The 72,089-nt window shown below is 39.0% G+C and overlaps 1 protein-coding gene across 2 annotated transcripts; it reads right to left on the reverse strand.

Moving 5' to 3' along the window:
• Nucleotides 1–28,732: 28,732 nt before the first annotated feature.
• Nucleotides 28,733–56,096, reverse strand: Bpnt2 (3'(2'), 5'-bisphosphate nucleotidase 2). 2 transcript variants are annotated; one of them, XM_004653342.2, is made up of 5 exons: nt 55,708–56,096; nt 45,187–45,349; nt 43,463–43,558; nt 36,157–36,318; nt 28,733–34,376 (listed from the first exon to the last, which is right to left on the reverse strand). In XM_004653342.2, the coding sequence occupies exons 1-5, from the start codon at nt 56,092–56,094 to the stop codon at nt 34,105–34,107; spliced, it is 1,080 nt and encodes a 359-aa protein (XP_004653399.1). In that variant the 5' UTR covers nt 56,095–56,096; the 3' UTR covers nt 28,733–34,104. The 2 variants fall into 2 exon arrangements, with proteins under 2 accessions (XP_004653399.1, XP_044998763.1); XM_045142828.1 differs by having other exon boundaries at nt 34,298–34,376; nt 36,065–36,318.
• Between the last annotated feature and the right edge of the window lie 15,993 nt (nt 56,097–72,089).

Genomic DNA, 72,089 nt, shown 5'->3' on the forward strand with positions numbered 1-72,089 from the left:
TTCTGCATGAGTGGGGTTAAAACAAACAGGTAACTAAGAAGACCAAAGGCCCTAAACTGACCAGGCAGGGTGGTTCACACCCTTTATCCTGTCAATTGTTTGGCTGAGATTCCTGGGCTATAGTGGGTTACATTTCAGCTGGGAGTAAGACCCTGCACCCAAGAAACACTGAAGAAGAAAAAAGCACTATAAATTAAGGAATATCAAAAGTGACAAAAAGTTAACCTTAACACACAACTTATTTAATAACTTCAAAGTGGACTAAATGCACATCAGATTTAACACATCAGTATTTTTTTTTTTTATTCTTAGTGGGCTAGGTTTCTAATTCTTTCCCTCCCTGCACTTTGTGTAAAAACCTGTCCTGATATGGAAGGTATAATTGGCCTTCTACAGCATTTTGGAAAATGAAGCTTTTCTAGCCAACGATGACAGAAACACTGATCTCTGGTCCTAAATATAATATAAAGTTTTGAGGGCACTTTGATGAGTACATAATATCTGTTTAGTCAAATAACAGTTGCTATAATGTAAGCCTCTTTCTTGGCTTTGGGTTATATATTCTCATGGTATAATATAGCCCAGTTACCTTTTGGGGTGACTCCATCTCACCTACATTGAGTTTGAAGCTGATCCCCTCTTTGGTTCATTGTAGGCTCAGCTCAGCTGGTTAGGTTGGTCTGCTTTTCAGATCTGCTGTATGGAGTAGATATGGCTCTGAGCCCTGGTTGCCCTAAGATCTCCGGTAGTTTTTGGTGTTGGCAGGGAATGGGAGGTTGTCAAAACCTGTCTGAAGTTTTTCTGGAGCTGTTAAGGTAGGCCGTATTGTCTCTTCCTTCCATTTCTTTCTTTTTTTCTTTTATTTTTTTCTGATGTTGTCTTCTAATTCATGAGGCTGATTTGAGTGGGAGAATCTCTTCCCAGTAGTTCTGCCCTTGCTTCTCTGGCAAACCCCACTGAGTAGATATTCTTCCCAGTAAATCTAATACTGGATTTGACACTTGATGAATGTGCCCCAACTGCTGTTTTGCTTGAATCTAAGACCCACTTTATAGGAAAGCATTTGTGCTTAGGAATGAAAACCTAGTCAATATCCTATGGCTGAGAAGGTCATAGACCTTTGAGGGGAAGCTACTGTTGCTTGGCTAAACAGATACTACATACTCATCAAATTTTCCTCAAAACTTTTTATTATATTTAGCTACCAAAGATCTGTGTTTCTCAGTGGTGGTGGGTGACTTTAACACCCCACTCTCATCAGTTGACAGGTCATCCAGGGAAAGAATAAACAGAGAGGCATCTGGACTAAATGAGGTCATAGAAGGAATGGACCTAACAGATATATACAGGACATTTCATCCAAAGGCTGCAGAATATACATTCTTTTCAGCAGCACATGGAACATTCTCTAAAATAGACCATATATTAGGACACAAAGCAAATCTTAACAAATTCAGGAAAATTGAAATAATTCCTTGCATTCTATCTGACCACAATGGAATTAAACTACAAATCAGTAGCAAGAAAGGCTATAGAGCATACACAAAATGATGGAAACTAAACAATACACTACTAAATGATGAATGGGTCAATGAAGAAATCAAGAAGGAAATCAAAAAATTTATAGAGTCAAACAATAATGAGGACACAACATATCAAAATCTCTGGGACACAATGAAGGCAGTTCTAAGAGGTAAATTTATAGCCTTAAGTGCCTATATTAAGAAATTAGAAAGGTCGCAAGTAAAAACCTAATGCTTTACCTTAAAGCCTTGGAAAAAGAAGAACAAGGAAAACCAAAAATCAGTAGGCGGGAAGAAATCATAAATGAAATAGAAACAAACAAAAAAAAAAATCCAAAGAATTAATGAAACAAAGAGTTGGTTCTTTGAAAGGATAAACAAGATTGATAAACCCTTAGCAAATCTGACCAAAAGAAAGAGAGAAAAGACACAAATTAATAAAATCAGAGATGAAAAAGGTAACATCACAACAGATTCCAGAGAAATTCAAAAAATCATAGGGACATACTATAAAAGCATATACTCCACAAAGTATGAAAATCTGAAAGAAATGGATGATTTCCTTGATTTATATGACCTACCTAAATTAAATCAAAATGAGATTAATCACTTACATAGACCTATAACAAACATGTAGATCCGAAGAGTTATCAATAATCTCCCAACTAAGAAAAGCCCAGGCCCAGATGGAATCACTGCTGAATTTTACCAACCTTTAAGGAAGAGCTAACACCATTGCTTCTTAAGCTTTTCCAGGAAATAGAAAAAGAAGGAATACTACCAAACTTTTTCTATGAGGCCAGCATCACCCTGATACCAAAACCAGGCAAAGATAGAACAAAAAAAGAAAATTACAGACCAATCTCCCTCATGAACATAGATGCAAAAATTCTCAACAAAATATTGGCAAACAGAATACAAGAGTATATCAAAAATATCATTCACCCTGACCAAGTAGGCTTTATCCCAGAGATGCAGGGATGGTTCAACATACGCAAATCTATAAATGTAATACATTACATAAACGGGTTGAAGGACAAAAATCACATTATCATCTCATTGGACGCAGAGAAAGCATTTGACAAAAATCCAACATCCCTTCATGATAAAAGTCCTACAGAGACTGGGAATAGAAGGAACATATCTCAATAGAATAAAAGCTATGTATGACAAGCCTACAGCCAACATATTATGAAATGGGGGGAAAACTGGAAACTTTTTCACTAAAATCAGGAATAAGACAAGGGTGTCCACTGTCCCCACTTTTATTTAATATAGTTTTGGAAGTCTTAGCCATAGCAATAAGGCAAGAGACACACATAAAAGGGATACAAATTGGAAAGGAAGAGATCAAGTTATCATTATTTGCAGATGACATGATTCTATACATAAAGGACCCTAAAGACTCTACTAGCAAACTGTTAGAGCTGATCAAAACCTACAGCCATGTAGCAGGATACAAAATAAATACACAGAAATCAGTAGCTTTCATACATGCTAAGAACAAACACACAGAGGATGAAATCAGAGAATCACTCCCATTCCCAATTGCATCAAAAATAAATAAATAAATAAATAAATAAATAAATAAATAAATAAATAAAGTACCTTGGATTAAACCTAATGAAGGAAGAATCTCTACAATGAGAACTTTAAAACAATCAAGTGAGAAACTGCAGAAGACACTAGAAAGTGGAGAAACATCCCTTGTTCCTGGATTGGAAGAACCAATATTGTGAAAATGGCAATCTTACCTAAAGCAATCTACACATTTAATGCAATCCCTATCAAAATTCCTAAGGCATTGTTCATGGAAATAGAAAAACAATCCAAAAATTCATTTGGAATCACAATATCTCGAATATCTAAAATAATACTGAGCAACAAAAATAAGGCTGGTGGTATCACCATACCTAATTTTAACCTATACTACAGAGGCATAGTAACAAAAACAGCATGGTACTTGCACAAAAACAGACATGTAGATCAGTGAAACAGAATAGAAGACCCAGATGTAAGCCCAAGTAGCTATAGACACCTGATATTCGATAAAAATGCCAAAAATACTCATTGGAGAAAAGACAGCCTCTTTAGCAAATGGTGTTGGGAAAACTGGATATATACCTGCAGAAGGATGAAAATAGGTTCTTCTCTCTCGCCATGCACAAGAATTAAGTCCAAATGGATTAAAGAGCTTAACATCAGACCTGAAACTCTGAAACTGCTAGAGGAAAAAAGGAGGGAAAACCCTTCAACATATTGGTCTTGGCAAAGATTTTCTGAATACAACCCCAATTGCTCAGGCAATAAAACCACAGATTAATCACTGGGACCTCATGAAATTACAAAGATTTTGCACTGCAAAGGACACAGTGAAAAAAGCAAAGAGGCAACCTACAGAATGGGAAAAAAATCTTCTCCAGCTATATATCTGATAGAGGATTAGTATCTAGGATATACAAAGAACTCAAAAAGTTAAATAATAAGGAATCAAACAAGCCAGTCAAAAAATGGGCTATGGAGCTAAATAGAGCATTCTCAAAGGAAGAAATACGAATGGCATATAAGCATCTAAAAAAATGTTCTACGTCACTAGTCATCAGGGAAATGCAGATTAAAACTACATTGAGATTCCATCTCACTCCTGTCAGATTGGCCACCATCATGAAAACAAATGATCATAAATGTTGGTGGGGATGTGGAACAAGAGGAGCTCTTCTACATTGCTGGTGGGAATGCAATCTGGTTCAGCCATTGTGGAAATCAGTGTGGAGGTTCCTAAAACAACTAAAGATTGATCTACCATATGACCCAGCTATAGCACTCCTAGGCATATATCCAAAGGACTCATCTCATTTCCTTAGAAGCACGTGCACAACCATGTTTATTGCTGCTCAATTTATAATAGCCGGGAAATGGAACCAGCCTAGATGTCCCTCAACTGATGAGTGGATAATGAAGATGTGGCACATTTATACAATGGAGTTCTACTCAGCGGTAAAGAAAAATGAAGTTATGAAATTTGCAGAAAAATAGATGGACCTGGAAAGGATTATACTAAGTGAGGTAACCCAGGCCCAGAAAGCCAAGCACCACATGTTCTCTCTCATATGTGGATCCTAGCTACAGATGATTGGGCTTCTGCATGAGAAGGAAAATACTTAGTAGCAGAGGCCAGTAAGTTTAAACAGAGATATAAAGGGAAGAGAAAGGAAGGGAGGAGGGTACTTAATAGGTTGATATTGTATATATGTAAATACAATGATTGAGATGAGGAGGTAATATGATGGACAATGGAATTTCAAAGTGGAAAGGTGGGGGAGAATTACCATGGGATTTTTTTTATAATTATGGAAAATGTTAATAAAAATTTTAAAAAAAGAAAATAAATGGTCTGAATACCCATGACCTTGCAGTGCCTGGTACTACCTACATAAGACCATCATAATAAAAGGAAAAGATAATGACAGAGACTGATTGAGAGGGCGAGGGGATAAGACGGAGAGTAGAATTGCAAGGGGGAAAGTGAGGGTGGAGGGAATTATCATAGTTTATTGTCTATAATTATAGAAGTTGTCAATAAAATTTTTTAAACCCAATAAAAAAAAAAAGATCAGTGTTTCTGTCATCGTTGTCTAGAGAAGCTTCATTTTCCAAAACATTGTAGAAGCCATGCATGGTGATACACACCTTTAATTGCAGCACTTGGGAGGCAGAGGTAGGAGGATGGCTATGAGTTCAAGGCCACTCTAAGAGTACATAGTGAATTCCAGGTCAGCTTGTGCCAGAGTAAGACCCTACCTCGAAAAACCAAAAACATACTAGAGAGACTTAAAACTCATCAAGGTGCTGAGAAAAAGTGACTATTGAGTAATCAACACTAAACATTAAATCTATATCACAACCTCTGAGGCTCAAGGAACATTGCAGAAGAGGGGGCAGAAAGAATGTAAGATCCAGAGGGTGGGAAGTAGTACTTTAGAACACTCTCCACAATCTTGATGTGATCATCACACTCATGACTTCATTGCACCTGTCAGCTGCTGTTACTTCCAAATGCCCTCACAGGGTTGAATCCATTAACATTTTCATGCAGCTGGTGGATGCCAAAGAAAAAATTAAAAGACAAGAAAGACCAGGGACTAGTTGAACAGAAGGGGTTCTGAGGAATAGGGAAGGGGGACAAAAGAAGATAACGACCAAATTATAGAATTTTTATGTATGAAAATATAAATAAAAAATACCAAATCCAGGTGTGATAGTGCATACCTTTAATCCCAGCACTCAGGAGGCAGAGGTAGGAGGATCTCTGGGAGTTCAAAGCCAACCTGAGACTACATAGTGCATTCCAGGTCAGCCTGGGCTAGAGTGAGACCCTCCCTTGAAAAACCAATAGAAATACAAACAACAACAACAAAAAATCCCCCCAAACCACAAAGGACTACTAACAGTGATCAATAGTATTTGGATACCTGGAAACACACATATTTATTACAAAATAATTCACAATAGCTAACTTACGGAATCAGCCTAGATACCCATTTAACAGAATAGTAGATGCATTCATTAGTGTAGTCTTGAGGATAGAATCAATAAAGAGAATTTATTAGGTTGGGTTACAGGATACAAGCTAGGCAGTCCAACATCTGTCTGCAGGATGACAAGTCTGAGAACTAATAGCTTCTCAGTCCTTCAGGCTGTATGCCTCAGCAGCTTCATTGTAATACTAAAGGCCTGAAGGATTCCTGGAGAGTCACTGGTTTTCAGTCCACATTGGAAAAGTGAAGAAGTTCCTATGTCTGCACAGGATACTAGCAGCTGGGTATATATATACAATATTAAGTAGCTAGGGCAGCCAGGCAAAGATACTGCCTTTATATACAGGCTTTATAAATAAGCTGCCACCATAGAATTGCTGCTCACTCTGGGTAAAAGCCTGCCTGCTCATTTCAACCTTGCTGGAAATGCACTCACAGACCTGCATGAGAGGTATTCCTGATCTAATCAAGTTCACAGCAGAAATTAGACATCACTAGTCCACCCCTTGTCAACTTAATACCAAATAGCAAGTTTGTTGTATTTAATATGCAAATAAAGGCAATCATCTTCTTCACACAATATATCTGTCATAAAATCTGAAACACTCTGTTCATTCCACTCAAATGTATGGCAAAGTCCTTTGAGGAATGCTTAGTCTCTAATATCCCATAAACATGATAATATATATTTAACAATATTAAGTTATATTATCTTATATCTTATATTATACTTATATTATCTCAATTTCTATTATATTACACAGTAAAGAAATAGTGTGAGAGAAGATACAAGCATCTTCTTGCTATGTGTGTACAAATGCACAAGTACTTAAAAAATTATGACATAAACACTCATCACAAATATAATGGCCATTTCTGTAACTGGTCACATGGTCTTAGCTGGTATTTGTAATTACCTTCTACTACAGATTTCCTCCACCCTTAGCAAGCACTTCAGTGGGTTTGTTACCTAAAAGAGTGAACCATACCTTATTTCTGAAGAGTATATTTATCACCCTACTTTGATTGTGGAACAGCAGTCTAATTTCATTCCGGAAGTCTGGATCAATCACCCCTCCCAACACAATAATTGTTTTCTTAGCCTGTTGACTAATGGGCATAAGGAACCCTCGGTGGCCAGAGGGAAGTCTTAGGTTTCAGTTCAATGAAATATTTTTGTGCCTCCTAGTAGAAGCACTCCTCCATTTGGAACCAAGACTTCTAGGCCAGCAGATCTTAAGGTTGCAGGAATAGGTAGCAAAAATTTCACTAGTGGATCATTTGAGGATGGTAAGTTGTACCACTGCCATTTCCATGCCTTGATACCTAGACCTATGACCCTCATAAGAGAAATAGTACCATAGATTGGGGGTTGATTCAGGGCATATAAAACCATCTGGAGATCCCTTCTTCAGTCCTCCAGGCTATTGCCACCTTGTTGACCATCTTAACCATCAACCCTCCAGTTTCAGAACTGCAGGGAACATGGCAACAGGAGTTAATTCCATAAGCATGAGCCCATTGCTACATTTCTTTGTCTGTGTACTGAGGTCCATGGTCAGAAACAATGTTGTATAAAATATCACGGCAGCCAAAAAGACATTCTGAAAGTCTATAGATGGTAGTTTGGAAGAAGAATTACATGCAAGAAAGGAAAATCCATATCTAAAATATGTATCTGTTGTAAGTAAAAACACTTCCATTTCCATGATAGATGTGGCCCAATGTACTCAACTTTGCCAACAGGTTGTTGGCTGGTCAGCCTAGGGATGGTGTTATATCTGAGGCTCAGTGCTGATCTCTGTTGCTGGCATATTTGACACTCAGAAGCAAGTGTAGCCAAGTCACACTTGATGACTAGAAGTTCATGTTGTTGAGCCCTTGCATAACCTTCATCCTTGAAACCATGGTCACTTTGTTCAAGGGTCCACTGGGCAATGATAGGGATGACCAAAGAGGCTAGCTACTATCCATAGAATGGATCATCTAATCTACTTGATTATTAAAGTCATCCTCTACTAAAATCACCTTTTTTTTTTTTTTTTTTGGTTTTTTGAGGTAGGGTCTCACTCTGGTCCAGGCTGACCTGGAATTAACTCTGTAGTCTCAGGGTGGCCTTGAACTCATGGCGATCCTCCTACCTCTGCCTCCCAAGTGCTGGGATTAAAGGTGTGCGCCACCACGCCCGGCTAAAATCACCTTTTGATAAGCATTTATATGGGAAACAATTATCTTTACATACTTTGCCCATTCATGCATCACTCTATAACTTCACATCCCACCATTTTCCTTCTAAGCAAATTGCACAGTCATATGCACTACCAGAATCCTGCCCATTGTGATGATTCTGCTTTACCACTGTCCCTCAGGGATTTCCCAGAAATGGGCTATAATGTGACTCCTGTCCACTTTTCATAACATCTGCATAGCATAAAGCTGGCCCCTGTCTTCTCTTTCTCAATAAATATTAAGGAATGCCCCATAATGACATAGGTGTGTTGTTGGGAACAGAAGGCATTAGAAAAGTAGTGGGAACCATAGGAATTTGGGCAACTTCTTCATCTAACTTACTTGTACCTTCAGAACCTGCTAGAGCCTGACCACATAGATGTATTACTGTCACTTGATGAATTGTTGTTGTGTGCATCTAACTTTATGGCTTGGTGGGTCAGACAACACCCAGCTCATGATGGGCAGATCAAGTTCCATTGTACTCCATTATCCATTATCAAGCATTCAGTTTATACCAAAGCCTAACATCAGACCAATAGTTGTCTCACACAGGGAGAGTAGTTGTCTGTAGATGACAATAGGGTCTTGTTCCAAAATTCCTGTGATTCACCTATGCTGTCCTGTCAAAAGCTCCAACCAGTATCTTTGTGTGCCACTGACTCTCATGTACCATCAAGTCTGCTTATGGTACAAGGGACAGAGAAGCCTGAACAACAGCCTGAAACTATTCAAGGACATTCTCCTTTTCTGGACCTAACTCATGCTGAGGTGTAAGCTCATGAATTTTGGTTGTATTTGTTTCCTATCCCCCAATGTGCATATGTACCAACAACTCCAGGAGGTTGTTAGCTTCTGCTCAGTTGTTCTGATAAAGCATAAATAAAGTCATCAATATGATGGACCAATGTATTTTGTGGAAGGAACATTTTTGTAGAAATAACTAAGTTAGGGCTGGAAAGATAGTTTAGTGGTTAAGGGTCTTGCCTTTGAACACTAAAGACCCAGGTTTAATTCCTCAGTACCCATGTAAATCAGATGCACAAGGTGGTGCATGTGTCTGGAAATTGTATGCAGTGGCTAGAGACCCTGGCACACTCATTCTTTCTCTCTCTTTGCCTTTCTCTTTCTCAAATAAATAAATAAATAATAAAATATTTATTTTAAAAAGAACCAAGTTATCACACAGGGCTAGAGAATTAATATAACCTTAAGTGAAACATTAAAGGTATACTTCTGGTCTTACCAGCTGAAAGCAAATTGATTCCAGTGGTCTTTCTGGACAGGTATGGGAAAGAAGCACTTTCAAGATCAATGAAGATATACCAAATACCTGGAGATGTGTTAATTTGTTCAAGTAATAAAACCGCATCTAGTATAGAAGCTGTAGCTAGAATCACTATCTTACTAAGTTTTCTATAACTAATTGTTATTCTCCATGTTCTATTTGTCTAGGTAGAGGCAGTTCTAATGGCTTCCATTTCACCTTTCCAACTATAATAGCCTTACTTCAAAGGTCAGGAAACCACTGTATAGATTATATCAATATATAAGTGGATCTATTCAAATTATACTATCTGAGATAGGGAAATAACCACAGGATGAGTGCAAGGACCTTCTGGATGCATCATGAGTCAAAATTTGGCTAAAATTCCATTGACCACATGACCTCTGTAAGTTGCTACTTTGACTGAAGGGCCAAGATGCTGTTTCGAATCTCCCAGAATCAATGCCAATTCAGAGGCAGTGTCTTACAGGCCCTGGATAAGTTTATTTTCTTTTCTCTAATGTACATTTGCCCTGGTAAAATGCTAGAGGTCCCTGTATTAACTACCTTCTCAATGATGATACAAAATAATTCATATAAATCAGTTTAAAGGAGAAGAATTTATTTCAGCTTACAGCTCCTAGCTACAATCCATCTTCATGGGAATGTTTGCAAGAGCTTGAAGCAGAGTAGGCCACATTGAGGCCATATTGAGCCCATAGTGAGGAATCAGAAAGTGACGTAGTCAGTATTTAGCAGGCTATCTTCTTTGTAATATTGTGGGTTTTTTAAATTTTATTTGTTTGTGTGTGTGTGTGTGTGTGTGTGAGAGAGAGAGAGAGAGAGAGAGAGAGAGAGAGAGAGAGAGAGAGAGAGAGAGAGATCCACAGCACTCCTCCCTATTTTCTGGCTCTTATATTCTTTGTTATCCGTCTTAGGAAATGTACCCAGCTACATGGAGAGGGTGATATAAATGTCTCATTTAGGGTTGAGCACTTGACAGTCATTTATTCTCAGCACTTTGATGAGTCTTGAGCTCTTAGTAGTCACTATCTTAGCACCTTCTAGTTTTAACTGTGTGAGCTACATTATTAAACTAAAATCTCTGCTGTGTGAGCCAATGTTGACAAACTCACCCTGATCTAGTTTTATGTTTCTTCCTCTAGCACCACACCCCCTTAAAAATCCATTCCCACACATATTCTCAGACTTCTGCTTGAATGAGTTAGAAAAGAGATAAAGTATTTAGGAATATGCTACCCTTCCTCATGGGCCACATTTTCTACCTCATCTCTAGGGGCTTGTATACCCTTGAGTTTGGTTATAGGTCTAGAGGTGGGAACTAAGAGGTATCAGTATTGTCTTGTTTGGCATCTCTTTCAGGGAAGGTTATTGCCAGTTCCATAGACAATGCAGAATTATTTTCCAAAGGCAAGGCTGGAAGGGCAACACTGCAAGTAGGAGGGTGTTGACAAAAATTGAGATGCAAAATAACCCCATCATCCTCAGCTTCATAACTGTACTTCCACCCTCCATCTCTGTTCCAATCAGTGCCTTTACTTTAACTGCTGACACTCTTCAAGGCTGAGACTTGAAAATGCATTGTAAGTTGGCCAATCATATGATAATCATTTGGGTTTGGTCTTCCACAACTTGATTCTGATGGCTTCTAGAGAAAAGATACTCTTCCAGGAATACTTAGAAACTTTTAGGTCATTTTTCCATAACTTAAGCTGGAAAATTTCATGTCTGAGACTATTCTTTTTCCATTTTACTTTATGCAGAGATGTTAGAAGCAAGTAGCCTTGCAACATTATTTTTTTAATTTTTCCACAAATTCTCAAAAGTTTTATATAGGCGCTAAGTTCATTGCTCCTCACAAGGGATGAATCGCAATCATCAAATACACCTATGTTGTAGAGCTATTTATTGTTTGCACCATGGATTAACAGTGCTCTCCATGCTTCCATGAGTGCCGCGGACTGACTCTCGGGGAGATCAGGACCGAGGGAGAACAAGGGCGAAGGCTCAAGGAGAACTCGGGATTCAGCGAGGAAATGACAGACAGACACACTCTACGTTGAATATGCTGCTGCAATTTACTGAAGGTTTCATGAAGGTTTTATACAGATTGAACAAGGAAACTTAGCAAGCCAACAAGTGATCTCAGAAATCATTAATCTAAACATTCTTAAGTATTGTTTTATTCTAAGCATGTAGTGTTTATCAGGCAGGAAATGTACCCATTTTCTGAGAAGCACGTCTCGCACCATTGACCACAACATTATACGAACAGAAACTAGGGTAAAAGGTGTAAGGTGAATAACAGGTTACTTATTTCTTATACCCCAAGGACTGTCATGCCCCAAGGACTGTATAAACACCAAGGCTTACGCTTCCTTGCTAAGCGTTCCCATAAATGGAAGAGAATGCCATAGCCTCCTTTTTCCTTCATAATTCACCCATCTATTACCGAATTCATCATATCCTCCCTCATAGGGGAGTGGAACTAAGTAGATTCCAGCTCTAGGAGTCCACCATCTGCCCTTGATCAAGTACTGAACATATCCCGCAGGAAGTTTCCTGGTGGGAATGCCTAAGTTTTGCAACTCCTTTTCTACAGAACTGTCATGCTTCTTATGAACACTACCGATCAACATTTCTACTTTCATATTCTCAGGCTTAGTATCGTTCTCAAACACCATAAGCTGTTTTTGCTCTACACCATCAAAAAATTGTCCTAAAGTTAATTTTTTATTCTTAGTAGTGTTATACATTCCCTCCATTGCCCTAATCATAGGAGGGGCACATTCAATGCTTAGATTGTTTCTTGTACTCTGATTGCGTGCATGATTACTAATAAGTGTTGAATTAGCTGTTCTTAGACAAACAGCTAGAAGGAAGCAGGAAAGAAACAGAGCGCAGAAAACAGCACATTGGTGCCAGCAATCAGGTCTTTGTGACTTCTTATGGGCAGCAGGAACCATTACAGTAACTGACTGCCAAGGGGTCACCGGGGGCATCCCTCCAAGGAGTGCTGGCCCTCTGTCCTCAGCTCTCTTCCAGTGTAGAGGCATCTTTGCTACACAGGCGAGGTCGCTGTGGACGTAGCACATGAGAGTCTTTAGGAGCATTAGAATTGGAGGCCGACTTTCAGATAACACAAAATCCACTGGAGAAATTCATCCTTATAATTCTAATTCTGTACCACCACTTCTAGTACCATAATCTATATTAGTCAGGGATCTATATAGGAACAGAATAAAATATAGTATGAAGATGATTTATTATATTAACTTACAAGATATAGGTGTGCAGCTCAACAGCAGTGATCTATAAGCTAGACAGCAGGGCCATAGATATTTCAGCAGTCCTAATAGGGCACTGAAGGCCTGGAGGATTCATCAAGAACTGCTGGTCTTCAGTCCATGTTGGAAGGGTAAGAAAGCTGAATTCCAATGTCCACAAAGCATAACAACAATAGTGTAGATGCACTCACCAACAAGTAGCAAGGGCACCAGGCACTAGGTGCTGCCGTTTCCTGAAGCTGCCTTATATGTAGGCGGCCACCAGAAGGAAGTTTGGACACTTGGTAGGGAAAAACTTCCTGTGTTAAGCCTTCCTTCAAATGTCTTAACAGAAAAACCTAAGCTTTTTGAGAAAAAGCTTGTTAATTCCTGTAGTTTGGCTAGTTGATTTTCATTGTTCTTTTCCTTCTGTTCTATTAGTCTTAAGGATTTGCTTGAATATGGCTGAACATGGCAGAATTTTTTCTTTCATGAAATTGACCCTTTCTTGATCTCTTAAGTATGAAACAACTTTCCTTTCCTCTCTATGTTTTATGTCCAGTGCCTTTAAGTTTCTTCTGCAGTGACAGCTTGCTGGTCATGAATTGCATTAGTTTGTATGCTTCAGGAAATATATTAATATATTCACTATCTTTAGAAGGTATCTCAGTAGTCTTTGTTGGCAGTTAATTACCTCCAGGGCTTGAAATATCTTGTTTCATGCTTTCCTAAATTTTAGCATTGCTGATGGTGTGATGTTATTCTTATATTTTTGACTTGGAAGATGAGTTGGTATTTTATGTTATGGCTTTTGCAATCTTTGTTATATAATATTGATATCATGACTAAACTATAGATTAAAAGATATAAAGGAAGTTTCTTCTTTAGTCATGTTTATTAGGGTTTCTAAATGCCTATCATGTTTAGATAGCCATTTCTTTCTCTAAATTTGGGGATTGTCTGGCCATAACTATTTTGAATATATTTTCTACTCCTTTAGTTATTATCTCAGCTTTTTTTCTGCCTGTGGATTCTTAGGTTTGATCTCTTGATAATATCCCAGCATTCTTAGAAATTGTGGCCTTGCTCTCTAATTTTTAATTTTTATTTATTTGAGAGAGAGAGAATGTGTAAACCAGAGCTTCAGCCACTGCAGACAAACCATAGATGCATGCACCCCCTTGTGCACATGTGCAACACTGTGCACTTTCGTCACTGTGTGCCTGGCTTATGAGGGACCTAGAGATTCAAACATGAGTTTTTAGGCTTCACAGGCAAGTGCCTTAACCACTAAGCAACCTCTCCAGCCCACTCTAATTTTCCCATTTGATGTCTGAATGTAACTGGACCTTGTTTTTATCCATGATACTCTGTTTCAGGCTTGATCTTGTCTTGTTTATAATATTTTCCAGGATTTTTGTATACTTTTGGTTTTGATTGGTACATTTTTTCCAACATTTGAGTTTTGCTCTTTTCAGAATCTCAATATCTTTGCTAAATTTTCCTCCATGCCTTTGAATTTGGCATATTCTTATTGACTCTGCTAACATAACTAGGTTCTGAATTTATGTTGTTATTCTATTCATATGCTTGTTTGAGTCCTCTATGTGGCCAATGAACATTTTGGGGAGGGTGTATGGGTGTGCCTGTGCAAAGGCAGGTGTGTACAAATATGGGAGGGGCTAGAGGATAGCATCAGGTTTCTTCCTCAATAGCTTCTTGCTTTATTTTTTATTTTTTTGAGCTGGTTTCTCACTTCACATGGGGCTCAGCAAACTTCAGGGATCCCTCCCTCTCTGATTCCCTAGTGGTTGGATTACAGCCATGTGCTGCTACACCTGACTTTTACATGGACAGTGGGCAACAGAAGTCAAGTCTTCATGCTTGCTCAGAATTCACTCTGATGACTGAGCCATTGCACCCACCATCAATACCCTTTTGCCTTTTAAAATGTATATTTATGAAATACTTTTTCTGTAAGGATGTACCACAGAACTCAAACTTCTCTCTCCACAGCTTTGTGCTGAAATCAAGATCAATTTGCAAAAACACCTTATGGCTGGACCACAGAATCCAGTCTCATTGACACCTCCTCCAGCTAGATGCCTGGATATCCAAGTTACAAGTTTAATTTTATTTATTTATTTGTTTGATTGGTTTTTTGAGGTAGGGTCTCACTCTGGCCCAGGCTGACCTGGAATTCACTATGCAGTCTCAGGGTGGCCTCAAATTCACAGCAATCCTCCTATCTCTGCCTCCTGAGTGCTGGGATTAAAGGCATGTGCCACTACATTCAGCTCAAGTTTAATTTTAATATAATACCTGAGTCTATGTGGGCATACATTTACATAATCACTTTCAAACTACCACAAAATGGAAATGTTAACCTTCTCTTGTTAAAAGAAAAAGATAAGGAAAGACTAGGCTCCATGTTGTATGTTTGAACACCTATTCACATCTTCCTGTGGGGTTTGAAAAGGAACAGAGATAAGAAAATCCAGATTCCTATTTACAGGCTTGAGGAAATTTCTCATCCTTAGCCACTTTTAGTTTCTATTTAGAGCTCCGATAGACACACACACACAGCCCTCAAGTCACCCCTCTGAAGGGATAACCCTAACTACCATTAGGGAATTTGAGCAATGAATGATCTGGCTTTGTTGAGCTGAGTGGAGTCACCAGGTATAGTAACTGGAGTCCTCTGCCAGTGGGCCTAAGCAAGGGATCCCAAAAGTGTATCATTATAGTATGGGAAGAAAGTCATGAATAAAAATGTTGGGAAGAAAGAATAAAAATAAGAGGAGAGTTGGACAGATGGCTGAGAAGTTAAGGTACCTCCTTGCAATGTCAAAAAGCCCAGGTTTGATTCCACAGTAGCCAAATGGACAGATGGTACATGTATCTGGTATTTGTCTGCAACAACAGAATGTTCTGGTGTGCCCCTTCCCACCTCCTCTTTCTCTCCCTGAAAATAAAAGAATATTTAAAAAATCAAAATCTAAGATGATATAAATAAGTCATATGGAAACCTACTTTTTTGGACAATGGAACACAAAGGAGCAATAGATTTTGACTAGAAAAATTTCAGGGCCAGGGATCAATACCTTCCGGTGAGTTGTCAGCCAGGGAGATCCCTGATGCTCCCAAAACATTACAGGCCATTGCCAAGTCCCTTGGTTTACCACCATGAATAGATGGTAAGACCCTATTGCTGAAGGCTCCACATACTTGGGCTGCAAGGTCACTGAGAAATCCTCCTGGAGCTGAGCTGAAAACCTTCTCCATATAGACCAGCTGACAGAAACCTGGAGAAAGCCATGCTGCATGCAATATAATGGGAGAGAGAGAAATCACCAGTGAAGATACTCAAGAGTGTACATTCTCAATTTTTATATTTGGCCAGCCAGGCCAAATGAGCCAATGGATGCAATAGTGGCACATCTGTTATGGCAGAGACCAACTGCCACCTAATTTGACTGGAGGCCCACTCCATGGGAGGGAATATATCCTTGATACTGAAAACCTACAACAGGGGTAGTCATGAGTCCTAGGGGTGTACCATCTGTGGCTATCTGTTTAAATGTATATACTATGTTCACCAAACTGCCCAGTAAGCACTTCTCTTAATATTTATACCCATATATTAATGTTACTCTCACTTTTGGCTAGAGAAACTTCTCTTTTCAGATGGCAGTGATCCTAGGATGCAAAATGATGCATGCATTCATTTTCAGCTGCAAAAGACCTTGATGTGTTCCCTCCCACACACAACTAAATAAAAGCATTTTGTTTTGTTTTGTTTTTGAGGTAGGGTCTCACTGTAGTTCAGGCTGACCTGGAATTCACTAGTCCCAGGGTAGCCTTGAATTCATGGCGATCCTCCTACCTCTGCCTCCCAAGTGCTTGGATTAGAGGCGTGCACCACGCCTGGCTTCAATGAAAGCAAATTAAAAAAAAAATTATTAATAGCTAATCTTGGTAGACAATGTATACCTTTTGATCAGCTTTATGGAGAAACACAATTATATCCATTTTTTGATATAAGAAAACTGAAGAACGTGGAGGCTAAAGTATATGTCCAAGATCACACTTTCAGGGAGACAGAGTTAGACACTGAGGATACCAACAATTCACCACAGCAGAAACTCAGAGGTTTCAAAGGATTTCACACTAAAGGAGACATATAACATACCTGCTAATACTCAGGGAACACTGGGGAAGAGGGAATGAGAAGATTGTAATAGCCACTTGGTTGGAAGGTGTACTGTTGCCCCCCCACACTGGTGCATTCATGACCCCACAATGAACACCAATCATCCTACTGAGGAGGACCCTTGGTGGAATAGGGTTAGGGGAGAAGAGTTATAAGATTATAACCTGATGGCAATACAACAAAGTTAGGATATGTCAACAAAGGTCATAATGATAATAATAATAATAAAACACTACTGGATATGAAGCTATCCCAAGTAATTCTTGCATCTGTGCTGACCACTGCTCCACACTGTTTTATTCAGAAAGAAAAATATCTCTTGGCTACTACACCTGAAATTAAGGTTTGTTGTTATTTCACTACAGCTATTTAAGAGATGGGGTAATAATGACTGCTAATGACTCGGGTGCACTCACAATTGTAATGTATACTTAAGCAGAAGTACCTGAGGCCAGTGAATTCGTTTCACAGGGTACTGACAATGTTTCCACAAAGCCCCAAACTCAGTCACTTCTAGCGACTTCTATGGATAACACACCTTATGTGGGCAGTTTGTAATGGATCCACTGCTACAACAGGAAGAGAAGGAAAGTGGGGAAAGGACACCACACACTTGGTTGCCTCAGGAAATGGTGGAAATGCACCACTTTTTGTTTGGCTGTCCAGAAGTCACAGTGTCATGATCGTCTTGCCCAACTTGACCATATAACTTGCTGTGCTAAACATCTTCTCTTGCATCGAAGGCATTGCAGGCTCTATTCCTCGTTCTCCATTTAAGCAAGAAACTGTCCCCAAGAAGTATAGCTAAAGCCTTGTGAAACTACTTAGAGATGGTTTTTCTCATCATTTCAATAAGTAACAATATGCTTCAGTCATTAAACTCCATCTCTGAGTGAACTGAAGATGAAAAATAGCATCCTTTCTAAGCAAAATTAACGTGTTCTTTCATGGTACTGAAAACCTTTGCCTTCACACATAACTGAGCTCAAGATCCAATTTAACTGTTATTTTTCTTTTAATTCCATATCAATAGCTTTTACTTCATTGTATTACTGAAGTTTATGCAAATTATAAAAATAGACAGGTGTATCTTGAAGAAACAAAATCTTAGTGCTTAAAAGTTCTTACACTCAATGACTAAATTATTTAGATTATATGTGCATTACAGTAAAACTGACATTTTTATTAGATGACATATGCTTAATCTCCAAGTACATATTAGTTCTCAAAACAGTGATTATAAAATTTTATTCAGTATAACTTGCTCATCATAGTCTTAAAGGAACAGAAAATGATAGAGAAGAGACTACTATATTTCCAGAGCATGCTTTATTTCCTCTCATTTTTCTGATGTTTCTTGACAAAATGACAAATGATTGCTAATTTAAAATTATATTAAGATGATTTTTCACAAAAACCTCAGTAAACCAAATAGAGAAAATCCAGTCTAGACTTCCCTGAAAGAGACCCATTTTTAGGAGTTCTCTATTATGTCTCAAAAACTCCATTTTTTTTTTTGTTCTTTTTTTTTCATTTTTCGAGGTCTCACTCTAGCCCAGGCTGACCTGGAATTCACTATGGGTCTCAGGGTGGCCTTGAACTCATGGCAATCCTCCTACCTCTGCCTCCCGAGTGCTGGAATTAAAGGCGTGCACCACCACACCCAGCTCCAATTTTTTTGTTTATTTTTCAAGGTAAGGTTTCATTCTTGCCCAGCCTAGTTCCTCTGACCCTAATTACAGAGATCCAACCACAAACATAAAATCTCTCTCCTCTGGTTATTATTAGTAATAGTTAATAATAATCATTAGCATTATTATCTAATAGGCCTCAACAAAAGAGAGACATGTTTTAGAGAAAAAAAAATTCTTCTCTAAGATAAGATACCTGGTGTGTTTATGTTGCTAATATTTGTTTATATATGTTTCAGGACCAATTCCAAATGTCAAAAATATAAAAAGATACCCAAGTACCCAAAAACTTTCACCAGGGCAGAATGCTCTACCATGAGGAACCCTGACCACTATCGTGTAACATTGCTTGCCCCTTTATCAGCATGAAGAACAACCATTTCCCTAAGAGCAATGAGCCTGACTTCTGAGAGTTAGGAGGGAGACACTATTGGAGCTATAGATAGTTTGCTTCAATAGGCACACCGATATGGAAAAGGTGCCCTTGGTAACTGGCTATATTCTAGAGTACCCCAAGATGGCCAACTCAGATTGTAAAGAGGGCAGCTCACTTCCTAATTCTCCTTCCCTGTATAAGTAAATCTTCCACTTGTGGGCTTGCTTAGTGGGTGTGGTAGTTTGAATGTATGGCCCCATAGACTCAAACATTGTTCATTAAACTTCCTACTTAAGCCCCTAGCAGGCAGATCCTGGTTACAGGGGACATGTCACTAGGAGCAGATCTTGAAGTCTAGCCCTAAGGTGTGTAAAGAGAAGTTTGAACTCGGGTGGTGTGTACTTTTGGGTATGGGTGTTTGCTGGCTGTTTGTGGTTATCTCTCTGTCTGGATCTATTGAAGTAAGACAGCGTCTTATACCATTGACAGTGTTCCTCTGGAATTTATAAGCCTGAAATAAATGCTTTCACCCCATAAGCTGCTTCTGATTGGATGTTTGTCTAGCAACATGAAACTGACTCTAACAATGGGCTTTCTAGGACCCGTGCACTACTAGATGCATTGTGGACTAACAAGCCCCCTGTCTTTATTTAAACTCACCAATTATAGGTGTGGAGGTCTTCCTTCATTCAGTAAAATCCCAGCTCCCAAGAAAAACATTTAAAAATAAAATATAATAAATGTAAAACAAAACATTAAAAAAATATTGCAGCTCCCAATGGGGTGACAGATCTCCAGACTTGAAATCTCTTCCTCCATGAGGAGTCTGTTTCCTTTAATTTTATTTTATTATTCTATTTATTTATTTATTTATTTATTTATTTATTTTTATTTGAGAGAAAGAATGGGCATAACAGGAACTCCAGCCACTGCAAACTGTGCTGTTTCAATTCATTGGGCTTGAGAGATGGCTTTAATGTTTAAGGTGCTTGCCTAAAAAACCTAAGGGCCCAGGTTTGATTCCCCAGTAAACTCATAAGCCAGATACACAAGGTGGCACATGCATCTAAAGTTCATTAAGAGTACAGAGATCCTGGAACACCCATTTTCTCCCATTCCCTCAAATAAAAAAATTAAATTAAAAATAATGCTTTGGGGGTGGGGAGATGGCTCAAATGGTTAAAGGTGCTCACTTGCCAAGCCTGATTGTCTGGGTTTGCCCTCAGTAATGATGGAAAGCCATATACACAAAGTGACACAGGTGTCAGTTCATTCATTCACAGGGGCAGGAGGCTCTGACATGACCGTACTCTCTCTCTCTCTCTCTATCTCATAAATAAATAAATCATTTTTAAAATAAAAACAGAAAATAAATTTTCATTCCTCAACATGCCTGTTTCTTGAAATTAAATAGTATTGTATACACAAAGTCAAGAAAATAATATTCTTAAATAGAAGAAAAAACTTGGACCAATAGAAAAGTTGCAGAAATAAGAGAGTTGATAGAATTACCAACAAGGCATTAATACAGACTTTGTTAAAACACTTAAAGGATTCAAAGTAGACCATGAAAAAAATAATACCCAGGAGGAATTTTAGAATAGTCACAATATCAGAATGAAGAATTCCCTGAATAGAATTTGCATCAAATTGGATACTTCAAGAGTAAAATAAGGCAATAAAAATAAAATGACATGACAATAAAAGCCATCCAAGTCTGATAGTGGCGGTACATGCCTTTATAAGGAGGATTGCCATGAGTTCAAGGCCACCTACATAGTGAATTCCAGGTCAGCCTGAGCTAGAGCGAGACCCTACCTCAGAAAACAAAAACAAAAACAAAAACAAACAAACAAAAAAAAGAAGCCAAACGAAAAGGATAAGAATAATGGGAAAGTAATGAGCAGAAACTCAGGGTCTTCTAGGCCAATACTTAAGTAGACTATGTGAAAATTTAGAAGGAAATGTGTGAATCATATTTAAAGGTTGTAGAAGGTGAATCTTATTTGAAAAAATAATAAGCATACCTTCCTATGTTTATTTAAAAGTTTGGTTACCACGAGTCCAAGGTGGTCAGCAAGCCAAGCAGAGAAGCAGACAGAAGACCACACCAAGGCACATCATAAGTTGTCAGAAGAAATTCCCTTTTACAAATTGGTCATGGAAGCAGTTGTGGTTTGATTCAGGTGTGCCCCATAAACTTAGGTGTTCTGAATGCTAGGTTCACATCTGATGGAGATTTGGGAATTAACTCTTCCTGAAGGGAGTGTATTGTTGGGGGTGGGCTTATTGGTGTTATAGCCAGTTTCCTCTTGGCAGTGTTTGGCACACTTTCCTATTACTGTTGTCCACCTTATATTGACCAGGGGGTGATGTCCACCCCTGCTCATGCCATCATTTTCCCCTGCCATCATGGAGCTTCCCCTCCAGTTTATAAGCCAAAATAAACCTTTTCTTTCCACAACTTCTCTTGGTTGGGTGATTTCTGCCAGCAATGCAAAGCTGACTGCAACAGAAGACAAGTATGACTGCTGACTTCCTGTAAGAAGCAGTGCAAACAAGAAAACAATAGGAAGCATGGAAATGTGTAAGGTAAAAACAAACTGACTAATACAATTGACACACAGAACAAAATAGTTTGTCATGCACATATCCAGAGTAGTAATATAGTGGAAGGGGAGCACAAATAAACCATGAAAAACACAAGCAGTGAACTGATTATACAAAATTCTCAACTTTGTCATGTAAACATGGACTTGACCTGGGGTCATTTTTGGCTTATTAAATACTGCTTGTTAAATTTAGTAGAATGGAGGATACACTTTAAAAAATATTATTTCTTTGAAACAGAGAGAAAGAGGCAGAGAGAGTATGAGCTTGACTTTTGTAACTGCAAATGAACTCCAGATACATGTACCACTTTGTGCTTCTGGCTTTATGTGGGTATTAGGGAAATTGAACCCAGGCATTATGCTTTGCATGCAACTGCCTTCAACCTCTGAGCAATCTCTCCAGCCCCACATTTGTTTTTGATGGAAGCATAAATTAAAATCATTTTCCTGGGTCATCTATACAGCGGTTGTATTACGCACACACATATGTAAAATTATGCATTTTTTATATTTTGTATACATATGTATATATACACACATGAGTTTGTATGTGTGGGTGGGTGCTCAATGGTTAAAGGTGCTTTATTGCAAAGCCTGACAGCCTCGGTTCAATTCCCCAATACCCATATAAAGCCAAATGCACAAAGTGGCACATGCATCTGGAGTTTTTTGCAGTGGCAGGAGGCCGTAGTTTCCCTTCAGTTTCCATATTTTTTATGGATGGGATCCTTCTGAGAATGCTAGAATATGGAATAATGGTTGCAGTCAGGTTTGTATTGCTGGCAGAAAACACCTGTCCAAGAGGAGCTCATAGGAAATTTAAAGTAGAGGTATATAAGCTTAGTATCATTGGCATATAGGTAATTGAAAGCTGCCCTGGGAGAATATGCTGCATATGAACAGAGGACTAAGAAAAATAGAACCTCAAGAAATACCAATATTGAAGGGATGGATAGTAGCAGAATACCATGAAGAAAAAGAAGGGAGTGAGAGAAGGCAGGAGGAAGAGAAGGAGGAAGATAGTTGCTGGATGAAAAGAATCAGAGGTAAAAGAAAATAAGGTCACTGAAATGAGAGAGGGGAAGATAATTTTCAAGATTCACTAGCCACAGAAAAATTGAAGCCAGATAGGCACTTAAACTTGGCAGTTTGAAAAGTTACTATTTGCCTCCTGTTGGAAACTACCTTTTTCTACAATGCCTTTCATGTATATAAAGCATTTTGATACCCCCTTAATCTTCCCTAAAATCTTTCATCCCATTACATCCCCATCCTACTTCCATGCCTTGTTTATTTATTTCTGTGTCTCTCTGATTTAAGTTAGAATCACTTATATAATCATGGATGAGAGGTTATTTCCAGGAAAATGGGAAATCCTCCAGTTGGTACAGCACCAGAATACATGATGCCCTCTCCCAGCACTTATTAGTTTTCACTGTTTACTCAGGGATGTGGAATCTCACAGACTGCTTCCCTCATCTGTGATGAGATATTGACAGGCTCAGTCATGTACAGGAAACCCTGTAGCCAGTGCAGATTTGTCAATTATAGAAAATAGCATTCTGCAGCCCCACTTCTCATCCTCTTGTTCTTAACATTCTTTCCACATGAATGTGCCACTTTGTGTATTTGACTTTATGTGAGTACTGGGGAATTGAACCCAGACTGTCAGGCTTTGCAATAAAGCACCTTTAACCATTCTGAGTTTCCCTGAGCCTTGGAGGGTGTGAATTAGATGCCAGGTTTAGAGCTGAGTACAAACAAGTTACTTATTTTTGGTAACTTTGCCATTTGTGGATCTCTGCACTAACCTCTACTCTTTGCTTAAAGAAACTTCTGTGGTTGAGGCTCTAAGTAATACCAATGTATGAGAACAAACAGACATTTAGGAAGTTTGACATGTTGTCCACTGGCAAAATCATAGACTTGGGCTCCCCTGGCAGCATAGGTCCTTAGCCACAGACTTTTGGCCATATTTACAGTAAAGGAGCCCATTGAGTGAGGTAACCAGGTTCAGAAACACAAACACCACATATTCTGTCACACATGTAGATCCTAGCTTCAAATGTGTATGACAGAGTGTTTGTAGAGGCCAGACATCTATAAAAGCTCCATGGCGGGGTAGGGGTAATTTTTTAGGGGGTAGTAGAATACACAGGACATGAAAGTAAAGGAGGGCAATAGTGGGAGGGAAAGGCTAAGCAGGGATAGAGATGTGGTAATGAGGGAGGGATGGGAATGCTGGGAAGATGAACCCAAACTAGGGACATGTGAATAAGCTATATGAAAACCTACTAGTTAGTGTGGTGCTTTGAATCAAACATGCCCCATAAACTCATGTGTTTTGAATGCTTAGTTTCAAGACACTGGCAACTTGGGAAGTATACCCTTGTTGGAGGAGGTGTGTCACTGGGAAGGGTCGACCTTGAGGTTTATTAGCCCCTAGCTTATCAGTGTTAGTTCTACTCACTCTCCTGCTACTGCTTTCCACCAGCTATGGCCTCTACTCATGTCACGCTTTCCTCTACCATCAGAAAGCTTCCTGTGAGAATGCAAGCCAAAACAAATCCTTTCCAACCATCAGCTGTTTTTGGTTGGGTGTTTTGTCCCAGAAACAACTGCAAGTTTCATATCTGACATGTAAGATCTGTGATGAAGTCCTTTGGCTCCAAAAGACTTTGGCATCTTTTTGCCCCTTCACTGTGCTACTAATGTTATGCTCAGTTCTCAGCACCCCCCGTGAACACCAAGGAAAATTAAACATGTATGCAAGGACAAGGAGCTTTAATTCAGGCTTATGCTCGGTCTCCTGACTTCACCAACCCAGTGGTTCCGTACAAGAGCCCCAAGTAGTGGGAGGGTAGGGTTTTTATAGGGATTTGAACATAGAAAAAGGGATGGGTACATGATTGGTTGATTTAAACAGTGTACTCTTCTGGTTGGCTTAGGATTTTGGTGGGCAAAGTTGGTGGCTGGAGCTAGGGGATTTGAGCTTAATTTATGACCATAGGAATGTCTCATGACTTCAGGAATGTATGGGATAATTGGCTTAACTGTTAAGCCTACTGCAGTGGTTTGAATAGAATAGATAGCCCCCAATATATTCAGTTGTTTATTGTTTGTAGTTTGCATCTGCTGGCTACCTGGCTGGAGGCAATGTCTACTACACCTACCCTTACGGCAAGGTCGGTGGGCTGGAGCTAGGGGAATTGAACTTATCTTATGGCATAATCAGTGTCCAGTAACTGTTAAATTTTGGCTTTAGACAGTTAAGTTCTACTTGATCTTAAGCACTCAGAAAGCAAGTATAATCAGGAAGTAAAATACTCAGAGTGACCTCTTTGCCATTATCAATGTTATGTATTATTGACAATTCTGATAGTTTCATCTGCTTTACACAATTTACAAAACATATAGAACATGCCATTGCATAAACAGCTTTAGAAATAAATTCCTGGATCTTCTTGGTGAAAGAGAATTATGTCTATCATGTCTGGTAATAGTAACTACATTAATTTTAGGGCCTTATGTACTCAGCTGATGTTTGAACTTTAAGTCCTCTTGCCTACAGTAAGCTCACATTGATGGTACTGCAAGAATTTAACCTCATCTACATGGGCACGTTAAACGATTCATCTTAAGAGAGTTAAAATGGAAAGCAAAGCAGGAAAATGCCCAAGTGAAAGGAAACTCTTCCCCTTTGCCACCTGGCTGTGAAGGGGAAGAGGAGACTAGAATATCCCTCAGATAAAGAAAAGTCTCTCTCCAGAGAGGAAGTCTCTGAAGAAGGGAAAGGAAAAGGGGTTTATACAATTTCAGAAGCATTTATGTGAATCAGACATCCAATTAGAATGAGCCTTATCCCCAGGCTCAGGTGTGTGAGGAGGGACTGGATTGGCTGATGAACACTGAAGGAACATTAATTTAGGAAGGGCCCTCCCATAGGAGCTAAGCCCCCTAAACTGCAGAAAAAACAGGAAGTTCTTGCATTCAGCCATCTTATATAAATAAAGGCTGAATCAGATGTGAGTTCTACTTATGCCAGAGCAAACAAGGTGGTATCCATGTTTTGGTGAGCAAGTCCCTAGTTAACTGCCTATCAAGAAAAAAGCCACCTTCTAATCTGGCTCAGTGGTGGAGGAAGCATCTTCACTTCATCACACATCCACAGCACAGAGAACAGCAAGCAGTAGCTGACTTTCAACACAGTGAGGCTGGATTCAACCCAAAGGTCTGCTCCCAGTAATCCATTGCCTCCAGCAAGGCTCCACTTCTCAAAGATTCACCAGTTGGTGAATAAGTAAGTTAAGAAGCTTATTCCAAAGAACCTGAAGCTAAGAGTGACTTTTACATTCAAACCACAAGAGGAGAATTTGAAGCTTGTGGGCCAGCTGGTCTGCCAGTTGAGACCCTGTCTCAAAGGTAGGGCACCTTCCTCTGACCTCCACACCACAAGCAGTACACGCACATACCACATTTATCTTATTTTTGGCTTTTTGAGGTAGGGTTTCACTGTAGCCCAGGCTGACCTGGAATTCACTCTGTAGTATTAGGGTGCCCTTAAACTCATGGCAGTCCTACCTCTGCCTACAGAGTGCTGGGATTAAAGTCATGTGCCACTATGCCCAGCACAAAATAAATTTTTAAGAAAAGAACATAGACAAATAGCTTGCCAGTAATAGGATGAAAGGTCTTATTATTCCAAAGTTTCTTGCTTTATGGATTCTCAAAGAAACCAAAATATCAAAAAGCAAAACATCTTAAGATGCCAAGTAATGTCTTTATTATCTGCAAGACTTGAGAACAAAAAACTTTGGGTAGCATTCCATTTTCTGCACCCCTGTCCCTCATTACTAAGGCCTCAAGCATTCTACGTAATAAGCACTCTACCAGTTACATCCAGTGCTTTTTATTTTTTAAACATTTTCAGGTCTCATTCAGTTGCCCGGGCAGACCTTGAACTTGCAATCAGATTGATCTAGCCTCCTGAGTAGCTGAAATTAGAGGCCTTTAAGGTTGATAGCTCCATCCTACCTTTTGTTACCACTTGCTATGTTTTAGATGTGTTTGCATCTCAAGGGTTCATGGGGTTCATTCTCAGTATAGGGATATGAAATGACAAGACTGGCAAGTAGTTGTCTAGGAAAACCTCATGGAGGGTGCAACCTTGAGACTTAAGGGAATTCTGTAACATCACCAGTGTTCTTGAGAGTGAGTTGTAAAATCTTGATCCTGACAAGGAATCACTTTCTGGCTAATCTTGCAGTGATCTCTTGCTTCTACACAGCACCACTGTATCACCTACGAAACTACTTTCAGAGCCAAGCAAAAGCAGTGCTGAGCTTCTGGGCCCCCAGAATAGTGAGCTAAAGAAATCACGTTTCATTCTCAGGCATTTTATAATAGCAACAACTGACACAGTCTCCCCCCCCCCCATATAGATTTTTTGTATTTTTTTCTACATAGTTCCTTCTTGTCTCTGGGACACAATACCTGGCAAAAATCAGTTTAAGGGCTTAGCAGTTAAGATGCCTGCCTGCAAATCTAAGAACACAGGTTAGATTCTCCAGGTCCCATGTAAGCCAGATGCACATGGTGCTGCATGCATCTGGAATTCATTTGCAGTGGCTAGAGGCCCTGGCATGCCCATTCTCACTCTCTCCCCTGTCTCTAATAAATAAATAAATCTTTAAAAAACTGTTTAATGGTTTGTTTCACATTTACAGTCCATCTTAGTGGTGAAAGTACATTAACAGGTTCAAGCAGAACTTCATTTAGTACACAGTGAAGCAGCAGAAAACGGGGGCTGGAAGATGGCTTAGTGGTTAAAGGTGCTTGCGCACAAAGCATGCTAGTCTGAGTTCAGTTCCCTAGTACCTACATAAAGACAGATGTACAAAGCAGTGCATGTGTCTGGAGTCCATTTACAGTGGCAGGAAACCCTGATGTAATTCCACTTTCTCAAATAAAAACATACTTTGGGCTGGAGAGATGCCTTAGCAATTAAGGTGCTTGCCTGTGAGGCCTAAGGACCTAGGTTCGATTCTCCAGGACCCCCCCATAAACCAGATGCACAAGGTGATGCATGTGTCTGAAGTTCGTTTGCAGCAGCTGGAGGCCTTGGCATGCCCATTTTCTTTCTTCCTCTCTCTGCCTCTCTCCCTCTGAAGTAAATAAATGGTCCTGGCACACCTATTTTTTTCTCTCTGCCTCTTTTTTCTCCCTCAAATAAATAAATAACACATGAAATACATTTTTTAAAGCAGATAAAGATGAATGCTATTACTCAGCCAGCTCTTTCCTTTATTAACAGTCCAGGACCCTGCTCCATAGAACGGTGCCAGCACAGTTAAGACATTCTGCCACCTTAATCAACCTAACCAAGATAATCCTTCACAGGCAGTCCTAGAGGCTAATCTGGTGACTCTAGGTACTTGTCAAGTTGACAATCCATACAAATTCTGATATTTCCCCTACTTTTAAAATTCTGGCAAAACGCAACTAGAATTTTGCTCTACATACTCTCATTCCTTAACAGAACTTCTTGATGTATAAGCTGAGAAGATACATGGGACTCCCACAAAATTAAGAGTTCAAAAGCAGATATAAATTGGGAATGGTGGCACATGCCTTTCTTTAATCCCAACACTTGGAAGGCTGATGTACGAAGATCACTGGGTGAGGCCAGACTGAGTCTATATAGTGATTTCCAGGTCAGCTTGGGCTAGAGTGAGACCTTACCTCAAAAAATCAAAACAAACAAAAACGAAAACACAGCTATATTCAGATAAAAGTTGCCAGGAGTTATAAGACAAGGGTGGAATAAAAAGCCTTGTTTGGAAATGTGAAGCAGGTTCTAGTGACAGATGCTGAATAGTATATATTATTGAGAATGTTCTTAATGCCACTGAATGCAAAAAATGATTAAAATCATAAATATTCTGTATGATTTGACCAAGATTAAAATAAGAGAATAAAAGCCAATGCAGGACACCATTTCATTTTTCAGACATGAGCAATTTATTCAAATTTGATTTGGTGAAGTATATCTAAGGATAGAGTATTATCTAACTGGCAGCAATCACATTTTCAACAGTAATTGGCCATGGGATAGTATCTAAGAGGAAAGGCAAAATTTAAAAAAATAATTTAGCATGTGTGATATCACACATATTAGCAAAGTAAACAGTCAGTTTATACAACAGAGGCACAAAACATGCTAATGCAAATAGTGACCCTTTAGGTTACTTAACTGAACACACACAGAGCACCTAATTTGCGCAAGATACTGAGCTAGGTGTGTTGGGGTTATGGTCAAAACACAAAAATCACCAAGACACGATCCACCCTCCTAAGTAGTTTACGTACAGCATATGTTAAAGTGGTGCAGTGTATGGTACAAACACTGTTCTGAGGCCAGACAGGGAGAATTTAGCTCCTAGTGAAATTTGGTTGAAGTTAGGGTTCACTCCAATCTGGTGGCATGGTGAAGCAAGTCCCAGCATGCTAAGAAAACATGGCATAGCATGTTTTTGCAACAGGAAAAGGCCTATCTCCTCCATGGCTCCATGTTTGACAGAGGAAGGAGTATTCACAGGTAAAACATTTGCTCTCATCTTTGACTTATTTAAGAAATGGCTTAACAGAAGAATGACAAAAAAAAAAAAAAAAATCCTAGGGGCAGGAAAACTGACAAGAAACAACCAACAACCTCCTACTTTCAGTGAAATTCCAACATATGTATCTAAATGCACAGCTGCTCCAGGTTAACACTATCAGAAGGAAAGCAAGCCTGGGCAGTGCAGAACAGCTTCACTTACTTCCAACAGAGGATGGTGAGGGCATATGAACACTAAAAGCCCAGATACATTCCTTTCATAATACTTCACAAATGATACAAAGGTTACAGATCCTTTGGAGATGAAATCTGTTTTTAGGTTAATAGATGTCATGATGTAGTATGCACTCTTTCTTATTAAAAAAAATATGGAGGAACAAGTCACTCCAGAATAAAAAGTCCTACTTGTATTATATCCTAAAAAATAACAATAATTGAACATACTACTTCCTCCTTTTGCAATTTTATACAAATCACATTAATCGTAATACTTAGGGAATTCTCACAATTACAATATAAAATCAGTTGTTTCAGTATTATTCATCATCCTAACTTCTAAAATTAGCTTGCATTATTCAAAGGAAAACTTACAAACACATTTTTCTCACAAAGTTAATTTACTACTCAACTTTAAAAATAAAATAAAAATAAAAAATTTGTCAATGGTAAATTAGAATACATACACCTGCCAGACTTTGATGTGATAAAAGATAAATAACTGATATAAAAACAGCACCTCATTAAACCAAGACCTGCTTTTGAAGTACAAATTTGATTATTATCCTTCAATAGTGCTAATCAGAATTACAATTTTCTCCCCATTAGAAAGTATTTATGTTACAATATTCAGTATTCTTTAATAAAATGTTGACATGCTACCATGAATAAACAGCTATTTTCTTAAGCCAAAATGACTAGAGAATTAGGAAAATGGATAAATTTATTATACTGAAATTATTTATTTAAAAGTATAATTTATAACAATGCCATCTAGCCTGACCTTGTATTAAATTAAAAACCAAGTGATGACATATCATTTTATATATATCAAGATGCCAGTTTTTATTTAAAAATGTACTTTAATTGTAAATGTTATGTTATGCAAAAATAATTTTGTATCAATTTTTTTTAATTTCAATGAATTTCCCTTACTCTAATATTAAAAAATTAAAGGAACTTAAATTGTAATGGCAAAAAGTTCATACTTTACCCATCTATTAAATTTTTTTTCCTCCTAGTAACATACAATGCCCTATTATTAAGGCACAACTTTTTAAGGATAAAAATTAAACCAAAGATTTGGTTTATTTTATACAAGTTATTAAGACAGACATTTTATAGGGGTATCATCAAATACATCTTAAACTCAATCAAGATCTAAAATGAAAAAAAATATTGTATCTCTACAGGAATGATGGCCCTACAGCCAGGATAGGTAACTGCACCTAGACTAATCAAGATAGTTCCCATTTGAAGCTGTCATGTTGTCTCCAGAAACCATCTTTTGACTGCTACCCATGAGATAAAAGGTGAATATTTCCTTTTCTGTAGTGACATTCATTTGACTTATGCCTAAGCTATTAGAAATAGTTACCATCTTCATAGTCTGAGTAAAATCAATGTTTTGAACTCAGCATCTGAGAGGAGACCAGATCCCAGGGCCAGGGCAGATGTCTGCCTTGAATCTTCCCACAACTTCCCTTCCCCTGAGCTTCCTTATCCCTCTTCCTTCCTTCTCAGCCACAGCTCTAGAGTTCCACCTCCTGATACAATATGCAAAACTCAAAACAACACCCAGCCAACAAGAAGAATTCACATAACTGTTACATAAAATACAAACTAAAATGTATTTATTAGTTCACTGTATAGCACAATCATCTGAATATTTCTGATTTAAAGACCAAGAAACATTAAAATTAAGGGAAGGCGACAAATCAAATACTAAAGACAAGTATGACTTTGTACCCTGTGCACTCACCTGAAACAGAGGATATGAGAATGAAAACTTGTGGGAAAAGCAGGCTTCCTCAAGCAGTCTATTCAATTCTTTTAGTACTTTCCATGTTTATATTCTTAAGATATAGGTGAGAAGAAATTCATTGCAAAGACACTTTTAGTACTGAATGACATGATAATGTAAAAGGTTTGTAAGTGGTTTTCCTTTACTTCCTATGAAACCTAATGTTGACTGAGTTTCCTTGAGGACTGATTTCCTCCCTGGTAACTATAACAGAGTCTCAATTGTACTGTAAGATTTTAGTAGCCAATCTCAAGAAAAATATATTTAGGAAAGAATTTGGTGTGAACATGAGGCAGAAGGACATACTGGCTAAAAAGGAAGACCAAAAGTAAGTAAACATAAATGGGTCAAAGTAATAGGCAACAGGATAGACAAAAAGTGGCAGAGTAGGGACACAGCTGGTGACATCACTGCTTCTACTAAAATGAAGGTAAGGGAAGACTTGGCCTTCAAAAGGTAGGAGTTGCTAGAAGTATACTGTAATTATTTTGATATGTTTTAGAAATAATTTTAAGTATCTAGAAGATATTACATACCTCACAGCTAGTATGTTTTGGCACAATAATATCCCAAATAAATAAATATAAATATTGTTCCTTGTATATTGGCTCTTACAAATAAAGTTTAAAAAACAAACTATCTAAAAAGTATTTTAAAATTATTAGTAACTAGACTATACCCAACAAATTATAAAAATAATCTATCTTTCAGCCAATATCTTAATTTTTACCACAAAACACATATTTTTCACATCCTTAGTTATGCCAATTAATGAAATTGAAAACTAAAGCAATCATGCTAGCTAATATGAACCAGCTTTGCTTCCATCCATTCAATCATAAAGTTTTGGTGTACTGTAGAACATCCCAATTACATTCCATTCCTACTTTGACATATTACAAAAAACAAACAAACAAAAAAGTTCATGTCACAGGACTATGGTAATAGCATCTGGTAACAACATCTGCTTTTGCCATCTCTCCCAAGGAAAAGGATTTCCTTTCTTTGTTGTACTGTGCAGTAATATATGAGGTCTTTGAAGTTGGTTTTAAAACTCACAAGTCTACTTTAAATACTAAGTGTTCCAACCTCTACAATTTATATGCCTTTTCACTGCATAAAGGCATGATGGATCTGTGCCTGTGAGGAATGGATACTTGTACTAGACTCAGTTCGCTAGTGAGAAATTCAAGGGCTTTGGACAGTGTAACTGCAAACCTAAAGTATGGACATCCTACTAGGCTAAAATGTCCATTCTTTGGTTTATTTTACCTCTAGCTAATAAATAGAAAGTTGCTTTAAGGGTTTTTTTTTTTTAAAAAAAAGAAGAAAAAAAATGCATGAAAAATTACCTCTCGCTATCAGTGTGCTGAAGTCTACAAGGACACTGAAGCCACATGAAATAACACTTATTTACGTGAAGTTTCTAGATATCACACCAAAAGAACCCACACAGTCTAAATAAAACAGCTCAAAAAACAAGCTTCTAGGTGTAGCAACACAATGAATATGTCACCATCTTTTTTTCTAACCAGATTCTGTAAACTGAATAGAAAAAGAATTTTATCAAAAAGTAACTAAACTTCATTACTGGAATAAGGGCAACTACAGAGCATCTCAAAAGTTATTCTTCTAAGAGTTTGGTTTTACCAGGTCAATTTATTAATAGTAAAAAGCAATCATATGCATTCTTGATAATGAAAGAATATATACAAACCTGCAATTGTTTTTACAAACATACTAAAACAAAAAGTAAAACTGGTTCAGTTCATGTAATGTCAAGTAAGTTTCAATTATCACAAAATCATTTATAGTCTTAGTGTCTTATAGAGTATTTTAACTGTAATGAGAAAAATATAGTAAAATCATAGTACTAATACTCAAATCTAAAACCAAACCTTACAGGAAAAGACTAAACGCTGATCAGAGGGAAAGGATGGAGCCATGCTCTTCCATTAGGAAAATGAAATTCAAGAGCAAGGATGACAGAAATGTTAAAGCCATGACTACACTTGTCTTTATCAAAACAAAACACATACACAGAAAATTACAATTACAATGTGGTCCATCATATCTCTATATTTTCTATTTCTACTAGCTGGTAAACCTGATACTAAAATTTCAAAAAAAAATGAATTTAAGCATTTTGTTTTAATCCATACAAATACTAACAGATGAAAAGAGCACTTGTTGCATATCAATAATGGATGTGAGGCTTTTTGTGCTTTCCATTTGAATAGGAGTAAAAATTCCAATTGCTTTATTTTCAATAAGTTATAACTGCAAAGTCACATTACACATCTACAGAAAACCAATCCTTCTTTCAACCCAATTCTATAGGAACGTATTAATATAGACAGTGAAGATTCATGATGTTGGGTGAAAATGGTGACTCTTAACAATGTAGATTCAGCTCTAGATTTCAATTCACAAATATATATATATATATATATATATATACACACACACACACACACATACATACATATGCCTTGTGTATGACAACTGTACGAAAATAGTCTCAAAAATAAAGACAATACTTGAGAAACGAAGCAACCTATTTCCCCTGATTTTGCATCCTGTTACAGGGAAAATAAGTCTCTGATGCTTCATAAATACTTCATAAAGTTCAGGATGGCCTTAACCATGCATAGTTTCCACCAATCCTTTGAAGCAGTTCAGGCTGACACATTCAGTTCTCGAAGAGTTGCACCCTGTCATCAGTTATGCTTATTTATGTCCTGTCTTTTCTAAATCTGGAAGCTTTCTGACCAGAGCCTGGTGGTTCATTCTGATGCTAGCCAGGAGTCCTCCTTCAATGCCATCAGACCCCGTGTAACTGATCTCTTCACCACTCAGGGTGGTCATATGCCCCCCAAGGGCTTTTAAAATGGCATTGCCAGCACATATATCCCACTTTTTGATGTATGTTACATGAATATATAAATCAGCTCTTTCTTGATTCATATCAGGCACATCCAAGAGTGCTAAAACTTTATAACCTAAAAGATAAACACAGAATTAATTACTGAAAGAAAGTAAGAACATAGCATATATTTTAATTTTTGATTGAGTACTTTGTTGTGACAAATAGGATTGGGTGTTCATATTAACAACAAACTCAGTGGAACAAAAGTATACTGTAAAGTACACTTACTAAGCTAGTCCAGAAAGTATTCTGCAAAGTACATTTGTTAAGACAGTCCCAAGTATAACCAAGTGTGTCTATAATTTCTATTTTTTTTCTTTTTTTTCTTTTTTTGAGGCAGGATCTTTCTGTAGCCAAAGATGACCTTGAATTCACAATGTAGTCTAAGGCTATCCTCAAACTCATAGCAATCCTTCTACCTCAGCCTCCTGAGTGCTGGAATTAAGGGCATGTGCCACCATGCCCAACAAAGAAAAGAGGATGGACACCCACTAGAATGTCCAGCCACTGCAAATGAACTCCAGATACACCCACCACTTTGTGTATCCTGCTTTACCTGGGTACTGGCAAATCAGTTACTAGGCTTTATGGGTAAGCGCATAACCCATTGAGCCATCTCTCCAGCTCAGTATTTTCTCCCCCCCCCCCCAACCCGACGCTCTCTCTCTCTCGGTTTTTTGAGACCAATAATTTTTATTTTAAATTTTCTGTGAGGTTTTCAGAGATGACACATTCAATATGTGCCATTTTTTATGGAATGACATACTGCAGTTAAATAACTCATGTTTTACTTAAACGTTAAAGGAGAACTGATTTGAAAGAATAAAACAAACAAAAAAAATTTTACCACACTTAATGACTTTCTGTAATGCACCAGGGTTTACAGAAAAATATAAATAAATGCAGAAGACATGGAGCCTAGGGTGCAGTTAGCTCAGTCCTGGTATTCTAGACATTTACCTTTCTGAATCAACCTAAGACACATCCAGTAAGAAAATGGCAGATGTATGAAATTGGCCAATTAAATCTATTAGGCTTAAAAATTACTGTCACTTTTTTCATAACTAGTATGCTGAAAAAAACACAACAACATAAATGTTTTCTGACCATAATTTGTTATCTACTGAATTAAAACATTTCTGACGTGTTAAAGAGCAATTATTGTCATTAAATTGCACCTCAGACCAAATCCAAATCACAGTAATTTTTGTACACATCCCAAAATTACAAATTAAAAAAAGTTAAGGTAGTTGACATACATAATATGTCTGAGACTTCATGCGGCTCACAAGGTCTAAATATTTACTACTGATCCCTTTTAGAACACTGGCTCTATTCATAGTCAGGTAACACAATAGTGTGGAATACACAGTACATCGGGTGGATACCAAACTTCTTGCTTATGCCAAATGTGCAAATTGAAGGGCATTACAAGGGACACCTGGGTTCGTAGCTACTCTAATTATACCTAGGATGATGCCTGGTATCTTCTGCCATAGGAAGTATCTCAAGGGCTTCATCTTTCCTCTTTTCTCTTATATTCCACTATTAAGCTTATAGGACAACTGTTTTGAAGTCAGGTTATATAAAAAGCAAGCACTGGTGGTACAACAATACCAAGGGAAGACGTCTTTTGTAGTTTTTGAGTAAGGAATCATTTTTAGGAGATTATTTTGACAAGGGTAATGGCACTGAGATATTACACTAAAGATTATTAATAGGATTTTGAGCTTGCTCTGGAAGTAAAATACTCCTTCTTACTTTCTTCCCAAGCATGGGGCAAACAATTCACTGTCCAGCCTGCCTTGTCCATGATGGGAACGCTCTTTGAAAACACAGGAGGAGGAACATACCAGCACCACCAGCTGGAATAATTGTAGTCTGGTTTCCAAATGTCTGAAGGGCAACCTGCTTGACCATCCCTGAATGGGAACGAGACACAATGATCCTTGGGGTCTTCTCATTGTAGGAAGAGCGGGCTTTCACATTTGAACCACCATCTACCATTGCCCAAGCTGAAAAGCAAAAAATAATACCCATTAATAGCAATGAAGTTTCAAAACTTAAAATCCAGTATGTTCACTCCACTTTATATTGAGCCCAAATTTTACTCTTCAGAACTGTAATTTAAAAAAAAAATCACCTCTACTGCAGAATCAATTGAGTATTTCCCCAAACAGATTTGCTTATTCTTTTAATTTTCATTTTCTTTTTGAGGTAGGGTCTTGTTCTAACACAAGATGACCTGGAATTCACTGTGTAGTTTCAGGATGGCCTTGAACTCATGGTAATCCTCCTGTTTTTGCCTCCCTACTGCTGGGACTAAACGCACACACCACCACGCCTGACTTGAAAATAGGCTGCCTTATTCTAAGTACAATAGTATTTTAAGTTTCTTACATAAAACAGGCATATATTCAAACAAAGTTTATTAAGATCCTACTTCTTCACGGTTAGAACGATATTTAAATATTTTGTGTAAGAACACCAATGCAGGGCCAGGGAGATAGTTCTGTGGGCAAACTGCTGCTGATCAAGTGTGACCCGAGTTCAGGTTCTCAGCACCTATGGAAAAGACCAGCGCAATGCAGAACACCTATAATCCCAGCAGTGGGGAGGTAGTGACAAGATGATCCCTGGGGCTCACTGGCTAGCTGCTAGCCTAACACAATCAGTGAATCCTAAATTCAGCAAGAAGTTCGGCTTCAAAAAATAAAATAGAAAGCAAGAAGATACCTGATGATAACCTTTGGCTTCCACACACGCCCACCCCCACACAAAGCATGCATGTATACCACAGACATGAAAACATACACAAATCTTGAGTCAGCAACTGAATTTATCACTACAGAAAAAGAAACAAAAAGTGAAAAAGCCTTAGATTTCAAAAAAAGCAATAGAATTTGAAGAAGGGGGGGGCCTCTTTGAGATAGTTTGAAATGTATGTTTTAGTTTGGAAATATTCTTCACTATGGACCAAACAATGAAAGAAAGCAAATTTACCCAGAATTATCCCAGTTAGATGTTGTTCTAACATTTCCTCACTATGGGATAAAATACAGACCTCCACTGCTAGCAACAAAAGCAGCTGCATCAGTAGATAATTCCCATATATAGAAAGAGAGAGAAAGAAAGAGAGAAGGAGGGAGAGGGGAAGAAGAGAGGTAGAGAGAAGTGTGGGTTCTTGAGTTCACCAAGGGTGGCAGACTCCTTCTAAAAACCATACATAGCCACAAGAAAAGCACATGCAAACCCCCATGAAATCTCTTTGTAAAGCAGGAAACACAAAAGAGCTACAAATACACATGGATAAGACATCAAGGAAATAAAGACTGAAGACAATGGGGAATGTGCTAGAGCTAATCTCAATGTGGCCACTGTAACAGAAGCCTCATAGTAGTACCAAGAGCTTGGAGAACTCAATATGGTGCCAGAAGGCAGGCAAGCAAAGGGAAATAGACATTAAGTCACCAGAGAGTCTGCCACTATCAGATCATGAACTGGGGCTGGGGAGATGACTCAGTGGTTAAAGATGCTTTCCTGCACTGGGCATGGTGGTGCATACCTTTAATCCCAGCACTCAGAAGGCAGAGAGGTAGGAGGATTGCTGTGAGTTTCAGGCCAGCCTGGGACTACACGGTGTCAGGTCAACCTGGGATACAGTGAGACTCTACCCCACCCCACACACAAACAAAAAATAAGAAACAAAGTAGGTGCTTTCGTGAAAAGCCTGCTGGCCAGGATTTGATTCCCCAATACCCACTTTAAAGGCAGACACACAAAGTGAAGCACACATCTGGAGTTCATTTGCAGTGTTGAGAGTTTTGATATGCCCATTCTCTCTAAATGAATAAACAAATAAAAATATTTTTAAGGGCTGGGATAAAAGGCTTAGCGTTTAAGACATTTGCCTGTGAAGCCTAAAGACCCTGGTTCCATTACCCAGGACCCATGTAAGCCAGATGCACAAAGATGCATCCTTCTGGAATTCGTTTGCAGTGGCTGGAGGCCCTGGCATGCCCAATCTCAATCTCAATCTCTCTCTCTCTCTCACTTTCTTTCTGCCTCTTTCTCTTTCTTTCTCAAATTATTAATAAAATATTTAAAAATATTTTCTAAGATATAGAAGTGGGCAAATTAGGTCTTACCCAGAGTAAGACAATGCTATCAATCAGTCAGGTTAATGTTTATATGGCTAAAATGAATGATTTACTTTTTTTTACTTATTTTTTTGGTTTTTCAAGTTAAGTCTTGCTGTAGTCCAGGATGACATGGAATTCACTATGTAGTCTCAGAGTGGCCACATATTTCTTTGAATATCTCATTATTAAATGGTAGAGACCTCAATTTCTCAGACTAATACAACTTCTGGATTTAAGGGCTCAGAGATCTTACCCCTTCTTGAGCATAAACTGACAATCCTCCCCCCCCCCCCTCAGCTAGGGAAGAATTTCCCCTTAACTGGATTAAATTTATAAAAAAAATCTTATGGATTGTCCCTTCCTCATTTCCTATGCAGATCCTAAGGAAACAGGCACTTTCAGGTCATAGCTTTTCCTTGACTTAGTCAATTGGGTATATGACATGCCACGATACTATTCTATTCCTGACTATAATAAAACATCACTCTTAACCACAGATATAGCTTCTCTCCCAACTCTAACTCGGGCAATAGACCAATACATGTTCTAGTGCCTTTCCCAAGAGGCTCATTGGGAAGAGAGCATTTTCTTCAACTGGAGTGTGGCAAAAAGCCACTGCTTGCAGCCAGGGTCATCACAGCTAGAAAGGACATAGATTACACTGGAACTCAGTTCTAATGCTAAGAAAATGTGACATCATGATGTTAAAGCTGAAGAAATTCCACAAAGGGAGGTTTCTGCAATCCAAATTCTCTGATCTTCCCTCTCAAGGGAACACCCTTTACTGTTTCTCTTCTCTCCTATCCACTGGACATCATGTCCCCTTCCCTGATAGGGATCTCCTTAACCACTGGTAAAAATCTTACCTAGAATGTACCAATTGCAAGACATACCATGGATGTTTCAACAGATTTAAAGGTAAAGCTCTTACACCAGAGAGAAAGACCAAACCAATTACAAAGAAAATTAAAATTGAAAAATAAAAGCCCTTTTGCCAACAAAATTCAACACACACATTGATACACAACCAGTTCAAAAGTTTCTGCAAGCTAGTCATGAAAAAAGGTTTATAATAGATTAACAATGACCTACCAAAATTCATTTCACCTGGCATCTCTAGAATATGAGCTCACTTGTACAGAGGGTATCTGCAAATGTAATTAGTTGAGATCATAGTAGTGTGGGCCTTAAGTCCAAGGTTGACATTCTTACAAGAAGAGATACAGAGAGAGAAAATAACTGCCTCATGAAGAAGCACTCATAAACCAAGGATATATGGAACCAGCATAAGCTGGAGAAAGAAAACTGATTCTTCCCTTTGGTCTGAACAGAAAGCATGGTCCCGCTAAAACATAGCAAACCAAAGACTGTAACTACTCAAGTACTCTTTCAAATATTAAGGTTATAGAAAAAAGTGTTTTAAACTTCCAAACACTCGTGAGCCAGCCCATAAGCACTTTATATTAGAAGATAATGTCTTGGTCTCTTCTGTAAATAAATATGCTGAAATAAAAAGTGTTAGAAGCCTGTCCCCAATTAATAGAATTTAACATAACCTAATAGCCACAAGAAATGCTTGCCACTTGACTTGAGCCCGATTCTTAGGGGCCAGTTGTGAATATACTTCAAGAGCAATTGAAGAATAACAATACTCACTATCATGATGAAATAATGGTTAATTTATTATGTTAAGACTATTCTTATGCAGACAAATGTTCTAGTTTTTAGAGACGTATAACTAACTATAAAGGAGTAATATGCTACTTGTAACTTTGTCTCTAAAGTACATTGAGATAAAAGTAACTTATAATACCAATTGTCAAATATGGATGAAGGATATAAGCATTTATAATAATGTCTGTAATTATTTATAATAAAAGTTTTTTTTTTTAATGAAGATGGAAATGATGGAAAAAAAATCCCTAAATTTTCTAAATTCTTTTTCCTGCACAAATATTTTCAAATGCTGTTTTACTAAGAAGTGAACTTACAATGCTCTATCTGTAGGGGTCAGGATTGTGTAACAGAATAAAGTAACATTTCAGTATATACTTTGTGAGTAATTTTAGATTAACAATCACTAGTTCAGTATTTTAAAATATACTTCATGTTAGATATATCATACATATGTAACATTTACACAGAAACATTTTTAAATTACAACAGATGATGCAATGAATGACAGTAGTGGGAAGGTAAAACAGCAGCTACAAAATGAGTTTGTTCTGATAAAAGAAAAGCCCAGTAATTCTGTAATCCCCAGCATTTGAAGGCTGAGGCAGGAGGGCAAGGAGGGCTTTGAAGATTGGAAGTCTGACGGCAGCCTGAGCTGCAGTGCAAGTTTCAGGCCATCCTAAGCAAGCCTTATCTAAAAAATAAAAAACAAAAAATAATAAAGAAAAGCACAACATTATCAAACAGAAACCCAGTAAGAAAAAAGTGGTTATGACATACCTTATTTCCAATAGCCGCTACTTTCTAAGTACTGAATATAGTATTCTTTAAGTCACTAAAATACTAGTCAAGTGTTTCATGTTTCTAAGGATTTCAAGTTCAAATAATCAAATGCAATCAAGTGCTAAGAATTGTAATCAGAGCTGTGTATGGTGGAACAGGCCTTAATTCCAGCATTCAGGAGAGAGGCAGAGGACGATGATCATGGTGAGTTCAAGGACATTCTGGAACTACATAGTAAATTCCAGATCAGCCTAGAAAGACCTTGTAAAACAAACAAAAAAAAAAAAAAAAAAAAAAGGAAAAAGGAAAGAATTCTAATCAGCTTCATTTTAACTGCTGCCAACAACAGAATTAGGAATCCACTATTATCTGGCAAATGAAATAAACAACTTTGGTAAAAAAAAAAAAAAAAAAATTACCTTGTTTCATTAATGACAGCTATAAGACATCAGGTGAATCTATTTCCTGGGATACCATAAGAAATTGCCGGGCGTGGTGGCGCACGCCTTTAATCCCAGCACTCGGGAGGCAGAGGTAGGAGGACTGCTGTGAGTTCGAGGCCACCCTGAGACTACATAGTGAATTCCAGGTTAGCATGAGCTAGAGTGAGACCCTACCTTGAAAAACAAAAAACAAAAAACAAAAAAAAAAAAAAAAAAAAGAAATGATCATAAACTGTGTCTTACAAGCAGTTACCATCTTACAGTTAGAAGTTCAGGTACTGGCAGGGATGGTTCCTTCTGGAGGTTCTGAAGGAGAAGCCTTCCCATGCTTGCCTGGTGGCAAGCCTTGGTGGATTCAAAGTTCCATTCTAATCTCTGCCTCTGCCTTCACACTGTACTAGCTCACATATATCTTTGTTCCTTCCAAGGACACCCTAATTTCAGGATCTATTCTGTATTCACATCTGAAACATATGCTAATTTCCCAGATTGTGATAGGATAAACTGTATACACTCCTCCCTCCAACACCCAAGAGAAAACAACATGAGGAAAGCCTACTCCCCAGCTACTCTTCAGAATCTGTTATTCCTTGGAAACAAGGCCACTGCAACAACAAAACAGTTATTTAAGAAGTAGTTACACATATGGCAACAGATCTGGGAATCCAGTATAACTGATGCACTGCAAGACACAGCAGACAGACAAACACACAGGGAGAAGGCAGCTACATGGTAATGGAGACAGACTGGAATGATGATGGTTTGCAAGTTAAGGAATACTGCACGGTATTGGCAAACTACCAGAAACAGAGAAAACCATATAAGGATAGTTCTATAGCAAGACTTAAAAGGGAAAACAACTTAGCCAATACCTTGACTTTAGAACTATGAGAAACTACATTACTCTTGTTTAGGACAGAGTTTATAGTTTTTAAGTAAAGGAGCCCTAAGAAACAAATGCACAGTGAAATAAGAATTTAATAATAATACTATGTAACCCACTATCCATGGTAATGATGGCTGTTTCCAATACTGATAATATTAGATACTATGCCATCAAGAACCTTGTCACACCAGGCATGATGGCAGAGGCCTTTAATCGCAGCAATTAGGAAGCAGAAGTAGGAGGATTGCTGAGTTTGAGGCCAGCCTGAAACTACAGAGTGAGTTCTACCTAAGCCTGGGCTGGAGTGAGACTGTACTTCAAAAACCAAAACAAAGCATTAAAAAAAAGAACCTGGACAACCTACAGAATGGTGGAGGTGAAAGGCCACCATCTATGCCTTGTGTGTTGATAGGTATTAACCAATTAAAAGCAGAACAGTTCCCTCAGAAAGTCAGAATAGGTTGCTTATATCAGCTACATCTCTACCAATGATAACATGTGCTGTCATGGTAAACCTATGACCACTGCCTATACCATCACTATGACCTTGAAAGACCACAGTCAGTTTCCCTGACCTAGCTACTGTATAATATACACAGTGATACCAAAAATATCGTCTTTGGATCGACTGGCATAAGCTAGGCTTCAGGGAAGATGTTACCTGTGCTGAATGTGATGTTCCTTGATACGGCCTTCCATACCTTCTCACTCCCAGAAAGTGGAAAACCAAGAGTCTAAAGAACATCTAGGTTACTTAGAGACTTTCACCATGACATCTACTCCTGCATCTTGGATGAGGAGGTGGCACTGTTCTTTACCATAGTATCAAGCTCTACACAGCAGCAGATTTGACTAGAATAGCTGTACATTTTATCTTAGTTAAGGACCAGTGTAAGAGCCCCAGGTCTCACTCCCACCAATACAATGAAAGAAACAGAGTGGTCACTTTAGCTTCTAGGCCAAGTATGTACCCAAAACGATCCCCCAGTATGCTAAGAATCACCCTGTTTTGTTTAACAAGTTCCACCCTGTTAGGAAGCCATGTCATCTATTGTTTAATATTTTAGATGACCATCATAATATCATCACTCTATCAAGTGAAGTAATATGCAAAGGTAAGGAATATATTTCAATCACTACAGAGCTACAGTTGAGATTCTAGCCTAACAGTGAAGTATATGACAAGCAGTTCAATAACATCAACTTTTGAAAGTGTTTATACATTTCATACCTGTATATTCAGAAAACGGCTTATGTATGACTCCTAGGACAGGTTTACCATTTACAGCTACACACACCATGGTAGTGACATACTTTCGAAGATCTTCTGTAAGAAAAAACACATACAATTGTCAAAGTACTGTGCTTAATCTCAGGATACAATATTGTACTTTATTTCATAAAAATTTATAAACATGAGATATCTTTTTTTTTTAAAGGTTTTTTTCGAGGTAGGGTTTCACTCTGGTCCAGGCTGACCTGGAATTCACTATGGAGTCTCAGGGTGGCCTCGAACTCGCAGCGATCCTACCTCTGCCTCCCGAGTGCTGGGATTAAAGGCGTAGGCCACCACGCCCGGCTGAGATATCTTTTAAAGATAAAAATCCCCCCCCCCCCCAAGCAAACAGAGTCAAGGGCTGAGGGCCAAAGAGTAGTTGGAAACTCAGCATGTAAAAGCAGGTTATTGGGGTTATTGGGCCTGGCCATCATTTTATTAGCTCCATCTCTTGGGCAAATTACATAACTATATTTTCTCATCTGTATAATAAAAATAATAATTAATTACCCACCTTTAGGGATAAATTAAAGTACCTTACTTTATTGAAAACTTTAATATATGAACATAAAGTAATTTGATGATGTTCCTATTTCTTTATTCCCCACCTTTCTTGACCCCAATTCTCTGGCTTCAAACCTGTGGACTCCCCTCCTTCCTCTGTTTTGTGGTCTCATGTTTTTTTTTCTCCTCAGTCCTACATATTAAAATTATAGGCTCAGATAAAATAATTTCTAATCTTAGAATTAAATTTAAATATCAAAATTAGATGTTTAAAGCAGTCATTGTACAAGGGATGTTTTCTATAATATTATTTGTGTAAGTCAATTCATTTTAGGAAAAACTTTTTGCAAACAAATTCAATATTCTGTATTCCTACTATCTATTCATGCAAAGTACTGTTTTTATAACTTCAGATATTATTAAGTGTATAAACCATGTGACTTTTCCCTGATCTCCATACAGTTAGTTATCTATCTGCCAAGTACTGATTATGATTTAAGAACAGAATATAAAATATCAGATACTAAAGGGAAAGATAGAAGCTCCCATATTCAGAGAGCTCATCATTAAGTAGGACAAACTTACTAACTTTAACATATATAACAAAGAGAGAAATAGCAGGAAGAAGATACCTCCATGTAAAAAATAAGCCTGAAAAAGGCTCCACAAAAATAAAGGTTGAGTTAGGCAAAAATAATGTACAGGCATATCTGTGGGGGCGGGAAAGGCATGATTTTGACTTGACTGGGTATTTCCTATTTTCTGGGTACCTAGTACTTACTATTTTGAATATGAAATTTAAAAATAAAAAAGTTGATTTCCCAACATCCTAAAGTAAATAACTTTCCTTAGTTACAAATGTCCAATAGGTATGTTGCTGCTGTTACTGTTCAAAATTGCTACTGTAATAAAAAATCAATACGTACTGATTCTGAGTGATCCAATGTCACTAGAGGAATATGGAATTGGGACAAAAGTTAAGAGTCATGGACCCAGTTCAAATGTTTTGGTAACATCCTATGTTAATCTCTAATCTTAAGATCTAATAAGCTTCTTAAAAATTTGAAAATGTTCTTGGTTTTGCAAAGTGTCTGCCACCATATTATATGCTGCAGGCTTTGGTCTGGGCTCTAACATAAAATGATAATCTGAACTTTGAGACTAATGTTGAATACCTGTATATTCCTGTGTAGCATCAAGGGGGTCAATCCAAACAGTAACACTTTCTGCTGGTACCTCTTTAGGGGTAGTTATTTCCTTCAGGATATCCTCGGGAATCTTACGATTCCATTGGATAACTTCCTTATCAGTTGCATCCACATGTTCCTCAGTATTTATCTACACCAGAAAAAAATGAGTTAAAAATGAGAAAAACATGACTATTTAATACAGCACAGAAGAAAAACAGAACAAAAATTCTCATAAGTTATTACTAAATAAATCTCTTTTTTTGTTGTTTTTTTTGTTTTGTTTTTTGAGGTAGTCTCACTCTAGCCCAGGCTCACCTGGGATTAGAACTCACTCTGTAGTCTTTGGCTGGCCTGTAACTCACAGAGATCCTTCTACCCCTGCCTCCAGAATGTTGTGATTAAAGAAATATTCCACCACACCAGGCATAAATCCTTATTTTAAGGCAATCATTGTAAAATTTTAAAATGTTATAAAAATTCCAGTAACATTTTATCTTTAAATACTTTCCAATCTAATATCAAAGTTTAGTTTGTTGGTCAATCAAGACAAAGAATTCAAGTACAGTCAAAATTCAAAACAGAGAGAGTAAGTATGTAAACAGTGTGCTACTTAAAGTTGACTGATGGCTCACAAAAGATAATCATGCTATGGGCTATAGAGATGGCTCAGTCCACAAGCATTTACATGCAAGTGTAAATGCTTCCTTTAGATCCTCAGCATCTAGGTAAATGCCGAGCCTGGACTGTGGCCTGCCTACAATTCTAGTGCTCAGGTTTACAGATATCGGAGGAAGCCCCATTATGGTGGAAGAAGCTGGCTGACTTCCATACAACAATAGCAGAGAGAGAAAACCAACAGCCAGCAAGCACCAACATCCAGAGTTCAAACTAAACACTGGAAATGAAAAACACAGTAAATAAATTTTTTTTAAAATCCTCTGTAGAATGGCTGGAGTGATATTTCAGTGGGTGACACGCCTGCCTCACAAACCCCAGTTCTATTATTATTATTATTATTATTTGTATTTGGAGGCAGGTCTCACTCCAGCCCAGGCTGACCTGGAATTCACTATGGAATCTCAGCGTGGCCTCGAACTCATGGCAATCCTCCTACCTCTGCCTCCTGAGTGCTGGGATTAAAGGCGTGCGCCACCACGCCTGGCCTCAGTTCAATTCTTAATACTAACACAGAAAAAATGCTGAACAAGGAAGCTGAGGAATGTATTCTTGAAGGTAACACCTGAGTGCACGTATGCCAAAATTAAATAAGTAAACAAAACATTAAAAAAAAACTGTAGGAAGTCTCACCAAAAGAATAAATCAAGGAGAAGACAAATAGCTGAACTTGAAGATAAGGTGGAAAATCTAGAACATTTCAACAAAGAGTAAGATAAAATAGTAAGGTATGAGTGGGAATTTTAAGATATTTGGGACACTATGAAGAGATCAAACAAAGAAGAATTTCAATACAAAGGCATAGAAGGTATTTTCAATTAAGTAGCAGAAAATAAATTTCTCCAAATAGGGAAAGAGAAATCAATACAGCTAAAGGAGACATTTAGAACACCAAACAGACAAGATCAGAAAAGAACCATACTCACCACATTATAATGAAACTTAATGCTATACCTTAAAGCCTTGGAAAAAGAATAAGCCAAACCAAAACCCAGCAGATGTAATGAAATAACAAAGATCCGGGTAGGGGCTGGGGAAATGGCTTAGCAGTTAAGGTTTTTGCCTGTGATTCCCCAGTGTAAGCCAAATGCAAGATGTAGAAGAGGGCACATGTATCTGTCTGTAGTGGCTGGAGGCCCTGGCATGCTCATCACCCCCCATGTGCCTCTTCCTCTCTCAATAAATATTTTTTTTAAAAGATCAGGGTAAAAATTAATGAAATAGAAACCAAAAATTACAGAGAATTAAGGAAAAAAAGTTGGTTCTTGGAAAGAATAAACAAGATTAATAATTCCTTAGCAAAACTGACCAAAGAGAGAAAACTAAATTAATAAAATTAGAAATGAAATGGGGGTTTGGAAACATGCTGACTCAATGGTTAAAGATGCTTGCTTTCAAAGCATGATGGCTCTGGGTTTGATTTCCCAATACTTATATAAAGCCAGCTGCACAGAGTGGCACATGTACCTGGAGTTCATTTGCAATGGCTGGAGGCCCTGATGTGCCCATACTCTCTTTCTCTATATAAGTATATAAACATATATTTTTTTAAAGGGGGACTATTACAACAGATACCAGTAAAATCTAGAAAACCATGAGAACATATCTTAAAAACATATACTCCACTAATTTGAAACTGTAAAAGAAATACATGAATTTCTAGGTATATATGATCAATCAAAATTAAAGCAAGATGTGATAAACTATAACAAGCAGTGAGTTCAAACAGTAAAAAACTCCCAAATGAAAAAAGTCCAGGTCTAAATGGATTCACTGGTGAATTCTACCAGACCTACACAAAATGCTAAAAATATTCACTGGAAAAAAGACAGCCTCTTTAACAAATATTGCTGGGAAAACTGGATATCTATATGTAGAAAAATGAACAAGGATCCACACCTCTCTCCACGAACAAGAATCAAGTCCTAATAAATCCTAGGCCTTAATATATAAAACTGAAGCTGCTAGAAGAAAAAGTAGGGGTAACACTTCAACATATGGGCATAGGCAATGACTTTCTCAATACAACCCCAGTTGCTCAGGGAGTTGAGATAACTAACCAACCATTGGAACATCATGAAATTAGAATACTTTTATACAGCAAAGGACAGTAGGACAGTAGGAATTGAGTAAAGAGGCAGCTTACAGAGAAAATCAATGCCAGCTATACATCTGACAGAGGACTAATATCTAGGATTTATAATGAACTCAAAAACTACATAAGTAATCAAACAACCCAATTTAAAAAGATGGGCTATAGAACTGAATAGTGTTTTCAAAAGAAGAAATACAAATGGCCAATAAACATCCAAAAACAGCTACATCCTTAGCCATCGGGGAAAAGCAAGTTAAAAGTAGTATGAGATTCAATCTCACTCTTGTCAGAATGGCTAATGTCAAGAAATCAAATGACAATAATTGCTGGGGAATGTGTGGGAAAACAGGAACCCCTCTCTCCCTTGTTTGTGGGAATGTAAACTGGTATAGCCACTGTGGAAATCAGTGTGTAGGCTCCTGAAACAGCTAAAAATAGATTCACCATATGACCTAGCTATACTACTCCTTGGTATATACCCTAAGGACTCTACTCATTACCACAGAGATACTTGCTCTTCCATGTTTATTGCTTCTCTACTCACAATAGCAAGGAAATTGAACCAACCTATAATGACTTTTAACTGATGAATGGATAATGAAGATGTGGTACCTTTACTCAACAGTTTTATTGAGCTGTACAGAAAACTGAAATTATGAAATTTTCAGGGAAATGGATGCATCTGGAACAGATTATATACTAAATGAGATAGCTCAGGTTCAGAAAGTCAAATGCTGCATGTTCCTCTCATGTGTAGATCCTAGCTTCAAATGTTTGCATTGTATGTGAATTGGAATAAAAGTCATTAGTAGCCAACAGGAAACTAGAAAGAAATTATGAGGGAGGGAAGAGAGGGCTTAAGAAGGAGGCTTAGTAGATATGTAAGTAGATGGGCAGAATACTGAGAAGGGGAATGGTCTAAGGTGAAGATGAGAAGGGGAATGGTCTAAGGTGAAGAGATGGAAGAGAGGAAGTAGGAGAATTAATCAAAATTTAAAATTTATGAATAAGCCTAAATGTAACTTAATTATTTGCTACAAAATAGTATATATGTTAAAAAAGAGAATTTGGACAGAACTACCTAGTGGAGGTAGATAATGTTGTATCCATAAGCCATAGATTGTTATTAGAAAACTTTCAGTGCAAGGGGTGGGATACCTTCTGTAAAGCTGTTGGTCAGGAAAAGTCCCTGATGCCCCCAAAACATTACAGATTAGTCCCAAGGCTCTTGGTTGCCCATCAGAACTAGATGGTAAGACCCTATTGCTTAAGGCTTCACATGACTGAACTGAGAAATCAAGCAGTCATGATGCTAGAAAGACCTATGCAGCCTGTTGAAGGAAAAAGTTATAAATGGTCTTAACCAGCAGTGGATTCTACAAGCTTTAGGGCTGACCAGCCAGGCCAAATGTACCAACTGGTGGAATGGTGGCAAGTCCATTATGGGGAACACATTGGACTAGAGGGGTGCTCCTGCTACACAAGAGGGAATTCCTGCCTAGTACTAAAAGCCTAATCAAAAGCCTATGGCTGGAAAAGCTCTTAAGCCCTAAGGGGGAAACTACTATGATTGTTTAGCTAAATGGATATATATGCCCACCAAACTGTCCTCTAAATACTTATGTTTCTGCCCGTATATTAATGCAGTTCTCACCTTTGGCTACAGAAGCTTCTCTTTTCAAATGGCCATGACCATGAGGGTGACTCAAATATCACAAGTGTTGAGACAAAGTGAGAGTCGAGTGTTCTGCATGTTAGCATGTTAACTTATCTATTTGGAACAACTGGAGCACAATTTCTCAAAGTGCATACATGCAGAAATAGCCTCACAGTCTAAACAAGTGATGTTATTAGTGTGGTAGTTCAGTATGGGGATGAAGGGACTTTTGGTTAATGCCTTTATGAGGGACCAACTATCTACTGCATTTCTACAAAAATCACTATGTAATAATTTAGTTTTGGATATGTAACTTTCACACAGTAAATGTGGTGGCTAACTTCACATGTCAATTATAATGGATGAGATGGTATCAAATATTTGGGTAAACATCATTTCTATATGTGTCTGTGAAGATGTTTTTGGATGAAATTAGCAGTTGGGGTAGTAGGCTTTGGAAGCCTAAATAGAAGAAAATGGGAAGGGAATTTTCCCTTTCTGCATGACTACCTGAACTGTGTCATGAGTCCTCTCCCATCCTCTGACAGGCTCCATGGTTTCTTGGCCTTTGGATTTGAGCTGAGCCACACCACCAACAAGCCTGCACCTGTAACTTGCAGGCTAAAATCTATGGGACATATCAGCATCCTATGAGCAGATTTTTCATAACAGATCTCTTATCAGTTGTTTCTTTGGAGAACAGTATTTTCAAAATCTAAAAATGGCTGATTCTACTACTATCTTCAAAAAAAAAAATGTTTGTTTATTTGCAAACACCAAGAGACAGAGAGAGTATAGGCATGTCAGGGACTCTAGCCACTGAAAACAAACTCCAGATGCATGTGCCACTTTGTGCACCTGACTTTATGTGGGTACTGGGGAATCTAACTCGGGTGGTTAGGTTTGGCAGTCAAATGCCTTAACCGCTGAGCCATTTTTCAGCCTCTACTCCAAGCTCTTTAACATATTACCACAACTCTTCCCTCAAACATATTCATGAAACAGTCGGACATGTGCTCATTTCTCAGATCTTAGAAATAACTACTATAAATCTGGGCATCGTGGCACATGCCTTTAACTCCAGCACTGGGGAGGCAGAGATAGGAGGACTGCTATCAGTCTGTGAACAGCCTGGGACCACAGAGTGAGTTCCAGGTCAACTTGGTTATGAGACACAACCTTGGAAACAAACAAAACAACAACAAAAATACTGTATAAAAAAGACCTACAGAGACCATATTGCTGAAGACTCCACATGATAGGGATGAAAAGTCACTGAGAAATCCTGCTGGAGCTGAGCTGAAAACCTCCTATGTGTAGACCAGCTGAAAGAAAGCTGGAAAAAACTACACTGCATGCAGCTCCATGGGTGAGAGGGGAGTCACCAGTGGAGATAAACAGTAGACATTACAACCCTTAAGTTTGGCCAGCAAGGCCAAATGAGCCAAAGGGTGCAATAGTGGCATCTGTTATGGGGGAAACCAACCATTGTCTGATTCGATTGGGGGCCTGATCTACAGGGAATATATGCCTGATACTGAAAACCTATGACAGGGAAAGTCATGAGTCCTAGGGGTGTAATGCTTGCTGAAATGTATATACTATGCTCACCAAACTGCATGGTAAGTACTTTTCTTAATGTTCATACCCATGTATTAATGCTATTCTCATTTTTTGGTAAGAGAAGCTTCTCTTCTCAGATAGTGGTGACCTATGGGATGACTCAAAAGGCACCATAGCACTGAGAAGAAGTGACAGAGGAGTGCTCAGCAATGAAACATCTCTATCACACTTTCCAAGGCTCAGAGTTCATTGCAGAAGAGGTGGTGAGAAGAACAAAAAGAAGGGTAGGACTCCTTACAATGCACTCTTCCAGACACAAAATGGCCTGGATATCCATGACCTCACAGTGCCTGACATTACTTACAGAAGACCATCATAATAGGAGGAAAAGATGATGACAACAAAATAAAAGAGGGACTGATTGAGAGAGGGAGGAGATAAGATGGAGAGTGTAGTTGCAAATGGGAACGTGGTAGTGGGTAATTACCATGGTTTACTGTCTGTAATTATGTAACTTGTCAATAAAAAAGAAGAAAAAAACCATAGGGATGGATGAATAGATAGATAGAGAGAGACGGGGGGGGGGGGGGGAGAAAGTTTGTATGTCAACTCTGGAAATAAAAAAAGACCTATAGTATCTTCTTAGTCCAATATAACACATAAGGCAACTTCCTTAAGCTCAATGGTAGAAGAAGCAGGTGTTAAGTCTTTTATGAAAAATTATAGAAATAAAAAGTAAAATAAATTCAATATAGCCTTTAATACAGAGTAAGCATTACATAAAGGCTAGTATTAAATGACTCTTCATCTTTTATTACCTTTTGCCCTAGGCTTTGATCTTCTCTTCTTCCTTATATTTTCTCCCTAGAAAATTCTGTCCACACCAGTTTCAATTAACACTGCAACACTGATGACTCAAATTTATTTCTAAAGTAGACATGCTTCTGCGTTTCAACCTCATATAGGCAACTTCCTTGTCATCTTCCCTTGGAAACAGCAAAGGGATTTATTAACTGTAAAATGGCAATTATATTCCTACCTCTCTAACCTGTCACACATATGCATACCCTTTAACCAGCAATAAAACCTCAACTGTGAAAGCTATAAATGTAGACAGGCCTTGTTTTATTTTTGTTTTGAGGAAGGGCATCACTATAGCCCAAGCTGACGTGGAACTCAGTCTGTAGTCCCAAGCTGGCCTTGAACTCATGGTGATCCTACCTCTACCTCTGCCTCCCAAGTGCTGGAATTAAAAGTGTGTACCACCATGCCCAGCTTCTTATTTTTTATTTTTGGTGCTTAAGCCTCTCAAACCCAGGGCCTTACACATACTACGCAGACTGATTTACCACACACTCAGTATCCATGTAAAGCCAGATGCATAAAGCAGAACATACATCGAGTTCATTTGTAGTGTCAGGAGACCATTCGCTTCCTCCTTGTAAATAAATAAATATTTAAAAAATTAAAAATAAATTTAGAAAGAACAGTCACTTAAGGATCTTTTTAAGATTTTATTATTTATTTGAGAGAGAAAGAAGTGAGAGAGAGAGAGAAAGGGCACGCCTGGGCATCTGGCCACTGCAAACGAACTCCAGATACATGCGCTTCCTGATGCATCTGACCTTACTTGGGTAGTGGGGAATCAAACCTGGGTCCTAAGGCAAATGTCTTAACCACTAAGCCATCTCTCCAGTCCAGAACAGTCATTTTCTAAAGCATTTCTAAATATTCTTTCATTATTTGTCCTATCTTCCCTACAACCACAGCTCCAATTCAAAACACACCATCTCTCACCTAAAAAGTCCTCCTAACTGTTCTCCTTTTGTTCCCTCCACACTATTCTCCACACACACTATGAGTCCTTCCATTCACTTGCAATATTGTGGTTAAGAGTACAGTGCTATTGCATCACCTATACTGCATATATCCAGTATTAGACAGGATATAACCTGTTTGGTAGCAAATCTACCTTCAGCATATGACTCTCAAATACACAATTAGAAATCCTAATTTTATTTTCTAGATGTGAAACCTTGACAAATTATTTAGCCTTTTCAAATCTCAACTTCTTTACTTGCAAAATGGAAGCTACAATTTATTTAACATTCCTCGTTCTACAGATAAATTAACAATGACATTAAAAAGTTTAATTCTCAGTTTGCTACTAGTTAAGGACTAAGGAAAATTAGCTAGTGAAATTAAGCAAAGCATTACTTTCCCCATTACTTGAGTTCTGGTCTTTTTCTCTCACATACAGTCTCCTAATTGGCTTCATTCATCTCTAAGTGCCTAAAACTCAGCATATAGACTCAAGCCTCTAGACCAGGCTTCCTTTTTAATCTCTGCCACTGTAATTCTGCCATATGCATTTCTTGTGCCTGCTCTTTTATTTTGTGCCTGCAGTACTTACGTCTCCACTGATTACCGATGACTACTTATTCTGATTTTACAGAAAACCAAGAAGTTAAAGCTGTCTAGGCAAGTGACTTAACTTTATTCAAGTTCAGGACAATAATATTCACATAGCTGTCAAGTGTCCTGACACTGACTGACATCTGTAAAACGGTGTGAGTAAAATTTTTCTTAAAGTTGTTCTAAGAATCAAATGAAGTCAAATATAGCCAGTATCAGGGCAGATATAATACATTCAGTATGTGGTTATTAGGGTACTGTCATATATCAACATTCCTGAAACTATCATTTCTTCCATCAACTCTCGGAGAAGCACATGTTCTTTTGGGAAGAAATATATTTTAGGGCTGGAGAGATGGCTCAGCAGTTCAGGAACTTGCCTGTAAGGCCCAATGACCTGGGTTCAATTCCCCAGTACCCGAGTAACTAGATGCACAAAGAGACACATGTATCTGGAGTTTGTTTGCAGCAGCTAGACGCTCTGGAAGCCCATTCTCATTCTCTTTTTCCAAATAAATAAAATAAAAAAGTATTTTTTAAGAAAAAAAAGATATCTTATACGCTCACCTTGCATCTCGATACAAACAAAGGCAACTATTATTTGCCATGAAAAAAGCAGGGTAGGGGTTAGAGAGATGGCTTAGTGGTTAAGCGCTTGTCTGTGAAGCCTAAGAACCGTGTTTCGAGGCTTGACTCCTCAGGACCCACGTTAGTCAGATGCACAAGTGGGTGCACACGTCTGGAGTTCGTTTGCAGTGGCTGGAGGCCCTGGCGTGCGCATTTTCTCTCTCTCTCTATCTCTTTCTCTGCCTATCACTCTCAAATAAATAAATAAAAACATTTTTTTAAAAAAAGCAGGGTAGAGTAAAAGAAAAAGTGGGAATATTCTGTGTTTGCTTGAGAAAGCATTTGAAAGAAGATTCTATTAATGTGAATTACATCTGGTCTCCAGCAGTTTATATAAGGTGACGTCCAATGTTTCAAAGAGAGTGGAAGACAAAAGAAATGAATGGGACGAAGGCAGAGAGGGAGAGAAAAGAAAAGCAGTAATATGAGATTACAAAGAGTTAAATCTGATATGAAATTCTACCATGACAACACTAATTCTTCCAAGAGCAAAAGCAAAAGGTGAGACTCCCTTCAACGAAACCGGGGTTTCATTATCACTGTTCATCTAATAAAAATTCCAATGGAAACAACTTTTCTGTCTAGTAGCCAAAACCTACTGTTCTGTGTTACAAACATTTAAAAGACACTGCATCATTATGTTGAATGCTTCCTCTGAAACTACAATAAATTAAAAATCACCATTATTTGATGATGGTGACAGATACCTGTAAAACCAGAAATCAGGAGGCTAAGACTAAGACAAGAGGAGTTCAACTCCAGGCTCGACTACACCGTGAGTTTCAGGTCAGCTTGTGATACCTAGAGAAACCCTGTCTGAGAAAAGAAAAAAAAAGGGGGGGGGGGGTGGTAGGGGAGAGCAGTTCCAATAGAAAGATGAATTCTAAAAGTGTTAAAAGAAACCTATTCAAACAAACAAACAAGCTTATTCAACTCTCATTTTCTGGCCTCCCTATGAATCTTTCATCAAGTGCATGGATACACAGCTGACATGAAGTTGCTGTGAACCATCTATGCAGATGCTTGAATCAAGGGTCCCTGTACAAACCCAGGGAAGTAGTAGCCCCCTTCCCCCCACCCCCCCTTCGTTCCTTTGCTCTGAAATACTATCAGCAATGCAACAAGCACGACCGCTGTGGGCAGGAAATCCAGTAGGGTTCTGGCCCAACCCTTCCATTTGGAGAACTAAGTGCCTGAGACATGGGTGTCATTCACTTTATCAGTGCTCCAGGGTCTGCATCACAGCCCACCCACAGTTCAGGTCCACGAGCAGGGAGAAGAGGCCTGAAGAGGCCGGACGTGAATCGGACTACCTGCCACCTCACCCAGCCATCCCGGGAACCGTGTGCACGACATTGCGCACGTGAACTTCTGGGAGTCCACGTGCACGCGTGCCAAACGGGAGCTGGGGTGGGCCGGGCTGGGGGCGACGGGCCGGGCCGGGCGCGGGCGGGCCGCCCCGTGGGCTGCCCACCTGCACGCTGGGGAAGGCGGTCTTGAGCAGGTAGAACATCTTGCGGTTGGACAGCACGTCGCCGCTGGTCATCTTGTCCTCGGCGCCCTCGCGCGTCTTCCCCTTGGACTTCTCGTGGAGGACGTTGCTCTCGCGGACGCGCCTCACCTCGTCGCCACCGCGCACGGCCGCCAGCACGGACACGGCCAGCATCTCGCGCAGGTCCACCGTGCCTCCGTCGGCCGCGGCCGCGGGCTCCGCCGCCCCGCCGGACGGCTCCCCGCCCAGGCCGAAGAGGCTGAAGCGGCCGGCCAGGAAGCCCGAGTAGAGGTGGTAGAGCACGCCGAGCCCCAGCAGGAAGAAGACGGCCACCCCCAGCGGGGACAGGCGGATGCCCATGGGGGCCATGGCGGGAGGCCCCGGCGGCGGCGCTCAGGCCTCGCCGCGCCCCGGGCACGCGCCGCCCGCTCGGCTCGCTCGCTCGCTCGCTCGCTCGGGCTACACCGGCGCCCGCCCCCCGGCGCCCGCGCGCCCCATCGCCCAGGCCGGGGCTGGACAAAGGATAAAAAATAAAAAAAACGAGGCCGAGCCGCGTGGAGCACGAGACGACTCGCCCGGCGGCACAACGGCCCGGGCTCCGCAGCCAGCAGGTCTGTCCGACTTCCACGTTAGCCAACGGCCGCGAGGTGAAAGGGGAGCGTGGGTGTGTATCCGGGTTACGCGAGGGGGCGGGGCCAGGCCTGCTCCGCCTCCGGGGCGGGGCGAGGCGGGCCGGGGCGGGGCTCCGGTGCTCTTCCCGCGGTGCTGGAGCTCGGTAGCAGTCCCGTGCTCGGCCGTTCGCTTTCCACGCTGGAAAGAGTAAGAATTACCGCGGGCACGTGCAGTGAAACCTGTCTCCCTTTGCTCCCACCACAACGTGTGGCTGGAATCCAGCCACAATGGCAGGGTACTCTGCCCATCACTCAGATGAGGAAAGAAAGGAGACGAAACCCATTTTAAAAAGTGCATGCGTAAGCCTATTCCACAGCCTGTAGCTGAGTGCTGAGGAGAGGAATTTTACTCAGCAACTCATTTTGCTGCCCCTCCCCCTTTGTGCGTGTCTAAACGTGTGTGTGTGTGTGTGTGTGTGTGTGTGTGTGTGTGTGTACATTTTTTTTCAGGCTTCTCTGGCAAAGCAGCCGGGCTTCCTGTTACTTCCTAGGAGACTTTAGCCCTGACCTTCCCTCACATACCCCGGAGGTTAACCAGGGAAAGAACTGTTGGGCAATATTGGCTTGATTTAAAGTAGGTCTAGATTACATTATTCTGAGCCAATAAATGCCTAGAGCTGACTTTTCGAATACCACTAATTTAGCAATAATGACAACATTACTGAATTTTAATGTGCTATGAATACTCAGAAGTTTCTCTTCAGGTTTTAAAATACATGATAAGCTGTAAGTACACCTGGTGCTGCTTCATGCCTGTAATTCCAACACTTAGGAGGCTGAAGCAGGACTGCTTCGAGTTTAAGGATGGCCTGGGCTACAGTGAGCCATTGTCTCAAAACGAGAAAGAAAAATAGAAGATGTACAATATAGCTCCTAAATGATAGCTTACTTATATAGAATCAACTTAAAATACAAGCCATTTTTCAGGTAAAAAGTGTAAGTTTTAGTATTAACCACTTTTAAGACTGGGAATATATGAAACTTTTGAACATCCATTACTTGCTGATCAAGTCTTATAGAACCTGACCTGTGTGCTTACTTAGAGGTTAGGCATCTCTAGAATTTGCATACTGTTGTTTAGCTGTAATAAACACTATCAATTGCTTGATTTTTTTTCCCTCTGCCAGCTACCTATAAGTAGCTTAAAAGTGAGGACAGGGCTTTGGAGATGATGCTTACCTGCAAAGCCTATCAATCTGGGTTCAATTTCCCAGTACCTATGTAAAGCTAGCACATGCATCTGGACCTGGATTGCAGTGGCTCTGTGCCCTGATGCACCCAGTCTACTCCACCCTCTCTTGTTTGCAAATAAATAAATATTTTAAAAGTAAGGATAGAAAACCAAATGTAATACAAATCAATGCAAGAGATCCCCTCCAGCATTGATGGCACCAGCCCTTAAGGAACTATTACTTTTCTGTTGAGATTAACATTACACCCAGTCTACCCCACCCTCTCTCATTTGCAAATAAATAAGTATTTTAAAAGTAAGGATAGAAGAAAACCAAATTTAATACAAATCAATGCAAGAGATCCCCTCCAGCATTGATGGCACTAGCCTTTAAAGAACTATTACTGTCCTGTTGATATTAATATTACACTTCATTAAATTTGCTTTCCAAAAAGATCCAGAAAGGAAGATCACAAAATAGGGATACCTAATCTAGGGGTAAGATCAGATGAGGTATAAAAAGAGAAGTAGCCCACATGGTGGTGCACACCTTTAATTCAAGCACTGGGGAGGTAGAGGTAGGAGGATCGCTGTGTATTTGAGGCCAGCCTGAGACTGCATAGTAAATTCCAGCTCAACCTGGGCTAGAGCAAGACCCTCCCCTGAAAAAATAAAAGACGACGACAACAACAGTAACAACAACAAAAAAGAACTACCTCAGACTGAACAACACGTTTTAAATGGTTTATGGTTATAGGAAGATTAAAAGCATCATGGGAAGTTTGACATGTTTATCAAAATAAACTGGACATTGTTTTGCAAGGATTTTGAAACAGACTACAGGTTACATCCACTGGTATGCAAGGAGGGGACAATAAAAGGTCTGGAGCATTTCTGCTTCAGGAGAGACACCTAGACTTGAGGGAGAAAAGACCAAGACATAGGAAGAATGAGTTTTAAAGCCACAGCTGCCACAAAGGCGCTTATGGTATCCATGATCTCACAGTGGCTGCCACAAGCTGCACAAGACCTGCATAATAGGAGGGGAAAAAATGATGACATCTGAATGGAAGAGAGACTAGTTGGAAAGAAAAAGAGATTCAGTTGAGGAGTTATTGGGGAGGAGAAAAAGAGGGTTGTAGGAGGGGATTATGATCATGCTATATTGTCTACATGGCTTTGGAAGTTATAAAAAAGAACATTAAAAAATAAAAACCAAAGCTCTAAAAGACACTCTGTTACTTCATGTTCACTGATAATAGATATTCCCTACATTTAGATTTATCAATTTACTGACTGCTCTATTAATTAGACATAGGTCCTCTCCTGTCTAGATGTTTCTATTTACTACAAATATGAACTCTGTTTATGATCCCTATTATTTGTGAATTAAATGACACTCTTTTATGAAATAAAGGACTTATGGCTTTGAATTTAAAATGTCCCTCATAGCCTCACATGTCTGCGATTAAACCTCATACCCAATCTTGGGCTGGTGACAGTTTGAGAGGTACCCTTGCTGGAGGAGGTGTTTATCGAGGGTGGACTTCAAGGTTTGTTAGCCAAACTTGCCAGTGCTAGCTACCTCACTCTCTTGCTGATTCCTGTAAGATGCTGTGGAATGATGTGATGTCCAGCCTCTGCTTATACTGTGCTTTCCCCCTCCATTATGAAACTTCCCTGTGACATTGTAAGCCTGAAATAAACACTTTATTCCATAAACTGCTTCTTGTCAGGTATTTTATCCCAATAGTGAAAAGGTAGCTGCAACGGAAGTGTTAGCTTACCCAAATGATTCCGAACTCCCAGTCGTACCCTAGAAATTATTTCTTGTATTATTTTCTGATAATTCTCTTATATTCTTATTTTTCCTTTATTACAGTTACCTGCATATTTCTGGCATAAAACCCCCATCAAAAAATCAGCTTATGGGAAGGAGGATTTATTTGGGAAGCTCCACAATGGCAAGGGAAAGCCTTGCAAGTAGAGAGGCTGGACATTACCTCCTTGTCAACAGCAAGGTGCAAACAGCAGCTGGAAAGTGAGCCAAATTCTAACAAGGGGGGGATCTGGCTATAACACACATAAATCTACTCCCAATGACACAACTTCTCCAGCAAGACTCCACCTCCCAAACTGTCATCAGGTTGGAACCAAGCATTCAAAATACACAAGTTTATACGATACACCTAATTCAAACCCCCTCATTTTGCCTCTGTTCCCTATAAACTGATGAGCATCATGATGTAAAATAGCATCTTTTGAGCCAGGCATGTTGGCACATGCCTTTAATCCCAGCACTCAGGAAGCAGAGGTAGGAGGATTGCCATGAGTTCAAGGCCACCCTGAGATGACATAGTGAATTCCAGGTCAGCCTGAGCTAGAGTGAGAACCTACTTCGAAAAACAAAACAAAACAAACAAACAAAAAAATCATCTTTGGGCTGGAGAGATGGCTTAGCGGTTAAGTGCTTGCCTGTGAAGCCTAAGGACCCCGGTTCGAGGCTCGGTTCCTCAGGTCCCATGTTAGCCAGATGCACAAGGGGGCGCACGCATCTGGAGTTCGTTTGCAGAGGCTGGAAGCCCTGGCTCGCCCATTCTCTCTCTCTCCCTCTATCTGTCTTTCTCTCTGTGTCTGTCGCTCTCAAATAAATAAATAAAATTAAAAAAAAAAGTGACAGGATACAAAATCAATGTGTAAAAGTCAGTAGCTTTTCTATTTGCAAAGGACAAATGTACAGGGAAAGAAATCAGTGTGGCTGTCCTATTATCAATAGTAATAGCCAAAAAAATTAATACCTTGAAATGACACTATACAAGAATGTGAAAGACCTACATAATGAAAATATTTTTTTTAAAAAATTCAAAAAAGAAATCAAGGAGGACTTTAGAAAATAGGAAGGCCTCTGATACTCCTGCATGGGTTGAATTAATATTGTGAAAATGGCAATTCTACCAAAAGTAATATACATATTTAACACAATACCAATAAAAATGCTAGCATCATTCTTCATAGACATTAAAAAAAATGATCTTAAGATTCATATGTAATGGCAGAATGCCTCAGATTATCCAAACATATCCTTTGCAAAGAAACAAAACAAACAACAAAAAACCCTCTGGCAGTATCACCACAGTGGATCTAAAGCTATGTTACAAAGCCATAGTGACGAAAACAGCCTGGTACTGGAATAAAAACAGAAACATAGACCAATGGAACAGAATTGGAAACCTCAGGTCAAGTAACTACATCTACTTGATCTTTGACAAGAGTACCAATAATGTAGACTGGAGGAAAGACAACATTTTCAACAAATGGTGTTGGGCAAATTGGATGACCATATGTATGAAAATGAAGTTAGACCCACTCATTTTGCTATACATAAAAATCAAGTCCAGATGGATTAAAGACCTCAATATGAGACCTGAAACTCTTCAACTACTGGAAGAAAACATAGGAGGCACTCACCATTATACAGAACTGGGAAAGACTTCCTGATCCAAACCCCTGTAACCCAGGAAATGCAACAATCACTCAACCAATGGGATTTCATGTTGCTAAAAAGCTTTTGCACAGACAAAAATACCATAAGCAGAGCCAATAGATTACCAACTGAATGGGAGAAAATCTTCTCCAGCTATACCATTGACAAAATCCTATTATCCAGAATCTACAAAGAACTCAAAAAACTAAACAATAAAAAAAAATCAAACAACCCACCTCAAAAGTGGGGCAGAGAGCTGAATAGGGAGTTCTCAGAGGAAGAATTACGAATGGGTAACACTCACTCAAGAAAATGTTCAACGTCCCTAACCTTTAGCAGAATGCAAATTAAAACAACTATGAGATTCCACCTTACCCCAGCAAGGAGGGCAAACATAAAAAAATTAAGTGAAAGCAAATGTTGGCCAGGATTTGGAGAAATAGGAACCCTCATTCACTGTTGGTGAGAATATAACCTGGTACAACCACTATGGAAAGCAATATGGAGACTCCTAAACAGGATGAATATAGAGCTACCAAAAGACCCTGTTATTCACTTACTGGGCATTTACCCCAAAAGCTCCCCATCTTCTCAGTTCACAGATATTTGTTCAACCATGTTTATAGCTGCTCAATTCATAATAGCTGAGAACTGGGATCAACCCAGGTTCCCATCATTGGATGAAAGGATAACCAAGATGTGGCACATCTACATGATGGAATTCTACTTAGCAGTAAGAAAAAAAAAAATGACACAATGGAAATTGTAGAGAAATGGTTGAACTTCGAACAGATCATTCTAAGAAAACTCATATAATCACAGACAGACAGTTGTCACAGGGCGTCACTCATCTGTGGTTCCTAACTTGGATCAGTCCAAGTTGCTGACATACCTGAATGGCATCTTAAGGCTTGGACAATAGGGAGGGTTGGGCTTTGGAGAGTAGGAAGGGTGGGGGCAGAACACAAAACTGAACCCAAATTAAACTGGTACCATCAAATTGTATGTCCTAGAAGTTAGAGTAGAAGTTGGAACCCTCAAGAAGACCTTAGAGGGAGCATCTAAAGTGAAGAGTCATGGAGAACATGAGATGAGATGAAAACCAACCTTAAGTTTCTTCTGTTTCTTTTTCTTCTGTCTTTTTCTTTTTTCTTTTCCATTGGCATTGGCCTGTAATTACCTGTACCAGTGTGTGTTTTACATCCACAATGATCTTTTGATCAGCTAGACCCACTACATCTCCCAAAACAAACAAGATGGACTTCTGTCAGATCACTTGATTGCTGAACAGAGATTAATGGTAAGACTCCTGAAGACACCATATGCTGTCAGTCCAGAGCATGGAGAGACCTGGTTGGAAATCAGAAGAGAGTCAGTGCCCAGACAATTAGACCATGTAGTGCTGGAAGGCAATACATGAGCTACCAGGAGAATGTGGCCAACATCTGTCTGAGCAACTCAGTGTCTAAGTGACTCATAAGTAAACAACCTGATGTGATGCTCACATAAGTGCAATAGTGGCACACAGCCATGGTGGGTAACCAACTGCTCTTGGATTGGCTAACAGATCCACTCAGTGGAAAGGAAACCATATCTTGAACTGGAAACAAGTCAGAATCATCTGCATTCCATTGTCAAGCTCCCACTAATCTTGGGCTATAAAAGGGTCTATACCCTTTAAATTCTGTCTAAATTAATAATGGTTATCCCATTTAACTGTTTCAGACTTCACTCTCTGTTGGAGAATATGCTTCTCTTTTTCATATGGAAGCTGGACCTGAGGATATCAACAACCCAGTACACTCCACCCCAGCCCCATCTGAAACCACAGAGAAGTTGGGGAAATGAACAAGAGTACTGCTTTTTTAGTGAATCTGATATCAGCACAAGAGTGAAGGAGATAGACACTGTGGACACTTAATACCTATTAAACCAGAGATGCAGAGGCTCATTAGTGCCTGTTGCTGAAGTAGACTTAAAATGAACCCAACATGGCTCAGGGAATTTTGTGGCAGAGGAGATAGAAAGATTGTTGGAGCCACAAGTTGGGACATTTTGCACAAAGACATTGTCTCCTCCCCTCATAATGCATGACCCACAATCCCCACAGGGTTGACCTGCATCTACAGAAGGAAGACCTCTTCAGAAAAGGGGCATGGAGGAGGGAAAGGATGGTGCCAACATGTGTTGTTTATATACGTAATATATCCATCTGTAATTAAAATAAATTTTTTAAAAATCATCAGAATAGCAGTTGGTAAATGATCAGCAAAGTCCAGTCACTGTGGCTTAAAGCAGTAAACCATCAGGAATTTTTTGATGTCTAGTATATTTTTTACAGTTAAATATTTATTAAAGTTACCTTTGTTGCTAGGACAAACACCAGTACAGAAACATCTTATGGGAAGAAAGGACTTTCTCAGGCTTATGGAATCCAGAGGCAAACACCATAAAGGAGGAAGATTCATAGCAGAGAGACACCACCAAAAAACCAGCAAACATGAGCATCCAGGACTCCAAACTGATGTTTTAGACACCTGGTAGGTATGAAAGTGGGTTTTTGAACCAGGGGCTGTTATGGCCTTTCTTATGCTCTGGAATATAAAAAGACAAAAGGAGATTCTAATGAAGCAGTTGTTCAATATGGAGTCAAAGTGTTCATTGAGAAAAAAGTACTACTAACAGTTTTAGGAACAGAACTGTGTTATACTGAAGAACAAATCATGTAGTGAGTTTGTATTCCATAACCCAAACATCAAAGGAACTTGTGGCTGTGGAGAAAGCTTTAACATGTGACAACTGAGGCTCCTGGCTCCAAGCTGCAGGAGATTTGGAGATGGCCCATGATTGAGCTGAAGGGATCATGTGACTGTTGTATGCTCAAGGTTGATGATGTGTGGCTACCTTATGGGGAAAATAAAGTGATGCAATTGGAAAATGTTAGACTCCAGCAGATGTGATCTTTATATCCTCTATGGGGGACAGATGAAAAGTTATTTCTGTCCTTGGATCATTTTTCTGCCCTGCACAGAAAAAAAAAAAAAAAATCCACACTGCACTTAACTTTCTGTGGCATCCTTTGTATTCAAACCAGCTCATGGCCAGTGTTTTTCTGGAAGGAGGTCAGGGAAGGTTGATAGGTGAGCTCACATTCAATCTCTAGTGAATTTTTCAGTGTGCATCTCCCAGGCATTTTATCACCCCTTTTGCTGGTTCCAAGTACCACAGGCAAGAAGTCCTAACTGTGGGTGACATTATGGTGGTGCCTTGTCTTTCTATCCAAATGTGGCATGGCCTTTTGCATTTTATCAACAATACCATTGTCAGATGACTCATTTGGGAACACTTAGACAGCACCAGACAAATATGTCCTTGAACTCTCATGCACATGATTTCTGAGTATCAGAAAGTGAGAGCCACTAGGCCCAGCTTAACACCACCTCCTTTGCGAAGTACCCTGTCGGCATCAAAATGGGAGCTCAAGGCTTTTGTAGACCTTTTCTGTTTTTTATTTTTATTTTATTTTTTTTAAATCTTTGGTTTTTCAAGGTAGGGTCTCACTCTAGCTCAGACTGACCTGGAATTCACTATGTAGTCTCAGGGTGGCCTTGAACTCATGGCGATCCTCCTACCTCTGCCTCCCAAGTGCTGGGATTAAAGGGGTATGCCACCATGCCCAACTTTGTAGACCTTTTTTAATTGGAAGATTTAACATCCATCAGCTTGACTCCCTCAATTCTGTATGTGAAGAGAGATAGCTCCAAGGAAGCCAAAGGGTTTTGTCCATGTACGTCCTGTGCAAATTAGAGGAGAGCTAGGACAAGCCATCTCTCTCCTCCCTTTCAGAGGACATATATGCTCACTACTGAAGCATCGTCATGAACTTAAGTGGGAGGCTGGCTTCCTTGTATGTCAACATATTGAATTTTTTTGTAACTTTCTATGGAATTTGTAGCCATTTATTTTAAATGGAAAAATTCTTATTTTTATATGAACTACCATCTTGTTTCTGGAGCACTTGGAAACAGTGGTTTATATTTATCAGGAAGGTAAGTAGCCTATAGTTACTCTTAGAGTATGGTATATTTGTGGGAAAAAAAACGTGGAGTTCTTTGCTTAAAATGCACTGTATGCATATACTTTCTGCTTCTTAAATTTAGTGTCCAATTTTTTAAAATATTTTAGCCTAACACCTTTATCACCAGCTTTTCTTTTGAGACAGAGTCTAGTGTAGCACAGACAAGCTTATGATCCTCCTGCCTCAGCTTTCTGAGTGCTAATTAGAGGCAAGTGCCACCATACATGGCTTCCAATTATTCTTTCAAGGTAGTCCTCATTTAATTGATTGATGCTCCTGGGTTTTACATACTAGGTTATCTGTGATATGAAGTAACTTTGTACGAAATCTGATTCTCATGAAGTAGCTAAGTTTTTAATAGCTGTGCTATTTACTAAAATACCTAGCACAAATTGCAACAAAACCTAGATGAATGATTTCATGTCAGTGTTGATGAGGTTGTATCATAAATAGAATTATTTGTATATTCTTAATGTGTGCAATACTGTGTATAGAGATTGAGTTATCAATTAAAAATGATGGCCTATTTAAAAAATGGAATGCAAACATGGAGGAAAGAAGAACAGAACAGATGGAGGAAGAGTGGAGGCAAAGAATTTAATCACACTTGTTTATCTTTTTATCTTTAAGCTTGTCTATCTTCAAGTTCCTTATGAGGTGGGGGAAGAAAGGCAGGAAGAGAAGAAAGGAAAGATAGGAAGAGAGAAGGGAGAAAGAGAAGGGGAGAAATAAACCAAGTTAAACGAATCTAAGCTGGGCATGATGGGACACATTTATAATTCCAGCACTTGGTCATGCTGAGGCAGAGAACCATGAGTTTTGGGCGAGGCATAAACACACTGAGTTCCCACCAACATGGGCTATATAATAAGACCCTGTTTTGAAAGAAAAAGAAAGTGAGAAGGAAGGGAGGGAAGGAGAGAGGGAGAGAAGGGAAAGGGGGAAGGGAAGGAAGAAAAAGGAAGGGGTGGGGTAAGGAGATGAGAGAACATAAAAATGAATCATGAATATGATGACAATATAACCCTGAGGCAAAACAGGTGTAGTTGAAATCTACATTTCTACCACAAACTATGACTGCAGTCCCAGTAAGAGTGTTCTGGTATAATGTTTTAAGTAGGTTTAAAAAATATCTATTGGTGTTTGTAGCATGATCTGCAGACCCATTCTTCCCCTTAACTCAGAGGATAAGAAGAAATACAGAACTAAGGAAGAAGAAAAGACCTTTCCTCTAGCCAAGCTAGAATATGGATGACTAGGAAATGGATGTACCATTAGAATGCACCATTCTAAGTGGCACATGGCAAATAATCATAAATTATGAGGATGTATAAAAAGTCCCAGTCTGACTGGATTTGTGGCCTCTAGTTCTTCAACGATTGAGCTGGATAGAAAATCCTAGGATTCTGTTTAAAATGGAAGCCACATGTTTATATTAGTTGCAGCAAAGCTACAGCCAAAATGAGGATGGGCACGAATGCCCACTCCAGATTGGGGCTTCCAAACGGGACCAGTCAGAGCTCACTGCAGCCAAAAATGCGAGCAAGAGCTCCTGAGGCTGAGTTTAAAGACAGAACAATGATACAAAAGAGAAATGTTCTGTTTTTCCTTAACTGGCTTAGGCTTTTTAACAATGGTTGTTTCTTTTAGCTGCTGGCACTGTTTTCTCTCTTGCTATGTATTCTCTTGCCTTTCTTTGCCTAGCCAGATCTGAACAGTCTTCAAGCCCCATGAATCTGGCTTCCTTTCTACTCAGCCTACCTATATTTATCCATCCTCTGAGTTTCTATTGTGCTCATAATCTTTATTGCTCCATTTAGTATTGTATCATTTTCCTAATTATTTATGCCTAACACTCATATCACTCTACAGAAATTGCTTATCTTGTGCAATCAAGCCGAAAAGATGGTTTGCCTCAGATTCTCATGCTTGCTAACTTGCCTTTCTCTTATACTCTCATCTGGTTATCTCTGGCTAATGAAGTCCCCTTGCTAGGAGTATGCAGCTGAAGCAGGCTGCCGTTTCTCAGTGTCAGCTGGACTGGTGAGAGACAAAGAGTCTGCTGTGCACACCGTCAGACTGCCCTGCTTCTCTTCTTCATACCCTCTCTTTCTCCAAATCTTGTCTTTGGCCTTTGGGCCACTGTGGTGTGGGTTGCTGAGGAATACTCTAGATGAATAAGCTTGACATCACCTCCCTACCTACCTCTAAAAGCTCTGGTCTTATGAGGGGCAGCTCCCACATCTCTGTTTTATGGCTGCTCTTGACCAGACTAACCTAAGCCATGCCAAATGGCACATAAACTGTTCACTTGGTGTGCTTTAAATAAAAGCCATCTGTTTTACTTATTGTAATACTTATTTTCCAAGGATTTTAAATCTAGTTTTCCTTTGCAACTTCCTCCATATCTGGTATATACTTCACTAGATATAATTATTCATTGATAACACAATGCATAGTGATTAGAAATGAAGGGGTGCTTACCAGGATTAACCTTATACAGCAGTATCTTAGATATAGGTTTTCTCACTGTTGTGAACTTTTGACTGCTCACCCACAAGTTGAGAAAAGGGATTTGAAGGACATTATATTCATATATTCATTATATATATATAATCTTGCTTCCAGGCCTACCATAATCATGTGAAAAAAAACCTGACCAGTCATTCTTTTCCAGCTATGTTGACAAGGACAATGACAGAACAGACAGATGAGTATGAACTTCTTTAAACAGAGTTGCTGGATGCTATGTTGACTACTACCAAATCCATGCCACAACAGGTAGAAGACAGCAGCAAGAGTGAGAGCTGAGATAACACTGGAAAGCCAGGGACCAAGAAACTTCGGGGTCCACCCCAGTGACACACCTTCTTCAGGGCTTTACCTCCCAAATTGTCACCAGCTGGGGACCAGTCATTCAAAACACATGACTTTATCATATATGACTATACAATTCAAACCATCACAAGCATGTTGAACTCTATATGCTGTGGTCTTCCAGAACACATCTTGGCCACTGTGCTAGGAAGCATATCTCTTTACACTTTCCCACTGGTGGATGTTACTTGCAATGTAATTTAGGTCTTATCACTTAAGTATATTTGATATAGGCCATTCATTCTTGATTCAGAATTTGTAACTCTCACTACTCACTAATATTTCATTAAGAAAATTACTTCTCACTTATATACTGTCCACTGGGAAAGAATATATTTAAAAATATTTAATTTAAATCTCTTTGTCCACTCAGGTAAACAAAAAAAGCAAAAATTTAAAACCATACAATTTTAGTTTAATACTGGAAAAGAATGTGTCAATAATAAAAGAATTTCTTTTTTATTTTTTTAAAAAACAAAACCTTTGCACAAATAGCTTTCCAGGGCAAATAAAAGCAAGGATTCCCATTCTGCTACACTCAACAGCTAAAAAAATGGAGACAAATTGCTTAGCTTCTTGAATTTATGATGTTCTCATTTGGAATCACCAAATAACTGTTAGGTTTCTCTTGGGTTAATGAGAAAGTTGATATCAAACACTTAGCACAGTGTTTGGCTGTTAGATGTTTGTGACTATGGCAAATGGATTCCAGGTATGGGGGCCTTTATTTTGAAGTCAGTCAAACCAGTCTTACCAGTAGGGTTTCAGGTTAAGGTCCTGCTGCTTTGGCCAACTGTACTGTGTGGGTTGAAATCTGGGTTCTACCTCTGGCTGCACAATCTTATATCAGAGATTGAACCTCTCTTATCTGGTGGGCAAATATACCCTCACACATGCAAACATGACACAAGATTAAGCCCTCTAAAGGCTGGTTTGCAGTAGTAGATGACAGTCCGACTCATGACAAAGGTGGTAGAAGTAAAATCTTTGCTTATCCCATGCAGAGTCTGTATGTCTACATGGGCGACATTCCCACCTAATGCCACCAGGCAACCACCTCATCATTCTCACATCACTCTGACCAATTCCTCCTCCCTTTGCTTCTGTGGCCTCTTAGCACATGCTCCCCTTCTTCCATACTGAAGATTCCTATTTTATGGAAAAGGGAAGATATGTGACTGATATGCAATAATGGTATATGGGTCACCTATGTAATTGTAATGAGCTTGCTCCCTATTTCCCCAGGCTTCTTTTTTTTTTTTTTTCTTTTTTGTTTTTGAAGTAGGGTCTCACTCTAGCGCAGGCTAACCTGGAATTCAGTAAGGAGTCTTAGGGTGGCCTTGAACTCACAGCAATCCTCCTATCACTGCCTCCCAAGTGCTGGGATTAAAGGCATGCACCACCACACCTGGCTTGCCCAGGCTTCTTCCCCCTGCCCTTTTTTTTTGTTAATTAGTTTTGTACTCAGTGAATACAGTCAGTTTGGTTCCATTGTTAGGCTCATCCATGTCCTGCCCCCTCCCCCTGGCCCCTCCTTGTTGAGGTATATGGGTCATGAATTCTGGAGTTAGCCTACAGTTATGGGTAGGATAAATGTCTCTGTATATCATGACCTAACATGTGCCTTGACATTCTTTCTGCCCCCTCTTCCTCAAAATTTCCCTGAGCCATGTTGGGTTGATTTTTGGTCTACTTCAGTGATGAGGTGTTGGGAAGCTCTGGGTCTCTGGATATATGATTTGGTAGGAGTTGATTTTTTTCTGTGTTGATCTCCTTCACCTTTGTGCTGGTACCCAGTTCACCAAGAAAATAGCATACTTGCTTGTTTCACCAGTTGTTCTTAGTTTCAGCCAGGGACCTTTTGAGGTATGATAGGGTGGCTCTGTCCTTAGGATTTACATCTATCTGAAAAAGAGAAGCAGATTCTCCAATGGAGAGTAAGTTAGCACTCAACAAATGAGACAACCCTTACTTTTTTATAGAGAATTTAATAGGTGTAGGCCTTCTTGTAGCCCCTGATTGGTGGTAGCTTGATAATGGAGAACGGGCTTACGTTTGGATATTGTTCTGACTTGTTTCCCAGATCCAGCTATGGGTCCCATACCACTGAGGGGATCAGTTAGCCAAATCAAGAGTAGTTGGTCCCCCACCATGGCTGTGTTCACTATTGCACTTGTGTGAGCATTAAAACAGGTTATTTGCTGCTAAGTAGGTTAGACAATGAGTTGCTTGGACAGACATTGGTAATTTTCTCCCAGTCACCCATGTAGCACCTTCTGGCACTAGATGCACTGACTGTCTGGGGACTGACTCTCTTCCAGCCACTGCATTCCATTTTACGTGTCAAATACATAAGGTGTCTTCAGCAGTAGGGTCTTATCACTAACCTTTGGTGGGTCATCAAGTACTCTGACAGAAATCTGTTTTTCTTTTAGTAAACATTGTAGGTCTCTCTGATCAAAGCTCATTGTGGACGATAGCCACATGCTGGTACTTTCCCCAGGCTTCTTTAACATTACAGAGTGACCTTTGATCCAAGTTCTAGCTAATGGTCCTGAACAAAAAACCCACTGCAACTGAGGACAAACATAAGAGAGAGTGACCATTTTAAAGAAAGTGGAAGGAAAGCACATATCCCTCTGTTGCCATGGATAATAGAAACAATAGGGCTTTCAATTTCTATGAAGTTATTTTTTTTCTTCTAGTATGTCACATGAGGACTGAAAGGGTCAACTTACTATGCTCTATAATCACACTGTATAATTTCTGTCATTAAGCCATCAATTTGATACACAGATTCATTTGTATATCTTTACAAAGTGTTTTTATTTTCAGCTTGCAGAGATTTTCTCTTATTTGAATGCAGAGGAAGACCACCATCTTTGCTTGGAAATAGGCAGAGAGAATTCTCTCTTACCCCTCTTATTGTTCTATTTAGGCCTTTAAATAGTAGAAGCCCATCCAGTCAGTTAGGGAGGTCTGTGTTCTTTTTATTTAACCTACATATTTAAATATTATTTCTGCCCAGAAGCACCCTTATGGACATATACAGAAATAATGTTTAACCAAAAACCTAGACACCCAGCCATTTTGATATATAAAATTAGTTATCAGACTATCTACACCACTGTGCAGCCTGCCTTTTAAAATATTTTATCATTTATTTGCAAGCAGAGGAAGAAAGGGAAGGAGGAAAAGAGGGAAGGAGGGAGGGGGCAGAGAAAGAGAGAGAGGACAGCATGGACACCAGGGCCTCCTGTCACTGCAAACAAATTCCAGATGCATTCACCACTTTGGGCACTGAGGATTTGAACCTAGGCCGTCAGGCTTTGCAAGGAAGTGCCTTTAACTACACAATTGTCTTTCTAGCCCATTCTGCCATATATATTTTTACATAGCCCGATATGATATATCATGGCATTTACTACATTGCATAATCTTCCTTATTCCTTTAGGCAATGTTCCAGTAGATGACTGTAACATAACTTCTATGAGCATGTCATAGTTTTTTTTACCAAATTCCCTAAGGATAATATTAATATTATTTCTGGTGTTTCTTTAAACAGTCTTTTAATAGAAATAACATACATGTATCTTTTCATATTGTTTGCTCATTTTATCTATAAGCAATCATTAAAATTGTAATTGTTAGATGAAAGGTTAAATGTGTGTGTAGTTTTTCTAGCCTTGGGTAAATTCCTCTTCATTCCTATTAAATCATCTAACATTCTATTTTATATTATAAAAGAGATTTGTTGGATTGGCTGAGGGATATAGTCCAACAATAGCTATCTGCACACTGGAGAGTCTGAGAACTTGGTAGCTGTTCAGTCCATAAGGCTGGATGCCTCAGAAGTCCCAATATGTCTCTGAAGGTCTGAAGGGTTTCTGGAGAACCACTGGTCTTCAGTCCATATCAGAAGGCCGATGAAACTGGGTTCTGAGAGGCACATGCCAGCAAGTAGTGTGGGCAGCCAGGAAAATGGCCTAAATCACCTAACCATCTAACCAACACAGGTATAAATAACCAAGTCTAGTCTTGATTAGAGTGTATTGTCAAGTGTATTAATTTGAATAAAATTG

This window comes from Jaculus jaculus, chromosome 2, assembly GCF_020740685.1.
Source record: "Jaculus jaculus isolate mJacJac1 chromosome 2, mJacJac1.mat.Y.cur, whole genome shotgun sequence".
Lineage (NCBI taxonomy): Eukaryota > Metazoa > Chordata > Mammalia > Rodentia > Dipodidae > Jaculus > Jaculus jaculus.

Coding starts and splice junctions, on each gene's coding strand:
- Bpnt2 (XM_004653342.2), bottom strand. CDS start 56,094: ATGGCCCCCATGGGCATCCGCCTGTCCCCGCTGGGGGTGGCCGTCTTC. Junction 43,559..45,186: donor TGCTACACAGGAATATACAG/GTATTCAACATT, acceptor TTTTTCTTACAG/AAGATCTTCGAAAGTATGTC. Junction 34,377..36,156: donor TATTCCAGCTGGTGGTGCTG/GTATGTTCCTCC, acceptor TTTATCTTTTAG/GTTATAAAGTTTTAGCACTC.